Source organism: Lycium ferocissimum, unplaced genomic scaffold (assembly GCF_029784015.1).
Source record: "Lycium ferocissimum isolate CSIRO_LF1 unplaced genomic scaffold, AGI_CSIRO_Lferr_CH_V1 ctg2208, whole genome shotgun sequence".
NCBI lineage: Eukaryota > Viridiplantae > Streptophyta > Magnoliopsida > Solanales > Solanaceae > Lycium > Lycium ferocissimum.
Window position 1 is genome coordinate 9,978 of NW_026720115.1, and position 70,885 is coordinate 80,862.

The following is a 70,885-nucleotide window of genomic DNA, read 5'->3' on the forward strand; positions in this document are numbered from 1 at the left end:
CGAGATATAACATCAAATATAAACATAATATATATACAATTCAAATAAAAAAATAACTAAATATTAGAAAATAAATACAAATTTAATAAAAAAATATTATTTGATTAATATATATATATATATATATATATATATATATTTATGTTGTGTGTGACGGAAGATACTTTGTAGTGGTGGTAGATGGTGGGTAGGGTATGCCACATAGTGGTGGGGGATGGGGGTGGGGGGAGAGGTTGGTAAGTGGGGGTAGGTGGTGGTGGTGAGTGGTTGTGGTAGTGTCGGGGTCCGGGGGTGGTGAGGGGGTGGGGGATAAGGTTGGTGGGTGGTGCGTGGTCTATGGGTGGTGAGGTGGGTGTGGGTTGTGGGTGGTGGGTGGTGGGAGTGGGGGTGGGATAGAGCTAGTGTTAAAAATTATCCATTCAAGTGCTTAGATCTTAATGTAAATAAATGTACTTAATGGTAGGGGTTGGGTGGTGGGTGCAAACAAAATGAGGCCTAAGTAGAAAAAAAATTGAAAACAAAAACTTGTTTTTTAATACGAAAAGTGTCAAAATTACTCTTAAAGTATGCAAAATTCATTAAATTTGTCCTACGTTAACAGCTTAGCCCAAAAGTATATTTGTTGTTACTTAATTAGGCCAAAAGTGCTATTATTTCACATAAAACATAACAAAATAAACAATAAGCTCACCCTTCATGTCTCGCTTCGATGCATTATGCGAGTAAATAAGCCATGTACTTTTACTTCATTAGATCCTCTAAAATTGAAGGCGCTACTTCAGCCTTAACTACAACTACATAATGCAAGACCTACCTATAGAGTCAAATTCAAATATAAAAGTGTCAATTATGGCGGGTATATTTGGACCTAAAAGCATACTTTAAGGGTATATTTGGGAAAACGCATAAATTGTAACTATAAGTATTTTTAATGGAACGCAAAAGACATATTTGGTTCAAAAATTACGCAACAACTTGTTGAGATGTATTTATGACACAGTTTGGTTAAATTAAATTAAATTTGTCCGTTTGGTCATAGATTTCGAAGTTGAAACTTGAAACTTGAAAATTTGAGTTTTTGAAGTTGTAATTTTTGGAATTTGAAATTGTGTTTGTTGTTACTGGAAAAAATAATTAGGCCTTGAAAATAGTTGAAGATATTATTTCATGCCCAAATAGATATTTAAAGATAACAAAATCCAAAAATCAACCAAAAGCTCGTTGTTTTGAGCCAATCCAGATTACGTTCTATCAAATAGGTGGTTAAATAAACGGACAATCGTCGAGTTTCCCCAAAAAATATAGATAGTCGCTCCCAACTTGATGAAGAATTTGTTGTTTAACTATGTTTTCTGGGATTTCTATTTTTGCTTTTCTCTGAAGTATCGTGTATTTTGATAGAATTGATCAGTTATTGGAATCATTTGACTTTAGTTGTTTAAAGTTTTCTTAGTTTGTAGCAGTAGTATAAAAGAGTTGGAGCTTTCTGAATGAGAGCTCCTTCAGGAGCGCGCAATTGTATGTTTGATCTTGTTTCAGTTTTAATATATTGCTTAAGATGGTGATTTTGGCATTAGCAAATTTTGCGGTTCTCGCCTACAAGGCTTTGGTCTAATGGTAATAGTGTAGCTTGTGATGTGTGGGTTAGGCATAGAAAGTTTTAAACTTTAGACAAAGATCTATATTTTGGAGAAGGGTAGCAACGCTATTATCCACTTTAATTGTATGATGATCCTCGAGGATTTCTCCGTTTTAAAAAAAATAATAACGTCACAAACACTTTGAGTTGGAAACTTGAAGTCCTCATTGATTGTTGTTTGGTGAAATTGCCTTAAGAGATCAGGGATTATTAGCTATATATGTTGCTTTGGATCTATGGCCTCTTATTCCCTCCTTGAAGTGTCTACTTGTTAACGTCTCAAGGAAATATGCCAAGTAGAAACATTGAATGGTTGATTCCTCGCTTATATAATCGAATTCCAAATTATTATTTTTTCAACTTCAAGTTCTTTTCTCGTCTTGCATAAAAAATTTCTTTGTTCTTATTGGAAAAGGCTCCTTTGCGATAAGGTTTTACACATAGAGTTAGTTGCTTTCTTTATCTCGGTTGCTCTTAGTTCGTCTAGCGCATGCTTTCTAATTGCTTTCTTTTCCCTTAGACTAGGCATACATGAGTTTTTTGCTTTTTTTATGTTGCTTGCCCTTAGTTCTTCTAGCGCTTTTCGGTTGGGGAGACCTATCTCTAACTAAATGCCAAGCTAGATGAATCCTTTGCATAAGTCAAACAAGTTCTACCAAATCCAAGATCTAAAAAAGAGCTTTCTTGTTCTAAGTAGTTGTCAAGCTAAATTGGACACTCTTCGTACCGACCAATGTATTGGGGGTCTCATAACATTCATGTCAAATTGAATTTGAAACTGAATATTAATTTAAATTCATAAAGCACTTGATTATGATGAGACACAAATTAGTTCTTAGAATAGTTGCTATGAAAATTTTGGTGAACTTGACGTTTTCTAGAACGTTAATAAATTAACGAATGATGAGTTCAAAGAGGATCACCTGGAAGAGAAACACCTTATAAAAAAGTCAGGGGCAAGACTTGCAGTATTAAGTTATTGGATTCATTGGAACGCAGTATCTTTGGCTCGAAAATAGTTAGATAATAAATTAAATGAATTTTAAGACAATTTTGGATTAGAACAGATAAATTTCAAATCCTGGATCGTTTTGTACCTATGATAAGCTATATAGACCTATATTAAGTTTTGCTAGCTTTCGAGAGATTGGACCAAAAAGAAGCCTATGATGTAGCTTATTTTAAGTGTGTGTGTGTGTGTGTGTGAAGTGTGTGTGTGGTGTGTGTGTGTGTGTGTGTGTGTGTGTGTGTGGACAACTACCATGTAGGTGTTGGACCGGTTGGTTCGAGTTTTTTTTTTCCAAACCAAACCCATTGCATCGGGTTTTTTAATTTATAATATACCAAACCAATAGTCGTTTTTCAACGCATTTTCTCGGGAAGTTTTTTGGTTTTTTTTTTGGAATAGTCTTGATACAAAATATATAATTTACTTCAAATATTTCTTTAGTCCTAGTAAGATACAACTATTTTAAGGTGTTTTAAGAAAATCAAAATCGAGAAGAGTGATGACATTGTAATAAAATATTCAATAAAAGATAATAAAATCGGTTAAAATAAGTATTGCTAATTAATAAGCCATAAAGAAAATGACCATAATCTAAAAATACTAAGTCATGCTAAAATAAGTACGGCTAATAAGTATTAATTACATGACAAGAAAAAAAAACTTAAGTTATGTATTTTCACTCTCTAAACCAATTATACAAAACTAAAGAATAGAGTAAATTGAATTTTTTGTTAGTATTAGTGTTGAGTTGGTTTTGGTGGACTTTATATGAGTTACTAACATCCATAAGATATAAAACTTATTGATATTCTTGTAAGTTCAAGCTTGAATAATATGATAATATTACAAAAAAATTAAGAAATATTTATAAATTACATTGCAAATAAATATTTTTATGTATAAAATATTTTAAAAATTGAATTGTCGGGTTGGTTTGGTTTGGTTTTTTTTTAAAAAACCAAACCAAACCAATTATGATCTTTGTTTTTCAACACCAAACCAAATCAAACCAAACCACTAAGGTTTTTTTTGTGACTCGGTTTATCGGTTTGTGTGAAGTACACTTACTACCATGAGAGATATCATCTTCTATAATTAAGAGGCTATATTACCAAAATTCTATATGAAAGGATTGGATAGTAAATTTATATTCCCCGTTAGTGTCACACGTTTATAGTAAAATGATTATATGGTTGTATAAGAATATCCAAATGACAAATTATTTGAATTATTGGAAACAATATTTTGAGACTTAGAATCTTTAGATATCGTGATCAAACTCCTTTGTTATAAAGCGTCATACCATTTTGTATGTGGGTCATGTTCATTCATACGTATGTCTTGTCCTTTATGTAACAATATTAAGAGACCTAACATATATGAGTCAACATATATTAACAGAAATAACATATCATCAAGGCCAAAGTCATAGATGGACCTCTTTAACTTGTCCTGATTTTTCATTTAGACCCCTTAACTCATTGACCTCGAACATGATAAAATGTGTTTGGTAAAATTGCCTCAAGAGATGACATGGAAAAATAGACTAGTCATATGGAATATCCGGACCAATAAAAATAGTTAACAAAAAAAATTAATATCTATTTAAAATTTTTAAAAATTGCTTTTGATCTATGGCCTCTTATTCCGGTTAAAAATCTATTTAAATAATTAAAAAAATGGTGTCGGAGATTTATTTAAATAGATTTTGAAGCCGTCGGGGCGTGGTGGTGGGGGCAAGGAAATGACGGCGATGAAGTGGGCCTGGTGAGGATGGGTTGGGTTTTTTCAATTTTTTTTAATTATTTAAATAGATTTTAAAATACATTGTTAAAATTAATTTTTAATGATTAAAAATTTAAAAAAAAGAAAAAAATTTGGTAACTTCTGCTTATATAAGGGGTTCAAATGACACATTTTATCTTGTTCGAGGCATTAAAATTTTTTTTTTTTTTCAACTATCATCAATAGTTGTAAAGTACATGTAGTACTCACCATCATTGAAACAAAAGAAGCATAAAAAAGCAACAACACTTATATTAAGAATTTAAAATGTCATGTTTTTGTCCCATGCTTCGATAAATATCATTATTTGGAGATGATTAACACGAGGCACTAGATGAGTTATCTGCGTCCTCTGATAGGGATTGTGATGATGATGAAGCTTCATTTTTCAACAGCTCCAAATAAGGATTCATGTTAAATTAGCAGCATTTAACCAAGCTTCAAACTTGGTTACATCATCTACACTTAATTTGTCGATGGATTCCCGTCACTTTTTGTCTAGTCTCATTTACATATTTCATCAATAAAAAGATAGAATAAAATCACATGCCCAATTAATATCAAGGTAAACGGTAAAATGACTTAACAAGCTATCCAATTGAAGCATCACGTTACCAATAATATTTTATAGAGGTGAACTAATAAGCTAGTTCAAATTAAATTATCATGTGAAATGGCGAAGAATTGTTTTCTCTATTAATTGGAATTAAGTAATTCCTTTTATGGTGGTTGATAGTAAAGATATCCTAATAAGAAAAAAAGTTATCAATTCCATGCAATTATGTCAATTCATTAGATCAAGAAACCGTATTTTAATCACAAATTTATTATTAAAATTTTGATAGGATATCGTAAAAGTTCTTAATCTTCGAATATACAAGTAGAATAAAGAAAAACTAATATTAAAAAGGTAAGTAAAGACATATACTTCTTAAAAACTTTTTACTTTTAAATCATACGAAGAAAAAATAATTGCTGGGAAAAAATGTGATCTGTTTAAAACTATGCCCCGGGAATTTTTTTTATAAAATTTACATTTACTTTCATTTTCTAGGTTGTGCAAATATGTATTTAACTTGTTGAAAAGGTGCGTGATACTTCAATTTTATGTTTGGGGGTTGAAGAAATAGTTTGGAGTGGTTGCGTAATGTCATTGGAGAGGATAATCCAAGTAGAACATGACCAAATTAAGAAAATGTACAGCTCTTATATATATACATAAAAATTATTTTTTATGTATATATATACAGTAGATGTTGAACCCCCTTGGCTTTTTCGTTTGTCTGTTTCTTTATATTTTTTAACCTTTTAATTAAAATCCTGATTCCGCCACTGCTTTTAATATAGGAAGTATTTGGCTATGATTGCGGATTTTTTTTTTTTTATACCTCGAAATCTAGTTCCCAACATTAAATGGTTTTTTATTTGAATGTTACTACAATAGTTATCGCCATTTCTTCTATTTCATTCATTCTCCTAGGCTTCCCCGCGACTCCAACTAGAGGTTTATACCGAATGATCATTTCCAACTCTCAGGACACTTGTAGCTTATTTGTCTAAATTTTCAAAATATTTGTCAGAAGTTATTTTCGAAAAGTACTTTGAAAAGTAGCAATTTGTGTTTCGCTAATCAATTTGTAAAGAACTGTTGCCAATATTGAACAATAATTTGTGCTTGATCAAGGTTCCAAAAGTTTTTTTGGGAAAACTATTCCTTTTACCTTCTGAAAAATAGTTTTTGCTACTACTCAAAAGCAATTATTTTTTTCTTGAAATCTTGACCAAAAACCTTTTTTTTTCTAAAATAAGCGCTTTTAAGCACTTTTGACTTTCGTAAATTTGGCCAAACAAACTATTAGTAATAAAATGATATATACCCATGTCAATTTACTCCAAGTAAGCATTGCGCATTTATAATAAAATGATTATACGATTGTATAGGAATATCCAACTGACGAATTGTTTTAACTATTTGAAATAAGACTTGGAGGCCTAAAACTCTTCTTTAAATATAATGATCAAACTCTTTCGTCATAAAGAGTTAAACCATTTTGTATTTGATCATTTTCCTTCACACATATCTCTTGCCTTTATTTTTTCATATAACCATTTTGACATGACGTGCTTCCAATATGATCCAAGACACATTGAGAGGTCGGCATGTTGAAGAACATAAACTATAAATTCATAAAACAATATTAAGAGATCTAACATGTAGAAGCAACAAATACTGATACACATCAAGGTATATAATACAAATTCATAATACAATATTAAGAGATCTAACATGTAGGAGACAACAAATACTAATAAACATTAATATCTTTAATAGAAATCAGTGCAAAGTACATGTAGTCCATACCATCATTGAAGTAAAATAACAAAAACGAAAACATAAAAGCACACATAAATAATAAAAGTTTAAAGAATCTTCCTATTGAGCACTAGTAGTTGGATCCTGTGGTGGGGGCTGTGAGGAGGATGAAGCTCCATTTTCTAGCTGCAACTCAGCGATATTTAACCAAATTTCAAAGTTGATCATATCATCTGCACTGAACTGGTCAGGGGACTCCCACCATCCTTTATCTCTAGTCTTATTCATTTGTTCTAAGGAACACATTTTGTTTTTTGCAGCCTTTTCTCTTGTATCAAATTCAAGAAGCCTATCATTGTTTTGATTTATATTGTTACGTGCATTTGCAGCAACAAGTTTCTCACCTTCACTTAATTCTATTGTGGGATTCATAAAACGATCGATAACCGCTTTAGGAGTTGGAGAAATAAAAGAAAACGGTTTACCAGCAGGGGAAGAAAGAACTATTCCCATGTCGACATCACATTCTCTAACAATTTTGCTTGCTTTTTTATACAAGCCTTTACGACGTTTAGAGAATGTGGAATATCGATCGGCTTCTTTTTCTATTTTCTCTAATGGAATTTTTTTACGCCCGGCAGTCTGCTTACCCTCCATGCTAGAATGCAATAACTAATTTATTGATCAACTGATTTTAAGAAATGTGATTTACAAAAAAGAACGGTATATCATAAGTATTTATACTCATAGATTGATTTTTTTTTTTTTTAAAGTGGTAATTGAATTTCCAGCCCAATATTGCAATGGCAAGTAATCTTTCCTTCAAATTGAAAGTTATAGTTGAACATTTAAATTGACTTGATACCCAAAATATGAGTTTTAAGTAAGTAACATCAATGAATCTGAAATTTTAAGTTAAAATAGATAAAAATTTAACACACTAAATGAACTTTACCAATTAGTAATCAATGTGAATATAACCTGATGGAACAATAGTTACGTGTCAAAATCTTTCAATTCTTTTACAGTAACCAAATCAAATTCTACATTTGCACAAATAGAAACAAATTAAATATACCATTTAACTTGAAAAGGAAAATGTATTAATATACTTTAAGTTTTAAACATAAATAGATCCTTCACATGGATTAACATTTATATAATTTGGAATGACCTTGAATTTAATTAAAAATTTAACTTGAGTAGTAAATGTTTTAATGAATAACTATAATGAAAATTAGACTTTCAATATGCATTAAAAGTAAGCAAATTTACAATTTAACTTGCACAAGAAAGGATTTTAATGTGCTCACTGAAATGAGAGGAAAAAAATCAGATTTTATGATTAACATTTTTTTGGAAATGCATTAACATCAATTTAAAAGTTGAATCTTAACTTGAATAATATATATATATATATATATATATATATATATATATATATATATATATATATATATATATAACGAACTAATCCGTTTAATTCTGTATCAATTGTTAATCCTTTGATAATGCAGATATGAAGAAAATCTGCATTGTTGATACTTGATATTTTTTTTCATTAATTGAAAAATATAAGAATTTTCTCTTCATATCTGCAATAAAATCATCATGAATTTTCTCTTCATATCTGCAAATGAAATATTGAAGGATTAACAATAGATTAACTATATTATTGCACTAAAATTTTCTTGTTTGTCAATTTCATAAAGAATTAATAATTGGGAAATCGCATTAACCACTTTCAATTAAATAGTTATGCAACCAATTAAAATTTTCCATTCAAAAATCATAAAATCAACCTAGTTAAATATCCCTTCTATCACGCAAAATAAAAATAAACTAAAAACATCACACTACCAATAATATTTTATAGAGGTGAATTTATAAGCTAGTTTGAATAAAATTACTAATATAATGGTCAAGACAATTATTTTCTGCACTAATGGGAACTAAACATTTAAAAATCCCTTTATATTGATTGATAATTTTAAATGTATCTTAATTTTATTTTTATTATTGTAAATTCCATGCAAACATGTTAATTCACTGGATCTAGAAACCGTATAAAATCACAAATCTATTAGTTAAAATTTTGATACGATATTGAAAACGGTTTTAATCCTAGAATGCAAGCGAAATAAACTAAAACTAACATTAAGAAGGTAAATAAAAGAATTGTAAATATGTACATATGGATAAATAATTACAATGGAATGTGCGCACACACACACTTGAGATTAAGAAGATATTTTGACCTTCACGATCTATAAAGTAAAAAAATAAATCAGTGAACTTGTTAGAGAATGTGACATCGACATTGGAATATTTCTTTCTTCGCCAACTGGTAGTCCATTTTATTTTGTTTCATCCAATGACCAATGAAGTCGTTGATCTTTTTATGAAACCTATTGTAGAATTAGGTGAAAGTGTCCAACTCGTTGCTTCACATGCATGGAATCATGTTGACCAATGCAGTGGTAGTGATAGGCTTAAAGAGTTTGACACAAGAAAATAAGTTACAACCAGTCAAATGCTTTTATTAGAACAAGTCATTGAGATTAGACAGAATGGAATCCATCGACAAATTCAGTAAAAGTGACGTAACCAAGTTTGAAGCTTTATGATCTTAAATTGAATGGCTACCAAAAACCAAGTAAATAAATTTAAAGATAAACAAAATATGCAAATATAGAGATTTAACCGATAAAAATAAGGATATAAAATTTCTCAAAGGAACTGATGAGACGAAAAGAGGGAGGGTAAACTATGTAACTTTGTGCTCTTGAATAATGCGATTTTAGTTCATTCTTTTAGAGAAAGACGCAACTTTTATAGTGCAGATACACAACAAATCAATGATCAATTTGCGGACGAATATATATATAAAATAATGTATCTAATATTGGATTACAATATATATATATATATATATATATATATATATATATATATATATGAAAGATAATTAATGATCAATTTGCGGACAGCTATATATATAAAATATTAAAAAGAATATAATGTATCTAATATTGGATTACAAAAGCGTCAACCTATTTATCTTTCATATTGATATTCTTGATGGACTCATGAAGTAACTTAGTATAGTGCAATACTAATAAGTTTGCTATCTTATCGTGATCATGAAATGGCCTCGTTGGATTTACAAAGTTTTATTATTAGCTTAGTTTATAGTTTTTTTCTGAATTTTCATTACTTATGGATTTTAGTCTTTCAGAGATGCTTTATTTTAGTATAATGTATATGTCACGTCCGAAAAATGAGATGAGACATTAGGTATCAAGTACCGTCAGTTCTCACTGAGTGAACCAATATCAGGTAAGACTATCGGCAATTGAATAAGGTGACGATTAAGAATAAATATCCTCTTCCGAGGATTGATGACTTATTTGATCAATTACAAGGTGCCAAATGGTTTTCAAAGATAGATTTGAGGTCCGGGTATCATCAAGTGAGAGTTAGGGAGAAAGATATCCCTAAGACAGCTTTCAGAACAAGATATGGCCATTTTGAGTTCCGGGTGATGTCATTTGGGCTAACTAATGCACCGGCAGTATTTATGGATTTGATGAATGATGTGTTCAAGCCCTTCCTAGATTTATTCGTGATAGTATTCATCGATGACATCTTGGTGTATTCTAGATCCGAGGCAGAGCATGCAGATCATTTGTGTACTGTCCTTAGAGTTCTTCAAACTCGAGAGTTGTTTGCAAAATTTTCTAAGCGTGAGTTTTGATTGAACTCAGTGACATTTTTGGGGCACATTATTTCAGCCGATGGTATTCGGGTAGATAGCCAAAAGATTGAGGTCGTGAAGACTTGGTCAAGGTCCTGACTCCTACGGAGGTTCGTAGCTTTACGGGCTTAGCATGTTATTACGGAGATTTGTTGAAGGTTTTTCTTCTATTTTCGCACTACTTACAAAGGCGACCCAGGAAATCAGCAAAGTTTCAATGGACAGATGCTTGTGAACGTAGTTTCCAAGAGCTAAAGGATAGATTGACTTTTGCCCCAGTCCTGACACTTCCAGAGGGATTGGAAGGTTATGTTGTTTATTGTGATGCTTCAGGCATTGGGCTAAGTTTGTGTATTGATGCAACATGGTAAGGTGATTGCATATCTTCAAGGCAATTACAAAAACATGAGAAAAAAATTATCCAACCCATGATCTTAAATTGGGTGAGTGATTCATGCATTAAAGATGTGGAGACATTACTTGTATGGTGTTCATGTGGATATTTATACAGATCATAAGAGCCTTCAGTATATCTTCAAATAGAAAGAGTTGAATTTGCAGCAATGACGATGGTTAGAGTTGCTAAAAGATTATGATGTTAATACCCTATATCACCCCGGAAAGGAAAATGTTGTGGCTGATGCTCTTAGCCGTAGATCCATGGGAAGTTTGTGTGATGTTGAGCCAGAGAAAAGAGAGATAGCTCGTGAGCTCCAGCAGTTAGCTAGCCTAGGAGTTCGAGTAATGGACTCAGGTAGCAGGGGAACTACCATTCAGAATTCGACAGTCTTGTCGCTAGTAGTGAAAGTGAAAAAGCGACAATACGAAGATCCCCTGCTAATGCATTACAGAGATACACTCCCTCAGAAGGAGAAGTCATCATTTGAGATTGCAGGAGACGGAGTTCTCCGATGCCGAGACAGATTATGTGTTCCTGATGTGGCAGGTTTACGCCACCAAATATTGAGAGAAGCTCATTGTTCCCGTTATTCTCAAATGGAAACAATAGGATCGAGAGGCTAAATACGAACATAATATCATGCATAAGTATATGTACATTGGACCCGTGATGCCAACATTACTATCGTCACACTATGACTAATTTGTATACGAGGCCGTCGCAAAGCCTCTATGAATATGGAAGTTTACCGGTCGGGACGGGGCCCCGACATACCCCGAACAAAATCATACATATATATATATATATATATATATATATCGGCGGTGCTCCGGAAGAAATGGAGCTCACCAATCAAGCCCGGTACACGAAGGCGACTTACTATGGAAGATCCTTGTCTCGTCTATCTACACCTGCGGGCATGAACACAGCGTCCACAAGAAGGGACGTCAGTACGAATAATGTACCGAGTATGTAAGGCATGAATAGTAACATATTAAGAGATACCGAACATGGGAAATAATATAATGAACGTATGAGGATAAGTAACATAAAAGGGATCAGCCTGTGCCTTTGAATGCCCTTTTAAGGCGAATGTCCTGCATGCTTAGTTTTTTTTTTTTTTTTAAAAAGAAGACTTTTCCATACATATCCATATATAATATCTCGTCCGGCCGTTAAGGCGCGGTAATATATATACATATATATATAGCATCTTATATGGTGTTATCTTACCCGGGCATATAGGCTTGGTGCTATCTTACCCGACCCTTTCGGGACTCAGTGTTATCTTACCCGGCTCTTTCAGGACTCGGTGTTATCTTACCCGGCCCTTTCGGGACTCGATGTTATCTTACTCGGCCTTTTCGGGACTCGGTGTTATCTTACTCGGCCCTTTCGGGACTCGATGTTATCTTACTCGGCCCTTTCGGGACTCGATGTTATCCCCAGCTGATCAGTGGGATGCAATGCATACATACATACATACACATAAAAATACATAAATGAAATCAACATCACCATTAGCATTACCATTATCATCATATCAATCCTTGAAGGATCAACCATCGCAAGATGAAATCGACGATGTCACGGGAGTCTCGAGTATCATAAACTTAGGTAGCACTGGAAATAGTATCATTATCATCGCTATATCTCACTTCGAAGGAACGAGTAACATGAGGTGAGACCATCAACAATAAGTACGGTTAAGGGATTCATGGAATGGCTCAATAGTCTCATAATGCCTTCAAATCATAAGCTTGAGTTTCAAAAGAAGAGAATCATCATCATCGTCACAATCATCATAGAACATATTCCAATTAACATCACAAGAGGCTTTAAGAGTCATGAACTTCGAGCTTTTGAAAACAAGGCGGTTATGGAAACATTTATGGAATCATAACACAGGAATCATGCCTTTGAAAGAAAGGGACGAGCCTTAACATACATGTTCCACCTCTTATTAGCTACGCTTATTCGCCCGAGCATGCAAGTCTACATTTAAGAGGATTTACACTAACGTTAGCCTCCTTATTGCACACTTGTTCTAAGTTTCAAATCAAACTATTCTATATTCTGCCGAAAATCGGGCAGCATCTCCTCTATTTATATGCCTAGCCCGAATTCTCAATTCAACAACCAATAACAACAATAATAATACCAACATCAATAGCATCATTTTCAACTCCAAAGTATTCCATAGAACAGCCCACACGCTGTTTTCCAACTTCCATAACAAACCAACCCGTTATACAATTATTTAATCACGTTTTTTTCATAAATAAGCCGGTATTAACATAAATAGAAAGAGATTCATATCTTTCTCTTGGTAATACTGCAATATCTTTACTTCTCCACCATATACGTAAGCCACAACGCATTACTATACAATTTTGTAGTTGTAACTATACGTCGCCTGGACCGGAATTTGGGAATTTTTACCTGGTTTGGGCTAAAAAGTTGGCTTGGGGGTTTGGGGAGAATTCTCCAGATTTTTGGAGAATATTTGAGGTGTTTGTTAGGGAAAATAAGGGGTAAGCCCTTTTAAATAGCGGTCCAGGTTCTGCCTGGACCAACTTAAATTCCTTCAGCGCGATTGCGCTCCCTTTGGGCGCGTTCGCGCAGGTCTAATTTTTCTGACTGCGCGTTCGTTCAGTAAAAATGTCATAACTCTTGATACCGCTATCGTTTGAGGGCCCACGACGTATGGTTGAAAATATCTTTCAATTATCTACAATTTTCATTCTTGGTGTTTTTCCAAATTCCAAACTTATAATAGCGTTTGTGTCCCTCCAAGTCAGATCATCCGAAAATGTTTCCTTAAATCGTCCTTTTGGAGGGCTTATGCCCATATTTGGCTTATGGTTCCTTCTTAGGACTTGCTCAACTTTCCATGTATTACTCATATATCTCTTCATATGTCCTTTATAAAACTCCAGCATGTGGGCCCCACTTAGCTTACAGCAATGAGGGCTTTCCGTCAAGTGACATATGAACCAATTCACCCCGTATGGCCTCCAAATGTCATATGTATACCATTATTACACTCTTATAATGTAACCTTTTTCCTTAATCCTCGCATAACTTTACTCTTCTTCAGGCCCATACTAAGCTGTCCACGACCTTGGTAGCGCGGAATTTTTCGGGGTGTAACAAGTCCTCTGGACTCCTATCCTTTCCACATAGACTTTCTTCGCACTTGTGTCAAAAGCCACTTGAGTTTTACTCTTCAGTAAGAATGATAAAGCATTTCGCAAGCTTGAATCCCTATAAAAAGTCCGTCCCAACAATTTAGCCTGAAAAGAAAAAAAAGTGGGGTAGAAGTGAAGTTTCTATTGAATTGACTAAGATCCTTTTGAATAGAAGAGCTCGTGGCAATAAACCATGGGTTCTACTTTTGGGAGTATGGGGAGCTATCAGCTACGCGCCATTATTGGTTGGGAGCTGTCAGCTACGCGCCATTATTGGTTCAGAGGCAGTTTGAGTCTCAGCTTTTCATCCCTCAGACTTTTGGGTTAGATCAGCTAGAGTTTGACTTTTAGGGAGTGGTTTTCCCTTTTTGCCTTTTCCTTACTGGCTACACTTTTCATGAACTCGTTTTTCAATCCAGAGAGGGGATTAAACAACTCAACTCTGTTTGTGTTCATGTCATAACTTTCATCCAGGAGAGCGATCATTAGGGATATGAATTTTTCCTTAGAGAAAGGATATAACTTGTCTTTTAGATCAAGAATATTTAAACTTGAGTCCTTTTCTAAGTTCGACTTCTCGTCAGCCATGAGTGTTGAGGGATTTTCATTAGCTTTAACACTGTTGTTGCTCTTCTGATCATTGAGCGGATCCTTCAACCTTTCCTTTTCTTCTTTTTCTCTCTTCCATTCGATTTTCGATAGTGTGCAATCTTTGATTCTATGACCATTCTTCTCGCACTTAAAGCATCCTTCTTTTTGTGTTGTGTCGATACTCTTTCCCTTTTTGGGTTTGACTTTCATCTTGAGAGTTTGATTGAGGAGCCTGATTTCTACTTACTGGGTCCTTGATGGTGGTGCAACACTCATCATGATCTTCTCCTAAGGTGTTAGCCTCTTTAAGGAAAACTTGCTCTGATACCACTTGTTGGGTTGCACGACCTACTTCCTATCCTATGCAATATCCAATTTTTGCCTAAGGATGGAACATGTTACTTTGCTTGTTCTACGCTTGCGTCTTGCAGAATATAAACAATAGGTAAGAAAAGAACACATGAATTTTACGTGGAAACCACCCGGCTCACAAGGGCGATAAAAACCACGACTGTAGGATTTTCCCTAAACCTCCACTACAGCAATGAGCGTTTACAAATTCAAGTTACAAACTCTGTAACCTAGGAACTAACCTCTAATCCTTATCTTAATAATCAACCTTTGACTATCAACCAACGTTCAAGTTGACCTCCAACTTTAAGTTGAATTTACTACGTTTTGTATCAAACTGTATGCTTCTATGAAAGCGGATAAAGATACAACTCGATAACCAACCTAATACAAGTTTTCTAGACTCAAGAATTGTTAAAGATAAACTCTATTGTATAGATTCTTCAATCTTCTTCTCGTACCAGGATCACACGCCAAGATTCTGAATATTCTTGATATCTTAGTTGATCGCTCAATATTCTGAAATCTCTCTTTGTGGGTGCACAAACCTTCTTCTTGGTAAGGCTTGGATATATATAGTATTGAGTGCAGAACAAATCGACAAACACAAAACCTCATTCGAGTAGGCCCATGAGATATAATAGGGTTTGTGTTGAATTGCGATTCTTGCCTTTAGGATCGACTTCATGTAACGACCCTTTTGGTTATTGCTTTTTCGATGCTTTTGAACCTTTCTCGAGTTTTATTAGCTCACATTTGACCCAAGGGGACCGTTGACATGTTTCCCGTGGTCTTTAGATATAATTTAGGCGATTTTGGGAAATTTGGGTTTAAAGCGAAAAAGAGTTGACTTTTGGGTAAATGGACCTTTCTCGGGAATCCGTCGAGTCTGAGAGGTCCAGATGGTCCTTTGGAACTTGTATGTATATTCTCTTCGGTTTCCAATGCACTTAGGTGCATTTTGAGACTTGGGTTGGGAAGTTGGTTACGAGGTATCGGGAGTTGACTCGATCAACGAGACCTCCGTTGGAAATTTTGAGGCCACGAGTGCGTTCGTAGTGTGTTTTTATGTATGTCTGTATAAATGGTTTGTGAGCAGATAGTCTCAGGTGATAGTTAGGATTCGGGTAGAATTAGTGAAAACTTGGAGTTTAAATTGTACTGGTGCCCTATGGTACCACGGGGCCGTGGCGGACGGTATCGTTTTTGTTACACCTCGAAAAATTTTCCGTTGATGCACAGTGAATAGGCTAACGAAAAGGACAAAGTATTCGGTATTTCAATAAGTAAGGAATGACATTTGATGACCCTAATTAAGATTTCAAAGACATTCGATGTTAGACGAGAAAGTTTGCCAAGAGAAGGCAAGGCATATGATATGTATCGGAAAGGATTTACGAGTAACAAGTTAACGATGCTTTGGAAAAGAGTTATAACGTCCCTTAGATTTTTAATGAGGTGATAAACAAGTATCAAGAAGGTTCCATAAGGATTGGAGATCAAACGAGTCGACGAGAACGAGTTCGGAATGACCCAGGCATTATACGGCCAAACATCTTTGGCCGTATAAAACATACGGGCCGTATGTTCGGCCGTATAATCGGTCCGGATTAACACACCTCTCTGGACAAATCTACGGCTAGACATACGGTCGATATAATTTATACGGACCGTATGTTGGTCGTAGAAACTAGTCGGGACAGTTTGTGATTATTAATAAGGGACATGAGTTTCATTTCATTTCATTTCCCTTTCACACCCTTCTCTCTAGAACATCTCTCTACATTTCTCCCACGAATTCAAGAGATATTAGTGTTCAACTTCGTCAAACCAAGTGAATCAAGTGTAAGAAACCCATTAAAGTTCATCGAGACAAGGAATCCAAGTGAAGGTAAAACTAGGGTTTTGCTCAAGTAAAGTGTTTACACCCAAGGTTCATTCCTACACCATATAATGTAAGTTTTATGGTATCTCCATGTTATTTAAGGTATTGAAAAGTTGAAACACTTAGATTGTAGAAGGAAATAGAAAATGGGTCATAAATGTGGGAATAGTGTCACTTTTGAGTAATAGTTGGATTGAATCATGATTCTTGATGCATTGTGATTATAATCATGTTATAAATGATATTAAGAACATGGGATAGACGTTGTATATGAATGAACGTAATCGTGTGTTATGACTATAAATATGGATGATTGGAAGTGAATTGAGAAGTAAGGATGATGTAGGCGAATAAAAGCTATTGTTATGATATTGTGAATGTTATTATTGATGTTTGGGAGTTGATATATGATATGGAGGAAGTCGTATAAATAAAGGAGATGCTGTCCAATTTTCTCTAGCCTTGGTCATGTATCCTAAGCTATTAATTTTCTAATGTTAGTATAACTCTAATGAAGGTAGAAACGTGAGCATTGAAGGAGAATGTGCAAGTGATAGAATAGTTGAACGGAAAGGCATGTAAGGCTAACCCTTCTTTCATAAGGCATGGTTCTTTGGCCAAATATCTATTCTTCTATGAGCCTATGATATTCTCCAATGATTCTATCTCTAAAAAGCTACTAAGCTCATGATCCTCGATATGTTATGATTGTACAAAATTCCTTATACGACGAGTAATCCTCTAGGGATAAATGTAATGAACGACGATGGAAATGATGCTAAAGATGCTTATGAGCTTATATGTATATGTGCCTATGTATGGCTATTATGAAACCCCGAGCTTATATGGCCGGGTAGAATATAGTAAATATGTATATGTATATATAATGCGCGCGCACCACTGCAGTTGGGTAGGACAACCCTGAGCCTTGGTAGGGCCAGGTATGTATGACCTTGAGCCTTGGTAGGGCCAGGTATGTGAAACACCGAACCTTCATGGTCGGGTACACTATGTAAAGGCTATGTATATGCAATGTATATGATATGAATATGAGTATGAATGGAAATATGACTACGAATACGAAAATGGATACGAAATGTTAATGAGTACGGATACGTATACGGATACGGATATGGAGGTATGTACACGGATACGCAATAGAAATGGAATGTCCCTATGAAAAGCAAGTTAGTGTTATGACGATGATACTACTACCTCCCATCCTATGCTATTTCTTATGTTGTCTATTATGCTTCTATAATGATGTTGATCATGCTTTACATACTCAGTACATTCTTCATACTGACGTCCTTTTATTTGTGGACGGCATTTTGCGTCATGCTCGCGGTGGTCGGGGAGACGGGCTTGATCCATAGCTTCATTACTCGGGGACTACATGGCGGAGCTCACGTTTTATTCGAGCTACGGCGTTTGGTATTGATTCTTTTTTGTGTATATATTTATGGGCACGGCGGGGGTTCTGTCCCGCCTATATGATATGACATACTCTCCTTAGAGGCTCGTAGACATGTGTATATGGTTAGATGTGTTTGGCCTTGTCGGCCTATATTTTGGACATCATTTTGTTAGCCTCGTCGGCTTATGTACATTGATACGGGCATAGTTGCTAATGATGATATAAATATCTTAACTTGATGGGATTAGTGTGATTGATGGATGAAAAGTATGATTTAGCTATGTGGCTCACCTAGATGTAATGTGAAAGTATGTTAAGAGGTGCCCGGGTGAGTTAGCACCGGGTGCCCGTCGCGGACCTCCGGTTGGATTGTGACAAAAGTGGTATCAGAGCAGTTTTGTCCTAGGGTGTGTCTACGAGCCGTGTCCGGTAGAGTCTTGGTTATGGGTGTGTTGCGCGCCACACTTATAAACAAGAGGGCACGGGCATTTAGGAATGAATGACCTTCTTTCTTCGCCAAATCGTGCGATAGAGCTATGATGTAAGAACTTCTTTTTCCTTAGTGTGTTATGTATTTCGAGATGCTGTAAAGAGAAAGGCTACGGCGGCCTAAAAAGGCAAGACGATGAGAAAAGCGGGGAAAAGACACCGCCAACGGTAGTAGAGGAAAGTGAGCCCCAGAATGCGGCTCAATCTCAGTCTTCTCATTCGGTGCCTATTTCAGAGGAGCGTGAGGGAGCCTCGGCCCGGCTCCCGACACCTCCGCTCCTCCTTTGGATGCTTCGGAGCGAAGATGTAAAAGAGGTCATTCGTTTGCTTACTCGGTGGTTGCCGCCCGGACTCGGCGATGAAGTACGGAGACAAGGTGATAGAGGCACATTGGTACGGGGCGTGATTTTATTAGCTTGAACCCTCGAAAATTCTTTGGATCAAAGCGGGATGAGGACCCTCGAACTTTAGTGATGGTATGTTGAGGACAACCGGTTGATACATGCTTCGGACTGCTAGAATCGGTGGAGTTAGCATTCTATAGATTGAGGGATGTTGCGGTTCATTGGTATACGGTTTTTTGATGGCTTCACGGGAGACCATTACACCTCCGTGTATAGCGAAATTTGTAGATGCTTTTCTCCGACATTATTTGCCTCCAGAAGTTTGGCGAGCTAGAGCCGATAAGTTACTAAATTTGAGGCAAGGAAGCATGAGTGCTCTAGAGTATAGTCTCCACTTCAATTCTTTGGTTAGATATGCTTCGGCCATGGTAGCAGACATGGGTGGTAGTGCACCGATTTGTGAAAGGCCTAGGGCCACATTTGATGCATAGGTGCTTGGCTAACGTCCGCTTTAGGACAATATGGACATTTCACGCATTCGAGCCCGTGCTCGAAAATTTAGAGAAGAAAGCCTACAATAAAAAAAGTGAACGTGAGCATGATAGAGGGTATAACAAGAGGGCTAGATCTTGGTCGAACGAGTGAGTATAGAGGCGGGCACGGATGACGATTTCGAGGCATTGGGTCATTCTATGACTAGTGCGCCTCTACGGTTTCGGTCGAGGAGAGATTTGATGGATACATTCATCGGGCGAGTCGAGCTTTTGGGATCCCGATTCGGGGGTGATTCGGGTCGGGCGAGGCCACCGTGCCACGATGTTCCCGGTGTGGGAAGTTACGTTGGGGTTAGTGCGATTGGGTTCGAGGTTTGCTATTCATGTGGTCGGCCGAGCCCATGTGCGCGAGTGCCACGGTTGGTGGTAGAGTGAACCCAGGACCCGAGTTCATGGTCGACAATCGGATCTTCGTCGTACATCGCCTGTGGGGCCGAGGTTCGCATGCGCTAGTCGGCCATAGTAGAGCGGAAGAGAGAGTCTCTCAGGATTCTACTTGATCCTCGGCCACCGTATTTATGCTTTGGCGGGCCTTGAATCTTGGTCTTCTCACCGATGTTGTCACGGGTATTGTCGGTATTTTCTCATGATGTATATCTTTGATAGATACGGGCTCCACCTTTGTCATATGTTACTTCATATATTGCGGGGTCGGTTTAAGTCAAGCCCAGAGTCGATCAAACCTTTTGAGGTGTCTACACCCGTTGGTGAATCGGTAATAGCTAGCGAGAAGGCATAAAAATTATGTAATTATGATTTGTGACATACATACTATGATTGACTTACATGAGTTAAAAATGGTGGATTTTGATGTTATTATGGGCATGGAGTAGTTGGCTAACTGCTTTATGCCAATGTTGATTGTAGAATGAAAATGGTTCGTTTTCAATTTTAAGAGAACCGGTTTTAGAATGGAAGGAAAATATTGTGTCACGAAAAGGAAGGTTTATCTCTACATCTTAAAAAAAGCAAGAAAATGATCACAAAAGGTTGCATTTATCATCTAGTGCGGGTTGAATATAGAATTTGCCCGCGCCAACTCTTCGGTCGATCCCCGTGGTGAATGAATTTTCGAATGTGTTCGGGAAAAGAGCTTCCAGAAGCCTCACTCCCCGGTGGGAGATTGATTTTGCTATTTATGTGTTACCAGACACCAAGCCTATATCTATTCCTCCTTATAGAATGGCTTCCGCAGAATTGAAAGAGTTAAAAGAGCAATTGAAAGACTTGCTTGAGAAAGGCTTTATTAGGCCTAGTTCAATTTCAATGGATCGATGCTTGTGAGCGCAGCTTCCAGGAATTGAAAGATAGATTGACTTCGGCCCCAGTCCTGACACTTCCGGAAGGGTCAGAAGGCTATGTTGTTTATTGTGACGCCTCCGGTGTTAGGTTAGGCTGTGTATTGATGCAGCATGGTAGAGTTATTGCCTATGCTTCAAGGCAGTTGCGAAAACATGAGAAGAATTACCCAACCCATGATCTCGAATTAGCTGCGGTTATTCATGCATTAAAAATATGGAGACATTACTTGTACGGTGTGCATGTTGATATTTATACTGATCACAAGAGTCTCCAATATATTTTCAAGCAAAAGGAGTTGAACCTGTGACAAAGAAGGTGGTTAGAATTATTAAAAGATTATGATGTGAGTATTTTATATCATCCTAGAAAAGCGAATGTAGTAGCTGATGCACTTAGCCGCAAATCAATGGGAAGTCTATGTGAGGTCCCTCCGGAGAAGAAAGAACTAATCCGTGAGATTCACCAGTTAGCTAGCCTCGGAGTTTATCTAATTGATTCATGCAATACAAGGGTTGATATTCATAATTCAGCTATTTCCTCTTTAGACACGGAAGTAAGAAGGCGCCAATATGAAGACCTCAGTTGAGTCACTATAGAGATACATTTCCTGAGAAAGAGAAGTCGCCATTTGGAGTTTACACGGATGGAGTTGTCGGAGTATCGAGGCGAGGCTATGTGTGCCGGATGTGGCGAGGGCTACATCGTTAGATTACGGAAAGAGCTCATTATTCCCATACATTCACCCGGGGGCGACAAAGATATATCACGATCTTAAGCTAAAATATTAGTGGGATGGAATGAAGAATGACATAGCAGAATTTGTAGCTCAATGTCCAAATTGCCAGCAAGTGAAGATTGAACATCAGAAGCCAGGAGGATTGTTCCAAGCGATGGAAATTCCAACTTGGAAATGGGAAGTGATTAACATGGATTTCATTGTAGGCTTACCTCGTTCCCGACACAAGTATGACTCCATATGGGTGGTAGTTGATAAGCTCATGAAATCAACCTATTTTCTTCCGGTCAGGACTACGTACTCAGCAGAAGATTATGCAAGGTTGTATCTTAAGGAAATAGTGCGACTTCATGGTATCCCAGTATCTATTATTACCGATAGAGGAGCGCAATTTACTGCTAAATTCTAGAAGTCCTTTCAAGAAGGTTTGGGTACTCAAGTGAGGCTCAGCACAGCATTTCATCCATAAACTGATGGACAAGCGGAACGCACTATTTAGACCTTGGAGGATATGTTGCGGGCATGTGTACTGGATTTCGGAGGCAATTGGGAGGATCATTTGCCACTAATTGAATTTGCCTATAACAACAGTTATCATTTCGGGATCCAGATGGCTCCATATGAAGCTCTGTATGGAAGGAAGTGTAGATCGCCAATTGGGTGGTATTTGAAGTAGAAGAAGTACAACTAATAGGTCTGGAGTTGATCCAACAGGTGGTGGAAAAGATCAAGGTTATTCGAGATCAATTGTTGACAGCCCAAAGTCGCCAAAAATCTTATGCAGACAACCGTTAACGAGACTTGGAATTCCAAGTTGATGATTGGGTATTCCTAAAGGTATTACCGATGAAGGGCGTGATGAGATTTGACAAGAAGGGAAAATTGAGTCCTCGATATGTCGGACCTTATAAGATTGTAAATAAGGTGGGCCAAGTAGCTTATGAACTGGATTTACCTCCAGAGCTTAAATCGATCCACCTTTGATCTTTCATGTGTCAATGCTCGCTTAAATGTGTTGGAGATCCAGCTAGAATCGTGCCAGTGAATGATATTCAAGTTACAGAGAAGTTGGCTTATGAAGAGGTGCCTATAGCCACATTACATCGACAAGTACGAAAGCTTAGAAATAAAGAGGTAGCCTCGGTTAAGGTTCTGTGGAGAAACAATAACTGAGAGGAAATGACTTGGGAAACGGAAGAAGACATGAAGTCCAAATATCTGCTTTGTTTCCACCCCAGGAAGAGATTCAAGATGAGACGTCATTATCGTAAGGTATGTAATGCTTCCTTTTAATGCTATTGGTCGTGTGTGGCTATATTTTCTTAGCATTGTGTTGTAGCCATGGGAGGCAATATTATTTTGGGTGTTGTGATAGGATGGTAGTGTCATATTACAAGGAAAACTCTGGCAAAATTTCTATAGAATTCCCGAGAACTTAACATTCGAGGATGAATGTTCTTAAGGGGGGAGAGTGTTACACCCCAAAAAACTTCATGTCGTTACGCGGTGAATAGGCTAACGTAGGTTAAGGTGTCTATGATGTCCCCACTAGTAAAAAGGGAAACTTAATGATTCTAATTAAGATTTCAAAGACATTTGGGAAAAAAAAAAAAGAAATCTTGATGGAGGAAGTTAAGGTAGAGAATATTGAACACAGTGTACCAGCAGGTATTTCTGGTAATTTACGGGGTTAGAAGACGAACGGATTGAGCCGACCTTGGTGACGATTCAAGGAAGTCAGACACCGGTTTACATTATGTGACGGTCCATCGATCATGTCGACGGGCCATCAATATGCACCATCGCTATGTTCTGAGAATTCTGATCCACAGAAACAGATCGACGGGATACGTCGACAGACCGTCGACACGTCGACGGGCCATCGATCTCCACCGTCAATAGGACCCTATAACTTCTGGTCTGCAGAAGCAGGTTGACGGAGCAAGTCGACCCGTCGACGTGACCGTCGACCTGCTCGTCAAATCGCTCCTCTGGAACTTTCTAGTTTCAACTATAAATAGACAGGTTGAGCTTCAAATTTTTAGATTTGAGTCTCTCTCTAAGTCTTGAAGGTTCTAGAAAAATTCTCTCATCATATCATCATATATCCAAGGCGAAATCAAGGAGTAAACACCAAGAAATTGTGGAATCAAGTGCAAGGATACTCTCCAGGGTTTGTGGAAACCAAGAATCTCTTTGGTGTTGAAGTAAGGTTTTCTCCAAGTGAAGTAATTCCACTCAAAGTCCATTCCTACATCATCAAAGGTAAGCTTTATGTTCAATTCATATTATTAAGAGTATTGAGAAGTTAAAAGACTTGGATTATGGAAGGGAGGAGAATATGGAGTACAAATGTGGAAATAGTGATACTTTTGATTAATGACTTAACTTGAATAATAGTTCTTGACATGTTATTAGTACAAACTTGTGGTGAATGGTACGAATTATATTAAAGGAGTATTTTATGCGAATGGATATGATGTTGTAATATAGGTACGGTTATGGATGATCTTGAAGGTGGATTTAAGAAGTAAACAATGTTTAACTTAAGGAACCTATTGATTATGTTATCATGAGTGTTCTTATATATGTTGGAGGGTTATCTTATTTCATGGAAGAAGTTGTCGAAACAAAGGAAGTGTCCTTAGAATTTCCATATTCTTTTAGTTGTTTTTAGCTTAAGCTTAAGTATGTTTCGATTGTTTAATCTTAGTACAAACTCTCTTGAAGGTAGAATCGCAAGCTTGAAAGGAAAACAATTAGACGATAAAGTTGAGGAGACGTAAACGTATGTGAGGCTATTCCCCTTCTTTCAAAGGCATGACTCTTACATTGTGAATTCTTCCCCTTATACTCCCATGACCTTCTTACATCTTTAAAGATAAAAGTTAAAGACCCTTAAGAGCTTCTTATGAGATATGTTCTATGATAGTGACGATGATAATGATGCCTTCATGAGCTTAAGAATCCTATGTTTACGATTCATTGATGTATAATCCTTGTTGTTGCCTCACCTCATGATACTAGTTCTTTCAAGTCGAGGCATAGCGATGATAATGTTCCATAATGTAATCGGAGGTTCCCGACCTTACGTCCCTCCGATAGAGTATAACTTTTATTTGAGCTCTTATGCACGCTTCATGATAAGTACATGTGCCTGATTACACCGTGCCTAGATGGCCGGGCATGACACCGCTAGGGCGGGCGGCATACGATTACACCGTGCCTAGATGGCCGGGCATGACATCGCTAGGGCGGGCGGCATATGATAACACCGTGCCTAGTTGGCCGGACATGACACCACTAGTGGGCGGCGTGTTATGATTATCCCGGACGCGGGCTAATGATGTTATCGATTCAGACAGGTTATGTATGTATGTGTGACATGTTTGAAAGGTAAAAGTGAGCATGCATGATTCCGCCTCAAGAGGCAAGCAGCTATAGTTATCTTTCCTTCTTATGCTCTCTATGTTTCCTTATTATGTTATCGTGTATGCCTTACATACTCAGTACATTGTTCATACTGATGTCCTTTCTTTTTGGACGTTGTGTTCATGCCCACAGGTAGGCGGGGAGGCGGCCTAGATTCTTAGGAGCTATCCAGCAGCTATGTAGGAGCACTCCATTACTCCGGAGGTGCCAGTCATTGATGCATTCTTTTGTGTATATATTTGGGCATGGCAAGGTCCTGTCCCGTCCTTATGTCTTAGTATTCTAGTGGAGGCTCGTAGATACATATGTATGGGTAGTAGATGTCCTATAATAACCCCAGTGTGTGTGTATATATATACACACACCATTTTTGCAACCATGAGAGCTTATATATATATGTGTATATGTATTGCCTTGGATATTATGTGTGTTCAGGTAGGGTATGATAACTGGCATAATGGGTGGTGCTCGGTAGTCAGCTCCGGGTACCCGTCATGGCCCTAGTCGGGTCGTGATAGTATATGTTAGCTAATCTTAGTCGGCCTATGATACCTACCATTATGTGTTGTTTGTGCTGACCTGCACTTGCTGCATTCTTTTATGAATGCAGAGTATCAGGTGGGATCGATGTCTATCCTTCGTGGCTTAGAGTTCGAGGCTGCTGATTCGAGTCTGTTGGGGCGAGCATGTGGACGCTTCGCTACCCGAAGACTCTTATTCTATTATGTCTTGCTTTGCTATTCTAAGACATGATTATAGACTATTAATGTATTATTATTACTTCCAGACTTATAGATTTTAGTTAGATGCTCTTGTATGACTAGGCCAGATACTAGGGTGGTTTTTGATTTACTTCCGCACTTATTATATATTAATATGTTAGACTTACATTACTTTATCTTCTTCCGCTATTTATATTGTGTTTGTGAATGTTGGGTTAAGGGTTGGCCTAGGGGTGGGATGAGTAGGTGCCGTATCCTTGTCACGCCACCAATACGATAGGGTGTGATGGGCACCGACACCTTTCCCTAGAAGTAGAGCGAACCGTGACTCTAAGCATGACATTCATACTCATCTTGAAATTTGAGCCACAAGTAAATGACGATAACGTAATGAAAACTTACAAAACGTGCTTTTAATCTTCCTTAACTCTAATAAAATCTGTAATCATAAGAAAACTGTGACATAATACATAATGATGCGTCGGCTTATAGAGCCGCTTACATAACTGACATCTTATACACACGACAACTTGTCTGTAAAAGTCTCTCTAACATAACTCCGGATACCACGCAAAGGCACTCGACTCGCGGCACTTCGAAGAAAGTGGGTTAAAACGATCATTTGGAACATCTTCTACCAATATCCTCAGCTCATCTGGGTGTACCTGCGCGGCATGAAACGCAGCCCCCGAAGAAAGGGGGTCAGTACGGAATATGTACTGAGTATGTAACGCATGAAATACCATAAGCGCGATCATACTGAAGTAATGAGTACAGAAAAATCATGAAACTTGCCTTTGAAAACATTTATCATGCATATCAAAATCATATAATCGTCATGTATACATATAGCGTGTCCCGGCCCTCTAACGAGGGACTCGGTGTATCAAATCATCATAAGCATGTACATATAGTGTGTCCGACCCTACAGTGAGGGACTCGGTAAACAAAATCATGTATCATCATGTATGCATGTACATATATATATATATATACCGTGCCGGCCTCACGAGTGGGGACTCGGTGAATGCGTGTCCGGCCCGTAGCAAGGGACTCGGTATGCCATCTGACGCCGTCCCATATCATCACATCATTATATACATATATATATATATATATATATATATATATATATATATATATAGCGTGTCCCGGCCCTACGAAGTGAGGGACTCGGTGAATAATGCAAAGGAGTTGCACGAGTGCGTATCCTGGCCGGGTCGGTGAAAGACATATTGAGCTTCGCACGAGCAGAGTAGTGAGAAACCATATGCACATAAATCATCATAACAGACTCAATGGATAAGCAAGTAGTCGACGCTCGAGAGCTAAAACAATAATCATGTTAGGTTCTTTTCAAAAAAAAAAAAAAAAAAAAAAGGTCGTATCAAATCCGTCCTAAATATTTTGTCATTAAAACTGCATTAAAATAAACTTAAGGGATCGCAAGCACATATCAAGTCAATCCGAGCCCGCTCGTAAAAGTTACGGGCCTTACCTATCATGGAACCTCGCGAACATCGAGCGATCCAGAAGCCTTTCGGTGAAAGTTACGGACTTTCGTAGTTTCGGAGTTGTTTAGGAACAAAACTTTTATGCAGCCTTTGAAAATTAATCATGCATAAGACATAAGAACCATAATTCGATCACATTAAGAATACGGATATCAAGAAACAAATAAGGATCATGACCATGCTCGGGTCGCGGGAATAGAGTTACCTCGGGGTGCGTGCCATAACTTACTTTTCAACTAAGACATGCCAAAAGAAAGAAGAGTTGAGCCTTACATACCTTAGCCGCTTCCTAAGCTAATCCGAACTTACGTCTCGACTTCTCACGATCTACAATAATATCATTAGGTATCAACCATTAGCCATAACACTCGAGAATCCAATTCCAAATTAACACTTTATCTACAAAAATTTCGGCAGCATTTCCCCTATAACTTCAACATCCCCGAGAATTCAACTCGGCCAAATCAACAACAACCAAACCAACAACCATACTAACAATATCCATAAGTGATTCAAAATGCATTCTAACGTTAATAATTCCTTTCTACACAATTCGACAACATTTCAATTATATTCAAATAAACTATATACGATCAATTCAATATCAATGCTCACGTTTCGATTACTCATCCGCAACCATTCAAACATGATTTAAGAACATCCCAAGCAATCCATACAATATTCAAGGCAATCCAACCCATGTATCATGGAACCCGAAATCACCAATTTTCATGGGGACAACAACGATACATTTCTTTCTTCCGAATTCATAAACTATATCAACAATCCGCATGCTAACGATCATCATTCTCACGAACACAAGAATCTACATTAAAATCATATTAATCTCCAAAACAGACCTGACAATTTCACCTTCAACATAAACCATTTAACTCTCATTACCTTCATAAAATACATAACAACAATAACCAAAACACTAAATAAGATTAATTCTTCACTCCTACATAGCCTTATACATACACGGCCAAGCACACACAACACCATATTTTTATGAACTTCATTCATTTCCATATATCCACACATACCAATCACCAACAACACATGAAAGAAGATGGAATCCTTACCTTTTCCTTCAACTCCTCTTCTTGGCTAGAAGTGGTCGTAGCAACAATGAGTGATTTTCTTGTTCCAACAACTACTCCACGTTGACGAGGGCCTCTCAATTAGTAGAGAAACAAGGAGAAAATAATTTTTCATGATCAAATTGGAGGGGGAAAGTTTCGGCCAGCCCTTGGCGAGTAGCTCTCTCTTGTTCTTTCTTTTTCTTTTTTCTCCAAGTTTCTTGATTTTTCCTTAAGTGAAAATGATGACTTGTGTCTTATTTAGTCATCATACATATATATATATATATATATATATATATATATATATATATATATATATATATATTTCATGGCACATGGCTGGTCATGTGCACTCCTTTCTCTTCTTTTTTTTTTGTTTTCCTTTTTCTCCAATTTTCTAGAAATTTCCAAGAAATGAAAATGATGAAGATGACTTAATAAGTCATCTAATACTACATATATTCTTCATACATGTGGCCTATGGCCCACAAGTCATGTGCATGGCCACATGGTCATTTTTTTCATGAATTTAAGTTTCCAACACTTCACTTTTGGCCCCAAATTTTCATGAAATGTCTAACTTTCCATATCTTTGGTCCCAAATTTTCCTTAATGTTTCCATCCGACCAAATTCATAAGCAACTTACGTGTTAAAACAAAGTCGGAAAATAGTCTTATTCTTAACTTTCCACACTTGGCTCGGAATATCCCGACGTACAAAATACGGGATATAACACGCGCGACTTTGTGAAATTGGGTCGTGACAAGTTTAATATTGAAAAATGCTTAATTGCTTCTGAGATTAACTTTTTAATGATACCAAAAGGGGAAAGATTAATTAATTGTGTGCTTACCGGGTTTGCTATAAGTGAAATGCTCAAATACAGGGTTATGAGATGGTTGGAATAGGTTACACAGTTGCTTAAAAGATAAGTGTAAGACAGGTGTTTGTCATCGTCAAAAAGGGGGAATTTGTTGGCATAAAGCCAAGTGTGAAGTATTGATGATTGGCAAAGTGAACCTACAATGCAAAGAAACCAGGTCTAGACGCACAAGGTAATTAAGATGAAGGCAGAGGTTCCAAAAAATCTAAAAGGCCTGAAAAAGCAAGCAGCACATGATGGATAGAACAGGTCCATAGACATGTTCCATTACAAAGAAGCTACAGAAAAGAGAATACACATGAACCCGGATTGTAAACATGTGTGCCAATACAAAGACAAGTACAATGATCAGATCAGAGAGAGAATGAACCATCCATATACATGATCTATCACAAGACAGGTCGTGACAAAGCAAAGGAGATGAAGATGACTTAGTCACATAGCAGTTCATGGAAGACTAGAACAAGCATGAAAATATGTTCTATCACAAAGGGTCATTAGGGGCAGTGGATTAATGAATCAGGAGAAAAGGTGAAGATGACTCAGAAGTAGTTTGTTCAAGTAAAGAGAGTTGCAGACAAAGCATATGAACCAGGTATGCAAATATGGTTCAACACAGAGCAAGAACATGATCGGAGTCATAGAGCTAGACAGGGCTGGATATATGATTTATTCTAGCAATAAATAAATCTAATTGAAGAAATAGACACAGAAAAAAGAGCATGATGCTATGAAAAGGTCTATCAATATGTTACATCATCCATCACAAAAGCATGTTCAAGTTAGAGTCAGAAGAATGAACGAGAATGGGATGATGAAACAGGTTTGTGAACATGTTCCATCTCAGACAGTGCAGAGATTTGGAGGCAGATGAACCAGGTGGATGAAACAGGTTTGTGACCATGTTCCAGCGCTAGTCCTACAGCAACTAGGATTTGCAGTTTTATGGTAAATACTTGGCAGTCAAGATTATATAATTCCTTGCCATAATTAAACAAAGTTCTTCAGACTCCTACAAGGACAATGAAGTCGATCCGAAATGCAAGAATCCCAATTTAACACAAACCCTAATATGTCTCATGGGCCTACTCAAAGAGGGTTTTGTGTTTGCCGACTTGTTGTACACTTAATGCTATATATATCCAAGTCTTATCAAGAAGAAGGTTTGTGCACCCACAAATAGAGATTTCAGAATATCGAGCTATCAAAAGATTTATCAAGAATATCTAGAATTTAGGCGTGCGTCCCCAGTACGAGAAGGCGATTGAAGAAGTTGTCGAATAGGGTATATGTTTTACAGCTCTTGAGTCTAGAAAACTTGTATTAAGTTGGGGTATCATGTTTACTTTATCCGTTTTATTAGAAGCAGTCAGTTAGTACAAAAACATTGTAAATTCAACTTGAAGTTGGGGATCAACTTGATGGATGCTTACTACTCTAAGGAGATTAGTAAGATAGGAATTAGAGGTTGTTTCCTAGGTTACAGAGTCTGTAACTTGAATTTGCAGAGGCTCACCATTGTAGTGAAGTTTAGGGTAAATTCTACAGAGGTGTAGGTCATAGTTTTTATCAACCTTGTGAGCCGGGTGATTTCCACGTAAAAATCATTGTGTTCTTTACTTACCTGCAATTTGTATTCTGCAAGACTCTGTCATAGAACAAGTAGAGTAACATGTTCCATCCTATAGGCAAAAATTTGATACTGCATAGGATAGGAAGTAAGTCGCGCAACCTAACATCATGGTTATGAAATTCATGGGCTTCTAAGCCACCTATATTCATGTTCATGTTTTGGGAGTTGCACAGATTACCAAGAAGGTTTTATACCTGAAACTACGTATGCCAGCATAGGATAAGGAGCGCTCCGCCCAGTTAGGACGATTCCTTCATGTTACCCATTGTGGGTTATTTTATGGATCCATTCATGTCATGTTCAATCTCGTATTCCAGCAAGGTACGAGATGGCTTAGCTGATCAGGAAGAGATCAGACGCCACATACTCACATGGTGGTTACATGTCGGTTATACTAATGCTCTCCCACTTAAAAAAATTTACACGTGTTATATTATACTCATGTCAGATGTTACTCACGTTTATGTTCAGCTTACAGTTTCAGTTTTAGTCCCTATTATTTCATGTGACATGTTTATTCATTCAGTTGCTTTACATACAAGTACAATTCAAATGTACTTACGTCCCTCTTTGCCCGGGGCCTACATTTCGCGATGCAAGCATTGATTTACAGGATGACAGATCTGCTCGTTAGGACATCAGACGCATCAGCTGTTTGGTGTGCCCCACCTCATTCGGGGTGCTATCTTTATTTTCAATAGTTATATTATGTTAGGTAGTCAGGTATGCTAGGGGTCTTGTCCTTGCAACAGTTCAGTATTTCAGACTCTTGTCAAAGGTTTCATCGACTAGTCAGTATGTTATATTGGGTATTCAGTTTTGTTCAGCCTTGTGGGCTGCATTATCATGCTTTCAGACTATTTTCCGTACTCATGATTAAAATAGCATTTTTCAGTATTAATATGATATCACATGTTTTACTCTTACTTTCATGTTTTGAATTCACATTCTGCATCAGTACATGTCCCATGTTGACTTAGCAAGTCATGTAGTTCGCTCAGTTACATGTAGTTAGGCACCAAGTGTCGTGTCGCATCCAGGCCCAAGTTCGGGGTGGGAAAGATTAACATCAAAAATACACACACACCTTGAATCTGGTGTAGAGATACAAGGAAGAGTTTACATAAGGTGAGAATCAACCTCAGATGGAGATGTAGCCATACTTTTGCTTGAATGAATTTCATAAGGAATAGATTCCATAGCATCTGGTGAGAGCATTGAGGCGACTGATAGTGGCCTCAATCCAAAGCAGAAGATCTTGATGCAGCATCAATATCTAATTTTGAGTTTTAGTTTCTGCTACAATGTTTAAGCTTTTGTTCATATTGCTTTCTAGGATAGCTTTCTCTTTATTTTCTTTTCTTATTATGTTTCTTTGTGTAAATAACTTTGTTTTTCTTTTGGAATAAAATACCACCAGCATCCTACTAGGTGGTTTTAATTATATAAAAAGTGATCTTTTATTGTCATTTCCTTCTCAGGTGATTCAGACGCAACATGATTAATACCACTTGCCAGCTTTAGATTACAATCCACATGGAGTAATGATTAAATATATGCATAAAATAATCGTTTTCTTAACATGCTATATAATGATATCAGATCTCGTTAATTATATTAACTATTTACTACTTTATAGAAATGACACTTGTGGTGTACGAACGCTATAATAAACTATTGTACAAAAGATAGTATGAATTGTACTATGAAGTTGGGCCTATCTCATTGTTAATTGAACACGTGTCCTGCACTTCTACCTTAGCAATCCACGTGTGTCACTTTAGATAGAATAGCTCTGCAATCTCAAATTTCCTTCACTCTTCTTCTCTTTCTCCTTCGTTGTTCTCTACAACTCTCTTTCTCCTTTGCTTCTTCGCAGTGTCATCGGGCTTTGGGTGAGTTTCTCAATTTTCTTCCTCTTCACTCTTTCAGTGTTAAATTTTGTATTTTTCTGTCGATCCTCTATCTATTTTGTTTATTGTTGTTCTTCTGCTGCTATATGTAATAAGTTAAGAAAAGGTAGGTTATAGGGTTCTTCTTCTTTTTTATTTTTCTCTGTTTTCCTCTATTATGAGTTTGTTTAATGTTACTTCTTTGCACTCATGAAGTGTTGCACATATAAATTTTACTTTAGTTTATACTTTTATTTTGAAATTTGAAAATTTTACCTGAGGTTTGAAATTGGGGATTTTTAGAGCGGAATCCATCTCTTACTTACAGACCCATCAAACAATTGAAAAGTCTCCACATGCACATAGGGATTTTTTGGGAGTTCAAGTTAAACAAAAAGGCAACGATGATAAAGAAACAGATGCGTGTGATCTATGAATAGCTCGTATTGACAAGTAAGGAATGAACTCCTCACTTCCCGAGAAAACAATAAGATTTTGTTTTGCGCCTACTTAATTTTCATATGAATGGTCATGTTATTTTGTTAATAGAGATTCCAATGTTTGCTGATTTTAATTATTTTATTTCTCTTTCTATTGTCTTCTTCCAATTCTCACTTCTACTTCTGAGTATCATCTCTTTCTCTCGGTAACAACAACATAGCCAGTGAAATCTCACAAGTGGGGTCTGGGGAGGATAGAGTATATGCAACCTTACCTCTACCTTGGGAGGTAGAGAGGCTGTTTTTGAAAGACCCTCGGCTCAAGAAAAGCATGACAAAATATAAAACCTAAAATTATGTAATGCGCTTCTCTTTCTCTAGGACAGTATCTAGATTTCGTTATAGATTTCGTTATGCGCTTCACTTCCTTCTTAACTCTATCAATGTCGAATCTCTGTGGTTTTCCCATGATCGTCTGTGATGTTCTTCTTCTACATTGGGGAATCGACTCCACATGTACCTGTAGTGCTGTATCGTCCATAATATGTTGATTTATTTGTCATATATAGCTTCGAGTAAACTCTCCTTACACAAAGTTTTATTTGACCGTTTTTTGTTGCTTCTGCTATGATAAGTCAAAAGTCACTGCAATTTAAGTGTCTCCAAACACTAAACAAAGCTGAATTTACTTAAGTTGAGGTTCCATTTCTATTTTATCAGGTATGGAGTTGCTTCCTATCTTATTCCCTCCTATGGTTAGTTTCGACCGAACTTGAATAATAGGAATTATTAATACTTAATAAGGAACAGATTAACTGAGTCACATATGACATGTTATCATATTAGGTTGCTTCCTTTCATGTTTCTGCTTCATCGTGATTTGCATCTCTATTTGTAGTGATTGAGACCTCTCATAGGGTTGAAGTGTGGGTGAATACCTGTAATTTTCTCTTGCATAAATAGAAGAACACTGAGAAATGTAAGTGAAAGATCTAGAATATTTAATCAAGGGATAACAAAGTTTTCCTGCATCATATTAAGTAATTTCTTCTATTCTTTCTTTATTTTCTAGATCAACAGCTCCAGTCTTATTAGAATGTGATTAAATTCAGTAGAGTCCCTTTTATCTTCAAGAAAGGCATACATGTGGCAGTGTGCATTTATGTTGAGAACTCTATATCTATTTTTTATCTATGGTTTTTGGTAGCATTTATTATTTTCGCAGACTTTACTTAATCATTTTCTACACAAGAATTGGTTGAATTTTGCTCATGGCATGATGAGGTGTGAGGTTGATGATGAATTTGAGTGTGCGTTATAAATGTTGTAAAGTTTTACTATTTGTTTTACTTTTTTATTTTCAGACGACATGGCTGATATAGGCTGTATATACCTTTCTGATTCATATTCAGTAAAAGTTAGAATTGCTACCATTTCAAGCAGTTTATACATATATCTAGATCATTACTAATCAAGCATTCACAACCATAAAGATGTAACTCTTAAACTCATTTAGGTAGTCTTTGTAGAAATATTGTCAGCGTTGATTTAATTGTATGTTACGAAGAGAAAAGCCTTATGTAACAGGTTTTAATGTCCTCCCGATTCAAATGCTACCCGACACTATCATGTCAGCTTGATGCGCTACAACAGATACTTTGTCTCTTTTTCCTTCTGCAGCACCATTGTTTGTATAGATAAATGAATTGGTCCATTTTGATAAACCTCTTAATTTTGTAAATGTCTATGATCATCAACTTCTAATCGCAAGGAGGGTGTGCAGATCTGTCCATCCGTCCTTCATAATCATTCAAGGTACAATTTATATCTCTTACAATTCAAAGAGTTGAGTTGGTTAAATTTTTTGCATCTTCGCTTTGCCGCAAATCCTATGAGTCAAGCTTATTTTAATGGTCTACTTACTTGCATTAGTTGCTGGCAACACCAAACAAGGATGACATATTTCTTAAAAATCAATGAAGATATTATTTGAGAAATAACTAAATATCTTTTGATAGTAATGTAAATCTGCCTGTTATTACATGGTACATGTCTTTAGGTTATCAAAAAATGACATGGTAAAGGTCTTTAGCCCAGTTTCTATGAAGTAAATAAAGCTCACACGTTGGTGTTGTTAGCAAAAGACCAAGCTTGGAGTCCTAGACACACACACACAAATTAAACCACCAAGTTATGAATTTGCTGCTAATTGCTCTTTTTTATTTTTTTATTTTTTTATTTGTGAGGGAAAAAAGTGAGTGTGTGTGTGTGTGTGGGGGGGGGGGGGCGGTCAAGGGATTTAAGCTTTGTATTCCAAAATAAGTTCTTACAAGATATAAATTGCACGAAACATCAATATTTTATGTCATTTTGATTAAAAAATAAACTTATGAGTTATTGGCATCTGGAAAATTGATGCAAAGCTATGTTCTCTTGATGAGTTATAATAGAAATTAGATGAGCCATGACATTTCAATTTGTGTGTCCAAACTAATTTTGGATCAATTACTTGCAAATTGCACTTCTAATTTTCTATGTGTTTTAGCGAAAAGAACAACATCATATTTGTTAAAATGCTTTACCGGTGGTTTTTGGCTCAGAACAGCCTTGCCTTTCAGGAAGACGGGCAAGGGTCTCTCTTACTTTGTTAATGAGATAGCAAATAATAAGTTTAGGATCACTGAAATATGTTTCAATGTTTTTTTAGGAATATGTTTCAATGTTTTTGGTTGAAGATATTTCATGTTAATTGCATTCTATTCGATCTATGAAGTTATATTAACTCTTGCATTGCATTTGTTTCAAGAGGTCCAAGACACTTCAATTTCTTTGCATATGTTGATACTCTCTGTAGCAGTGGCAGAGCCAGGATTTTCACTAAGGGGTTTCAAAATATAAAAAGGTAAACACACGAAGAAGACAAATGGGGTTCAATGTCTACTGTATATACATAAAAAATAATTTTAACCATGTATACATAGTGTATTTTTCCGCCGAAGGGGGTTTGGATTAACCCCCTTGGCCTTTCCTCTCTCCGCCCCTGCCGTGTAGGAGCATTGTGCCGTACTGCCGTTGAACATTGAAAAGTTTCTCTATCGACCTACAAATCTCTTGGAAGATGATTGCAATTCCATGTACCCTACGGAGAGAGCTGCCACACTTTTAACTTCCCTTCCCCGGCCCCCACCCTTTCCCCCCTATAAGTTGTAGATTGACGTTATACTTTTAGCTCAATGTAATACTTAGGCATTTCCTACTAGTGGACACTTTATGTCGTGTTTCATTAGAAGTTGTATAAGAATGACTTGTGTAAACAAGCTTTGGAATTGTTTTGCTATTGGTACTTCAACCATGACGTGTTGGGCCAATTGGTTCCTACCAATGGTTGCTTCCTCTTGATCTTATAAATTCATCAAAGATCCTCCTGCACGTTTCATCCATCTTATCCTTCTGTATTATATCTAAAAGTTTACTGTTGCTCCCGTGTTGTGCACAGCCATTCCTCTACTAGTATAATCGCTATAGTAGAGTTGGAGTAAAAATAAAACAATTATCTCCTTGCAATTTGACCTATTAGCCCTTGCTGTAGCATAAATATTATAGTAAAAATTATAGAAAATTTAAAAAGTATGCATGCTTTAAAGTTAAGTTAAACATTATTTTATTCTCTACTTAATTTCTGTTTCTTAAGGATTATTGTTACAAAAGATAAGAATGGAATGGACAGAGAGAGGAGAATTTCCATTGATGGAGGTTGAATGAAGAAGAGAAAATATATAGAGGATCAAGTATGGGTCAAATTAAGGGGTGGGTTTGCAAAGTGAACCTGGGTGCTTAAAATTGGGGCGGATTCTTTGTTTCTGAGCTTGTCACATGTCCTCCCGTCTAGATCAAGGGCAAATTATTGTCAATGTATAACCGTAGAATTACAATTGAGCTTATACTTAAACGGAGGGTATATATAAACTATTTCGAACAGCATGGGGGTATATTTGGCCCTTTTTCCATTTTTTCTTTTGTCCAAATAATATGGGTCAATGTTGTTAAACAGAATAGAAGGGCTAAATAATTTCATTGCACAAGATGAAAAATTATATATATTTACACAGGAATGGAGGATAGAATCATCTAAAAAAATTGATAACAACAAAGAAAACTGACATGAATAATCAATTTCACTTCTTCTGGAAGCTTAGCATGCCAATGAAAGCAATGATACGACTACCTAAACCTATGAGGAGGAGAATGCACAAACAAAGACCCCAATCATGGAGACTGTATCCCCAGTTCATAAGTGCACCACAACGAGTTATGAGCCATACACCATAATACCTGAAATCAGACAAGATAATGATTCATTACATGCATTCGAATTTGAAATTATTTACGATGTATTTCACAAATTTAAGATTGTTATATACAGAGACATTACATTGATTGATTGTTTGTGTAAAATCATTCAAATTGGGATCGATCAATTATGATGTAACTTAGTCAGAACCTGCTATCGGACTCGGTGCAGTAAGAAAATGGAGAACAGAACAGTGTAAACCAGCACTTTTCACATCAACGATCCACCAACTTAGAACAAAGATATAGGCCCCACTAGAGCCCTTTTAAATCCAATAGAACCTATTCACTTTGTTTGCATTGAGGGAGGGAGTACTGTGATAATCTTTATAAATGAGTTATATGTTACGAAAGAAAGAAAAATTCATGCGTAATAATTAGGAATTCAATGCACTATTTGTTTTTGCAGTTTGCCTCTCATTATCATCAGCAGTATTACCAACTCATGCTTCCATAAACAAGAATAACTGAAAACAGGACTAAGATCGACAAGTAGGCATCTCTCCACTGTTGAGTGGTGACTTCGCCACCCTAGGAGTATAGCTAAGCAAAAGAAGAGGGAAAAGGAAGAAAAAGGAATCAGAGTTCAAAACACGGGAATCATAGGAATCAGAGTTCAAAACACGGGAATCATACCCACATGCACATTGTTAGGTGTTAACGGATTTTCTTTTTTCTTGAAGAAAAGGACAATGTGTTTGCCATAATTGATTTTTACTTTTCCTAAAAGAAAAATATAAATCTCTTCCATATTTGACTAATCCTTTTCTTGGAGGAAAAGGTTTTGGACCTTTATAAACTGTGGATCCCACCTTCTTTACTTCACAACATCCACAATGTAGTCCTAAAGAGTTAGAGAGTTTTGCATCTGCGCGCATGAGAGAGAGAGAGAGAGAGAGAGAATATATTTATATATGCTTCTAATTCAAACATTTTAGTGGTCTTCTGTCAGGGGGAAGCCAAGATTTGCACAACTAGAACCATTAAAGTAACAAGCGCTAAACCATACATAGGTCATTCACTATAGAGAACTGTCATTACATACCTTTCGGCATTTGCAATGACAAATGCCTCCAGCGCCCACTTTGGATAGCATAAATCTGCCAAGATCTTGAGGAATTTACCACCATCAGTGCGAGACGCAATAAGCGTCAAAACCACAGGAACAAGAACCGAACACTAGGTATAAGTGAAGCATGTTAGTCAGAGGTATGAAAAGAAACTAACACTGCAGCAATATGACATGTTTCACGGGGAAGTCATGCTTACCAGCTGGGAGGGACCTGGTGCTAGGAAGATGGCGAATGCATAACCCATTCCAGTCACACAATACACAAGGCACAGTAACACAATGTAATTATCCGCAAATGAAGATCTTGGATTGCAGAAAAAGTAGAACATTGATAGATATACAGCAGGCTTAATCACAGTGTTGAAATGATCTATTGTATCTTTGGCAACAAAATGAGCAATGCTACTAATGCCCGAAGCACTTTCTCTCCAATACTGTAACTTGTCCAATGCAAATGTCCTCAAAGCCGCAATTTTGCATAACAAAGCTGAAGAAGAATTATAAGAAATAAAAACTGATCAGAAATTCAGGTAAAAGAAGTTATACTCTGAACTAGTATGGACTTTAAAGCCTTGGATAATGGTTATTCAACTTACAGACAGCAATTATTGTGTGTGTATAGCCAGGTGCGCCAAAGCTTTCATCCCTCACTTTGGTTAGTGATCCTAAGCAAGCTCCAGCAACCAAGAGAATGAGATAATCTATTGCTTGCATTTTTGCTTCTCGTAATCTTTGCTTACTTACTCTGGGATATTTTCAAAAAGAAAAACATTATATGAGAATTCAACTGCAGCGTCAAAAAAGTTGATTTTGAAGCTTATTCACTTAAATCTGCCCATGCATCCAGCAGTGGCGTGTAAAAACAAATAACATTTTCCAACAGTTAAGTTAAACCAAACTTGCTCTGATGCTATAACCCAATAATGACCTGATTTTCTACATAATTATCAGGAAAAGTTACAAAAGTAGCTGACTTGCCAAAATCTCCAAGTTCGATATCAACCTCAGTCAAATAGACTATAACAACAACTTAGCCTCAATCCAAAGCAAGTCGAGATCAGCTCTATGGATCCTCATTGACCATGCCACTCCATTTAAGCTCATCCTAGATCCATGCTATACAAAGATATAATAATAAAAACAGAAAAGGTCCAAATATGCCCTTAAAGTATTTGAAATTGAGCAGATATGCCCTTCGTTAATACTTAGCTCACATATTATGTTACATCCAATAGTTGGTCCAAATATGTCCTTAATTTTACTGGAGCCCGCATTAATTTAATTAGCTGATTAATAAGCGAAAAAGGGTCAAATATGCCCTTAAAGTATGAGAAATTGACCAGATTTTCCCTTCGTTAATAATACATGAATGATAATCAAATAAGATTTTCTCAGATTTAACCAAGTAAAAAACTAAATTTTTGGCTGACAACCCCCTTTCAACTCCACAGATTTTGTATAAAAGTGTTTCAACATTGTTTCTCCACTTAGAAAATTGACTCTTGAGGATCGATGTTAATCCGGAAAATTATTGATTTTTTTTAGGAGTCTGGAAAATTATTGATTTAGTCAATATAATTAAAGGAAAATTATTGATTTAGTCAATATAATTAAACTTTTAACACAAGATCCACCTTTTTTTTATAATAACATGATGGAAATTATCTCATCTTTAATTTAGGACACAAGTATAGTATAGAGAATACGTGAATCAATTATAAAAAAAACTCAGGGAACTGAAGAACAGAAAGATATTTAAAAATTACAATTTTCATCACCGAAGATATGAAAGTTTATTACATCGATATATTATTTACACCCTCCATTCCAATTTATGCGAAGGTGTTTGATTGGGCACGGAGTTTAACAAATTTGAAACTTGATGTCTTGAATAAGCCATAAAAAATTTGTGACTATAAATCATTTCATTAAGGGCAAAATGGGAAGTTTGAAGTTAAACTGTTATTAATTATGGAAAGATGTCATTCTTCTTGAAACTAACTAAAAAGGAAAGAGTGTCACATAAATTGAGACAAAGATAGTACATGGTTAGTATGTAAAAATATAACAATATTAACTTAAGCTAAACTATTTACATTCATATTTAGAAATTGGTGTTTGGCTTTGGTTGTTACATAAACACCAGTAGAAAAGAAATGTTAAATCTGTACATGTTATAGAAATGTTAAACTATTAACGAAGGGCATATCTGCCCAATTTAGCTATTTTAAGGATATATTTGGCCCTTTTTCGCTCATTAATCAGTTAATTGGAGGCTTCAATTAAATTAAGGGCATATTTCGACCAACTATTGAACGGTAAGGGCATATGTGAACTAAACTACTAACAAAGGGCAGATATGCTCAATCCTCAATACTTTAAGGCCATATTTGACCCTTTTCTGTAATAAGTTGAAGTTCTTTATATTTTCTACTGGCATATAAATCTCAAATAGGACTAAAAGACTCCTAGAAAACATAAGACCCAAAGAAAACATACTAATGTAACTAAAACTTAGTCCCAACTAATAGGTATTAGATACATCAAAAGAAGGAACACATACAACATAATGCCTCTTTAAAATGCCTGATCAACGTGATGGGAGACAGTAATTTGACAGGGAATTATCAACTTTCTGAAATGCTAGCTGTGTGCAGGCTATCTTATACATATGTTTTGAGATCAGAAGTTAACACAAAGGGTCAAATAAGTAGACAAATGAAGAAGAAGAGGGGATGCACGTATTATTTTATTTCTTTATTTTGCACCTATTTCCTTTTTCTATTTCTTTACTTTTACTTTTGGTGGTCAGAAAGAATGGATTAGGAATTAAGAGATGAATTACTTCATAATTTTCAGAAGTTGATTTATTGCCAACGGCTAGAAAAGTTTCATCAAGATAGATTCAGTTGATGACATATAATCCTAGTTTTGAGAAAATACGGGAGAAAATATTATTATTGAATTGTGTATCTACATTATTACATTGAGCCCTATTTATAGACACTACATTCTAATTCCTTTCCATGTAGAATACTATATACAAATCCTATTCCTATTCCTATTCTAACACTCACCCTCAAGCTGGTGCATACAAGTCATATGTACCGAGCTTGTTACAGATGTATCTAATACGAGGACGACTGAGTGACTTGGTGAAAATATCCGTAAGTTGATCACTCGACTTCACAAATTTAGTAACAATATCTCCGGAGAGTATCTTTTCCCTGACAAAGTGACAGTCAATCTCAATGTGCTTAGTCCTCTCATGAAATACTGGATTTGATGCGATATGAAGGGCCGCTTTGTTATCACACACAAGTTCCATATGATTGATTTCTCCAAATTTTAGTTCTTTGAGCAACTGCTTAATCCAAACTAGCTCACAAGTTGCTACAGCCATTGCTCGATATTCTGATTCAGCACTAGATCGAGCAACGACACTATGTTTCTTACTCTTCCAGGACACCAAATTACCTCCTATTAACACACAATATCCGGATGTAGAACGTCTATCAGAGGGTGATCCTGCATAATCAACATCTATATATCCAATGATCTGCTCATGGCCTCGATCTTCGAAAAGCAATCCTTTACCTGGAGCTGACTTAATATATCGTAGAATGCGGACAACTGCATCCCAATGACTATCACAGGAGAATCCATAAATTGACTTACAACACTCACAGGAAATGAAATGTCAGGTCTAGTCACTGTGAGATAATTCAACTTACCAACCAGCCGCCTATATCTTCCAGGATCACTGAGTGGCTCCTCTTTTCCTGGCAGGAGTTTAGCATTCGGATCCATAGAAGTATCAATGGGTCTACATCCCATCATACCTGTCCCCTCAAGAATGTCTAAGGCATACTTGCGTTGCGAAATAACAATACCTGACATGGATTGGGCAACCTCAATACCTAGAAAATACTTCAGTCTGCCAAGATCTTTAGTCTGGAAATGCTGAAAGAGATGTTGCTTTAAATTAGTGATACCATCTTGATCATTGCCAGTTATAACGATATCGTCAACATAAACCACCAAATAAATACTCAAATCTGGAGCAGAATGTCGATTAAATACACAATAATCTGCTTCACTGCGAGTCATGCCAAGCTCCTGAATTACTGTGTTGAATTTATCAAACTAGGCTCGAGGAGACTATTTCAGACTATAAAGTGAGCAACGCAATCGACACACCAGATTAGACTCCCTCTGAGCAACAAAACCAAGTGGTTGCTCCATATAAACTTCCTTCTCAAGATCACCATTGAGAAAAACATTCTTAATGTCCAACTGATAAAGAGGCCAATGGCGGACAACAACAATGGATAGAAAAAGACGGATAAATGCTATTTTAGCCACAGGGGAGAAAGTATCACTCTAATCAAGCCCAAATATTTGTGTATACCCCTTCGCAACACCGTGAGCCTTAAGCCGATCAACTTGGCCGTCCGGACCAACTTTGACTGCATAAACCCAACGACAACCAACAATAGATTTACCTGAACGAAGAAGAACAAGCTCCCAAGTACCACTCGTGTGTAAAGTAGACATCTCGTCAATCATAGCCTGTCACCATCCGAAATGAGAAAGGGCTTCACCTGTAGACTTAGGAATGGGAACAGAGGAAAATGATGATACAAAGGCATAATGGGATGATGATAGACAATGATAAGTTAAAAGGGTATAATGTGGGTTAGTATTACGAGTGGACCGTTTACCTTTCCGAAGTGCAATCGGCTGATCAGAAGGAGATAAGTCCACACTAGGTGCAGGGTCCGACGCATGACATAAATTATCTGGACCTGATATTGGGTCTGATGCTGGACGCGATCGACGATGATAAGTTAGAAGTGGTGGCACTGTGACTGGAGATGTAGAAGTAACTGTAGATTCCTCAAAGGTCGGTGTAGGTAAAACCTGAGGTATAGCTAAGACCTCAAAGATATCAGGATGATCAGAAAGAGACCTAAAGTAAGGTTGAGACTCAAAAAATGTGACATCGGCAGACATAAGATATTGACGAAGATCAGGTGAGAAGCAACGATACCCCTTTTGAACCCGAGAATAATCAAGAAAGACACATTTAAGAGAGCGAGGAGCTAATTTATCTGTCCCTGGAGCTAGGTTATGACAAAACATGTGCTCCCAAAAACACGAGGAGGAAGAGAGTATAGAGATGACTGAGGATATACTATGGAATATGGAATTTGATTCTGAATAGAAGATGAGGGCATTCGATTAATTAAATGGCAAGACGTGAGGACTGCATCGCCCCAAAAACGCTGCGGAACATGGGATTCAATGAGATTAGTGCGAGCAGTCTCAATAAGACATCTATTCTTTCTTTCTGCTACCCCATTCTACTGAGCGGTGGAGGGACAAGATGTTTGATGAATAATTCGTAAGTGAGTCATAAACTGCTGAAACTGGGAGGATTTGTATTGTAAGGCATTATCACTACAAAAAGTACGAATAGAAACACCAAATTGATTTTGTATTTCAACACAAAAACTCTTGAATATAGAGAATAACTCAGGACAATCTTTCATTAAGAATAGCCAAGTACATCGGGAAAAATCGTCAATGAAACTAACAAAATAACGAAATCCTAAAGGTGAACCGACTCTACTAGGACCCCAAATATCATAATGAACTATTGAAAAAATAGACTCTGCACGATTCTCAGCAAGGTAGTGCGAGTGTTTCCCAAATTGACACGACTCACAATCTAATTTGGACCGACTAGACAAACTAGGCACCATCTTTTGTAGCTTGAACAGACTCGGATGTCCCAATCGTTTATGGATCAAGTTTGGAGGATCTATAACGGAGCATGCTGTGGAGGAATTAGGAGAGGTAAGTGTTAGATAGTAGAGGCCTTGTGATTCATATCCCGCACCAATCACCTGTCTCGTACTGCGGCTCTGCATAACAAAAAAATCATCAAGAAATATTATGGCACAATTTTGGGACATAAAGAATAGAGTTTAGAGTGACAGAAGATAGGGGATTAGCTTGTCCAACCCCTTTTGGTTTTGTTTGGATTCCATTGGCTAAAGTAACCGAAGGAAGAGACTGTGAATAAATAATATTTGACAAAAGTGATTTGTTACCAGAAATATGATCAGAAGAGCCTGAGTCAACGACCCACGATAGAGGGATACTAGACTGTGAAACACAAGCGACGGGATTACCAGCAACAGAAGTATTAGGCTGAGAATCCGTGACTACTTGTGGAGATGGCTGCTTACTTGCTCGATTTTGAAAGTACTCATTATATTCAACTTCAGATAAAAGCCTCGAATTTCCTATACTGTCAGTCTGAGCAACATGAGCATTGTTGGGTGGTTGACCATGCAGAGCACGACATACATCACGAATGTGTCCAAACTTATGACAATAACTACACTGAACATCATTGGGTAGTGGACCATGTAGAGCATGGCATACGTCGCGAGTGTGTCCAAACTTATGACAATAACTACACTTAGTTCAAGATTTTCCAAAGCGACCTACTCCTCGTCGATTATCCATAGACTGAGATGTTTGATTCTCTATGGTTTGAGATGCGAGAATAGAGGAGTCAACGGTTGGTGATGAAACCATAGTGTGATTAGGAGGCGCAGCAAGACGAAGCAAACGAGAAAATAGTTCATCAATTGTAGGAACCGTAGGACTAGCCAAAATCTGATCACGCACCGAATCAAGGTTAGTAGGAAGTCCAGTAAGTGTAAGAACCAGAAACAACATCTGTCTTTGCTACTGTTGTTTTTCAACGTTCGTAGTGACCGCCATCAACTGCTCAAATTCATCCATGACTGCCTGTACTTGTCTCAAGTAAGTAGACATATCTGATTCCTGTTTCTTTAAGTTGGTCATCTGAGATATCACATCATAAAATCGAGCTATGTCGTTAGTGTATAAAGCGCGAGCCTTTTCCCAAACTGAATAACATGTCTGGAAGCAACGGAACAAGGGCATCAATTTGGGATCAATAGATCGCCACAGAAGGCTACATAATTGAGCGTCAACCTTCTCCCACTGTGCTTTGGCCTTTCCATCTGTCTCACTAGCCTTTTCCTTTTCGTCAACCATAATAGCCTTTCGCGTTAAGTGATCTTGAACACCTTGATCCTTGCACTACAACTCAACCGAGGAAGCCCAAGCTAAATAGTTTGAACTTCCCATTAATGGTTCGGAAGTAATCATAGGGCTTGAAGTTCCGATTCCCGTGTTTTTGGAGCCAAACATATCATATCCGAGAGACATGGCTCAAAACTTCAAGTAAAACACACAAAACTGGGACAAAACTTAGCTGATGGTGCTAAGAAAACAGAGATCCAGAAGCTGCCAGAAATCAGCCGCCGGAAAATTTTGCCGGAAAACTAAAAGTGATCGGAAGTCAGAAATCACTGCTGGGGTAGGTGCGGAATTTCTGACACCAGGCTGGAAAAAAAAATTGTCAAAAAAGTGGCCGGAAACAGTGCAGCAGTCGCTGGAACCCTAATTCCGGCAATCAGAATAGTGCTCGCAAACTGATATGAAGTGCTCGGAAGACCTGGGCGACCTCAACTGAAGAGAAACAGATTGGAAAACAGTGTTGTATAGCCGGAAAAATAGTGAAGAACTGCTGGAAACACTGTTCACGTCGGAAAAATTGTTCCGGTGTTCTATTATGGCTCTGATACCATGTGAGAAAATACGGGAAAAAATATTATTATTGAATTGTGTATCAACATTATTACATTGAGCCCTATTTATAGACACTACATCCTAATCCTTTTCCATGTAGGATACTATTCCTATTACTATTCCTATTCCTATTCTAACACCTAGGAAGAAAGGAATTCCCTTTGATTGATATCAAATCAGAAGGCTGGAATTTCTGTGAGGAGCTTTGTTTGAGAGGAAGTAGTGGATCTTTTAAAAATTGACGGGCCTTATTCACTAGATTAAAAGAACCCGATCTCTGAAAGTGTTCTTCGCTCTTCTATTTTGGGTTTGCTTTTAGCCACAAGCGGGGGATATCCACATGTGTCCCAAAGTGCAAGGATACGTTAACAAGATCATCTTTTCTTTGTTTGTATCAACAAGATGACTTTGGCTGTGAAACTGATGCTCAAGATATTAGACCACTGTACGCGAATCAAAATATTGCTCATTCTTGCAGGAAGCTTCAGCTACACTTCTCCTCTTCAATGGCTTAAGATTCTATAGTGGGATATAGCTCACACTGGATAAATTTCTTGCCTGTCAATACTGATGTAACTCAACTAAAACTAGATACTGGTTGCAATAACAGCAAACAGATTATAAAATCAATTATCGAGCAATTCCAAGAATTTATCAGGCCACATAAATATGCACGCAACTTTGTTTAACTTGTGGGCAGTGCCAAAATTAGTGAAAGCTAGCTGGGTAATGGGTATAGAGATGATCTAGAACCCCGATTCCCAGACCGGTGGTTCACTACTTAAGAAATTCTTGAACTTACCTTTTTGTTAAGTTTTTATCTATGTATTTAATTCATAATAAAACACAGAAAGAACTCTCCAATGAAAAGAAACTGATTTTGTGAATATGTACCTTCCAATGAAGTACTTATATTGCAGAATAACATTTGGAGTTCTCCGGTTGGAGAGGTCATTTGACCTCATAAAGTTGTGCAGTATAATATCACGTTGCCGCTCCACGTTAGTCTTCATGTCTTGCCACATTTCGCTAGCAAAGGAATTTTCCTCTGTTACATGATCAAAAATTGCTTGATTGCCAATGTTTAATTCCACTGGTGAAGATGCAGGCACAGCAGCACTCTGTTGCATATCTGGGGGCACAGAATAACCATTGTGAAGCATCCACAACACAGGAAGCTCCTTGTAGTTCACATTTGAACTAGTGCTTGGTTTCACCAGCCCTTCCAAAATATCTATGAAGTGGTCCGGAGGATTAACTCGTTCTGGGACATCAATACCAAGGCCTACAAAGTAGTCTTCGACTTTCTTTACAGGACCATGGTAGACTACAAGACCACCTTTTGCTAAGAGTATCAAATCATCAAACATCTTGAATAAGGTGTAGCTGGAACAGCAAAGTGGTAAAGAGGTGATTAAGAGAAAAGGAAATAATTAGCAGCCTAAAAAGTCTACTTCACTGTATCTGCAGTTCCAAAATCGAATGTTTTTTTTGGACTTCTGGGTTGATTTTCAATATATGGTGAAAGCTAACTGCCTATTTTTTTTTTTTTTTTTGGTAATGTTAAAAGCTAACTGCCTATTGTTGGAGGATTAAGCTAAGATTTCAGTGAAAGACAACAGGAAGCATATTTATCAATCAGAAAGAAACTCTACTAGCTAGAAGAAGATTTCTTCTGTTCTAAAATTTATTCAATTAATTTATTGCTGCCTGACATTAGAATTAGACTGCATGCTTTTGCAGTTGTGGCTGCAAGACTAGTACCTATAAACAGAAAGGATGAATATTTGCGTATCAGAATCCAAGTCAACAAATTCCAGAGGTTACCTTGGCTGATGGACAACCATGCATATATTGACTCCTTCTAGGGCTTCACGTCGAAGTGCTCTAAGAAGTAATTGAGAAGATGAACTGTCCAGTCCAGATGTAGGTTCATCCAGAAATAGAAGTGATGGTTCCATTACCAACTCTAGCCCCACATTCACTCGTTTCCGTTGGCCTCCAGAGATACCTCGGTTCTCCACTGTTCCAACCAAGGAACCCCGCACACTCTGTAAGCCCAAGAAATCAATGACTCTCTCAACAATGAGAACCTTGTCTTGCTTTGGCAAATCTGCTGACAACCTTAAGAAATACAAAAGGTTAACAAGTTTATCTTTTGAACTACCAGCTAAAGAGATCAGATCAACTTGCGATACAAGCCACTAGCCAGCAGTAGTCAATAGAACAATGTGTTTTCTGCTTATTACGGCGATTTAGAAGTAACTGATAATTTTGAAATGTACCCTGTGCCGAACATTATAACATGAGTTCCAAGGACATTTTTTAATGATAAAATAATGGAGAGTCCCAAGGACATAATATAGAATGGAACCAACTATTACACACCTGCACCTTGCACTGAACCATAGATTCTCCTCAACAGTCAAGTTGCCATGCACAATATCATCCTGTGGAACAAAACCGATGATTTTTCTGTACGAACAGATTGGTTCTGATTTTCCATTTATAAGGATGGAACCAGAAGTTGTACATCCAACAGCTTTTCCTGCCAGAGCTGAAAGGAGAGTAGTTTTACCTGCTCCTGATGGACCCATGACAGCAGTAATATGACCAGGCATGATTTTTCCATTAACAGATAGTAAAAGATGCTTCTTTTTTCCTTTCAAAGTAACAGTTAAATCTGTAAAATCTATCTCAATTACAGGTCTTTTCTTGAAATCAGTATTTGTGGCCATTGAGATTACACCAGAGAAAGTAAGGTTTTTATTCTGCTGTTGCTGAGCTTTTTCTCTCTCAAGTTGTGCATAGGCATACTTAAAAATTTGGCTATGAGTATGAATATCTTTCGCTTTGGGCTTTTTGGTTTTCAAATTTTTTTCTTTGATCTCCAAACTGAAAGATTCTGAACTATCAAAAGTTTGTTCTTCAATTTCATTAATCATCTCCATCAAGGGACTGGATCCTGTTTCCTCTACCTCAGATGCGCTTTGCGATTTCTTGGACACTGAAGAAGTACTGCGCTCCTTTGATGGATATGAATTACCATCCGTATCAGTATATTCCTCATTCAGTACTGTGATCTTGTCACTTGTGACATTTCGCTTGCGAGAAAATTTACGAGAAAGCTGGCCTTGCAATTCAACTGCATGCTTTTTAGCAGCCTCTTTTGCAGCTTTCCACCTTGCACGTGCCTGTATCTTTTCTTTTACAACTTTTGCAGCTGCTTCCCGGGATCTAGCAAGTCTCCTTTCTCGTATGGTGATGATTTGGTCCGAACAGTTGTAAATTATAAGTAGAAGCGTGGCTAAAGCTGCCTGCAAGGATGAGTCTTGAACATCAAAACAATGAAGATATTCAAATACTAAAGAGCGGGAGCAATTTCAACTTCAGCACTGGGAAGGTAGCACAACAATATCTGAAACTTGTTATCACCAGAAGGGTTGCTGCTACTCCTTATGGAAACAGAATAGAAAACTTTAATTGTAACACAGTTATTTTATTGCATTACTGAATCCAGTTCTCACTTCATATAAACCTAGAGCAGCTAGAAACTATGAAGGGATATCAGGCAGGCAGTGACTTGATAATAGTCAAAACTTACTATGAGCATCGCCCCATATGCATGAATATTCTGACTTGAGGTGTTTGGATTACATGAAGTCAACTTGAAGCATGCTGCAAGTCCATCAAGAGGTGAATGTTTCATGAAGCAGCACCATTGGAGAAAGAATCTAAATTCATGCAATTGACTTAATGGAAATACAAATGCATTTGTTATTCATTTTGAATGAAAAGAGTTTTATTTAGCAATGTATTGCAAATAATTGGTCAGTCTCAACCTGGAACTTACGTTTCTCAGCCGTAGAACCTGTGGGGCAGTAATTCCTGTAATTACAGGGTAAAGATTAGCCCTGAAAGGACATAAGAGGAGTAAAATTGATGAAATATCACCAAAGAAGTGTGTTGTGCAAGTACAACTAAGTGACATGGATTTCACAAGGGATTTATGTAATCAGATATCAGCCTGATTTCAAAATTTTACAGCTAGAAGATAATTGGACTTTTATCAGGTGTTGAGAGAGAAACTACTACCCACTACTGCAAGGATTCTTCTCTGTATTTGTTGGACAATATGATCCTGCGGAACAGAATACCTCTGAGCTGCTGCGAACATCAGACCAAATGTTTGCCCCACCACAAGTATGATTTGGCTGCCGAGGAGGTAATTGATAACTATATCTACAGAAACCAATAAACATGTTATGTAAACAAAAAGTGAACAGTAGCAAGTAAAAAAATCAGAGCGGCCTTGTATCAAGAATCTGAACTCACGGTTCGCATATTCCAGTATTCACATTGAGTGTGGCAAGTGGGCAGTAGGAACCTAAAGGGCAGGCTAGAAAAATGAAAAAGCTATCAGACATCTTTTCTTTTGTTAAGAATCAGCAAGTAAGGTACTTATCAGAAGAACATAGAAACTAAGATTAAGAAGTTGTATACATGTAACCAAAATAAGTGAAAAAATAGCGCAACACTTAACTATTCCATTTAATGCATACATATATTGAGGGCATTGTTGTAAAACATCAAATTACTGGAGGTGGCACTATATGCTGAGTCAACAGAAATCCATTTTACGAAACTTGTTCATGAAGGATGTCAATGTATAAGTTAATTATATATATCTGTGACAAAGCTTTAACTAAATATCATCATCTAGAGACAGATTCAGTACATCATACCTGAACCCGGCACAAGTAGTTTTTGAGAACCTAACCAGCTATTTAACTCAGGATTGAGGAAAGGGGGTAAAAAAGTAAGAAAAACTATTAGGTTGATATTCCTATGTACAATCAAATAATGAGACAATCTTGTTTATTTTCCAATAAAACAACAATAGATGCTCCTTGTTTAACTGTAACTGCAGTGGGCTACTTATCTCTTATATTGTTTTACCAATAAGGCTACTGCAGGCATGCTTACATACAAGAATTTTACCGTCCACTCACAGGAATCTACAAGATAGTTATTAATTTTTTTGAAAAGCTTATAATGTTGGTTATATACTTACGTATCATACAAGTAAGACCGTTAGGACAGAAGAAACCCTCACAGCAAGGCTGACAAGCAACAGTTCTCGCTGGTATTTCTCGAGAATTTCTTAAGTCAGGATTCTGATCCGAGCCAGTGCTACATGCCCATCCTGGTTCACAGCCTGGAACCCAAGAGATCAAATTACAGTTTCTGTTGGGCGTTAAATAATTGGACCCTGATGTTATGGTGTTACTGAAGTAGAAACTAATTTCTGCAGCAGTACACAACCTGCGTTGAATATCCCCTGTTCAATATATAACTTTCATCAGATCATCGAACTGTAAGAGTGATTAATGGCACGAAATGTTTAGCAATAGGAAAGAAAAAGACATCAGATCAAGTCTGTTCCACCATCATTTTCACTTCCATACAACAAACATCAACGAGAAGCCGAGAAACAATCATATAAAACTCAGAGCAAAAGAAAAACAATAGTAAAGGGAGAAAGTGTTTCAGTTCAATGAGATGAATTGGGTCCAATTCAGCACATACTGGCTTTGAGAAAAATTGCCAAACAAAATAACTGGACTACTTGACATGAAAATATATATAAGATCAATCAGGTCAATCTAAAACCTAACTGAATCTATAATTTCTAAGGAAATATATGTAAGTATATGTTAACAATGGGATGTATGTTGGTCTGCTGTAGGTGGTGAGGTCAGTGAAAAGATATGGCGGAGAAAGATTCCAGCATGCATTTGGTGGACAGTTTGGAAGGAAAGAAACTCCAGATGTTTTGAGGACACAACACAAGTAATTTCATCCAGAGGATAAAATTGAATTGTATACTACTTTTCCATTTTTGGTGTAAACCAAACTCTGTAAATGATTGGAACCATACTTGAAGTCATAGAATCCCTGTAAGTTTTTGTATAGGGGAATGTCTAATGTTTTGCATCATCTTTTAAGAACCACCTTTGTGCTGATGACTATATACATCTAAATATATGAAACATGTTACCAATTTCAAAAAAAAAACAATGGGACATATAGTTTGCTAGTGACGAGATACAATCGTAACCATCAGGGCGCCTTTGGCTTTCACCACAGTTTATTGCAAAAGCTCCATTAATACATCAAAACAATAAAGTGGAAACTCATAATCGGCTTCAAATAGAGGCTGTATAAAATGGAAAGAAGACAAACTTCTATTTTCAGTATTTCTTTCTAAAAGATTCCTCAACACCTCATATCTGGAAGCTTATACTTGTGACTGTGACAATTAGAGAAGTTTTAGGAGAATTTTATCTTCTATGTATCCATTTGCTTTGATTGGAATAGCATGACAACATGAAGTGTATGTGTAAGTTTTTGAACTTTGTACATTGATAGTTCAACAAACTCTATACACCGAGTCTCTGCTTTTAATCAGAGGCTCTTTTCAAAGAATGCCATCATCCAACAATCCGACTTAAAAGGGAGCTAGGAAGCTTCTTTTAAGTTATGTATTGATTATTCCTTATGTAAATGAATTTATCTTTCTCTCTTCTCAATATCCTTTTCTATGAACAAAAAAAAAAGGTTTTGGATATTTCCAGGGAAGAAATGAATGGAAAAAGAATGAAAAAGAGAAAAAACAAGGGAAAAGGCAAAAATAAAAATAAAAAAGAAAGAAAAGGAATAATACAAGACTGATGTATTGTTGTAGTCTGGGATGAAAAGAGATTAAGAGCTCACACCTGTTATATTTTGTGGAACTCTGCCATATTAATGAGTTTCATATTTGCAGCTAACACCATGAATGCATCCCAAGGATGAAGTTAGACAAACAGAAAAAGCTTGCTGGAATGCTCTGTATCACCTCAAAGTCATAGATTCTAGTGTCAGCTGATATTTAGATTTTGTACCGATTTTTAAAACTGATTGGACCGACCATCTTCTGCCAAAGCGTTCAAAAGTCCAGGTAAGAGAACTCAGAATGAAAAGGAGCTTAAGTAGTCTATAAATATATCGGATCAGGACTAGACGATTGAAGAAAAGAAGTGGATTGCTAATTATAAGCCTTCACAAGATCCAATTGATCCATTTCCTCCATCTAGCACCAAAACCCATCTTTATCATAATAAAGTCGAGGAACTTCAGATTTTGCTAATTATAAGCCTTCACAAGATCCAATTTGCACCGATACCCTTGCTTTCTTCTCGAATCACCCATTTCATTTGCAACCAATTGCATCTACAATTTTATTGCTTCCCACAAAGGCATTCGTCGAAGTCCCACTGTCTCATCCAAAATCTTTTTTAATCTCTACTGAAAAGCACCTTAGATATAAGCTTATAGATGTTTCCCACGAGACTAATAGGTCTATAAACTCTGATACTGAAAGCTCCCTCTCTTTTTGGAACAATGACAATGAAAGAAGTGTTGAGGCATTTTTCAAACTCCCCTGTAGTCTGGAAAGACTCTATGGTCCACATCACCTCATCTTAAAGTGCCCCAACACTGGTAGAAAAATGCCAAAGTGAAACCGTCTGGTCCTGGAGCTTTATTCCCTACACAACTCACAACAGCCTGCCTTACCTCCTCTTCCCCAATGGCCCTCTCTAGCCAAACCATTCTATCATCCCTAATTTGATTAAACTCTCCCCACCCCACCCCCCACCCCCCCAAATTTAGGCCTACATTTTGCCTCCTTCCAAAACAACTGCTAATAGAAACCCACAATTGCCCCTCCTACCTCCTCTTCCCCCTCAAGCACTAGCCCACTCAATTCAACTGATTTAGTGAAATTCCTCCGCGTGTTGCCACCGTTACCCTGTGACAAAATTTTGTATTAGAATCTCCCTCCTCCGACCATAAGATCCTTGATTTTTGCCTCCAACTAATCCCTTGAGCTAATGTTAAAGAAGCTAGCTCACTCTTCATAGTTGTGGTTAGCTCGATCAAAGTTAAGGCATCGAGTGCCGGTCCATTCCTCCAGATTTGAGGCGTGATAGGGAGGGTTGTGAGTATTGTAAAACCCATCTTGTTAGAAATGAAGACTCGAAAAATATTATTGAATTGTGTATCTGCATTATTACACTGAGCCCTATTTATAGACACTACATTACAATCCTTTTCCACTTAGGATACTACATTACAATCCTTGTATCGATTAAAGCAATCCCCACGACAATCGTACAAAAGGTTTGATTCCTTTATGTTGGGTCATGGTTATTCGAGGAGCATGTATGATCGCTGTTTTTTACTTTCGAAAGTTAAATGATGGTTCATTTGTTTACTTATTGTTATATGTTGATGATATGCTCATTGCTGCTAAGGATTTGCAGAAACTCACAACTTGAAAAGTCAACAGAAAAGTGAATTTGAAATGAAAAATTTGGGAGCAGCTACGAAAATCCTTGGCATGGAGATCAAAAGAGATCGAGGAGTCAACAGGCTATTCCTGACCTAGAAAAAGTACTTGGAGAGGTTTGGCATGAGAGATACTAAACCAGTTAGTCTTGCTACTCATTTTAAGTTATTAGCTGCTCAATCACCGCAGTCAGTGAAAGAAACGAGGTATATGACACAAGTACCATATTCCAATGCAGTTGGCAGTATGCAATGGTGTGTACACGTCCAGACATTTCACAAGCAGTAAGTGTGGTAAGCCGATATATGGCTTGCCCTGGTAAAGCACATCGGAAGGCTATGAAATGGATTCTCGGATACTTGCAAGGTGTTTGGGTTTGGGAGAAATACTACCACTTTAGTTGGTTTTGTAGACTCAGATTATGCAGGTGATCTTGGCAAAAGAAGATCACTGACAGGTTAAGTATTTTGTATTGGTGGTTGCACTATCGGCTGCAACATGCAGTAGCTTTATCTACAACCGAAGCAGAATATATGGCAGTGACTGAGGCGATCAAAGAAGCCTCATGGTTGAAGGGTCTACTTGCTGAACTCAATTTACACCAAGGTGGTATTACCATTTTCTATGATAGTCAAAGCGCTATTCACTTGACTAAAGATCAGATATATCATGAGAGGACAAAAGTCCAAACACATTGATATCAAGTATCATTTCATCTGAGAAATCATTGTTGAAGGAAAAGTCTCTGTTCAAAAAATCAACACTAGAGACAATCCTGCCAACATGTTTACAAAATCTTTCTCAATTGGCAAGTTCAAGCTTTGCTTGAATTTGATTGGCGTTTACGTAGAACAATTTAGCCCATCAGGATTTTGCGAAGGAGGAGCAAATTTACTATATCAGTCAAAATAAGGCCAAGGTGGAGATTTGTTATGTGTCCATGTTTGGCCATAACAATTTTGTCACAACAAGTTCCATAACAAGTTTTGTCATAACAATTTATGCCATCAAGTTGCATATCCTGTTGCCTATCAAGTTGCAAAAGAAAGTTGCAGATGCCAATCAATTTTGATCGGCTGATTTAGTGGAAGCTATGGGTTCATCCTTACGTTCAAGACACACCAATTTGAGAAGAACTACTTGAGTTTGCTCTCATCCTTTTAGAGTATTTTGTAAGAGAGTGGGTGTTGGGAAACACTTGTGTGAACCTTTTCTTTGGAGTGATCTTGTGAGGTTAGTATTTGGGATTAATTAGAGTATTTCCTCTAATTTTATACTCTCTTTTATACTTTTGTTGGTATAGTGAAATTGCTCCTCTCCGCTTGTGGACGTACCACGTTAAATTTGTGCCTCCTTTGTCTGCTTTATTTTTCGTTATTATCAACTTGCATTGTCTTTGTTATTGTCATTATAACGTTGTTTGGCTAAATTCCGCACCCGAGTTCCCGATACTAACAGTATCCTTTACGGCATTTTAGTCTTCTATGTCATTTAACCATTTTTTGCCAACAAAAAGCTAACAATGATGAGATAACATGAACGAGGCAACATACAAAATCTGAGGAAGATTGGAGGCGATTTGAAGTGATTTGGAGACAAAATTCGCAGTCAATTGAGTAGAAAAATTTCTCTGCGATACATTATACATGGAAATATACAAATACACAAAGGATATACAGGAGATACACATCTCATCTTCTTCCATGTTCATCGTCTACTTCAAATTTGGCTTAAATTTCATTTCAAACCACCTCAAATCTCCATCAAATTGCCCCAAAATTGAGATTCAAGCTCCTTAAGATGTACCCAACCCAATCTATTCCAACAACACCGACTCGAACAAAATTTAATTTTGAAAACCCAAATTTTCAAATTCAAGCTTATCGAGTTTGAAATTTTGAAATACCAACGCGGGAATTTTTGGAATGAATTTTGAAATACCAACGCCAGAATTTTTCGTAGGAATTTTGAAATACCAACGTTTAATGAACCGAGTGCATTTAAATAGGTCCTAATAATTAGCGGTGTGACTGGAGCACAGCCAATTGAAAATACAACAGTGCAAGTAAAGAGGACAGCTTGTTGGTAATATTTGAAGGCATTTGATAGTAGATCCTAGTTGTGGAATAATTACAAGAGCCTATGAGAGAAATTAGTGCTTCGGTAAAGCCTATAAACGTGGTAATTTTTTGCTCTGGGCTGCCAAACTGGATAGTTTTCTAAAAATAAAATAGGAGAAACAAAAAGAGATTGATATGCTGTATTTTAAAAGCCTAATGTAATCCTATACAAGATTGTAATATCTAGAAATAAATTTCCCTTGAACATGCCAGCAAATTTATCTAATTAGTCCGTTGAGAACTAAACTTGTTTCACCGATCGAAAAAGTGAATGCTACCATTGTAAATAACAGCTTTATGACTTGATTAGCTACGAGTTACAATCTGACGATCCGCAAAATTATCATCAAAAGAAGTTACTATAAAAGCCGACTTTATTTCAAAAAAAGAATGGACAGAATAAAATTTGATGTTAATTGTCTCCTATTGTTTTTTTTTGTTGGTAATTTATGCCAGTAGTCTCATTTATCTCCACATAGTAAATGAAGTCATTTTATTCTCTTCCAAACATTTGTCTGTAGCACTTCATTTGGTGTAAAATAGAAGTCGAAAATGGGAAGTACCTTTAGTTCTGGTAACACACGCACTGAGAAAAGCGATATTGGATGAGTAATTGAAGGCATGGTTCCATTCTTCATCTCTGCAACACATCATCATATCATTAAGAATAGGCAAGATACACATCCGAAAACATTATAGTGAATAAACCACGATTGGACCGAAATATTTACCGATTTAGAATGCAGAATTTGAATTCATCCGCAAATTGGTTGTCGACAAGGTTTTGAGTGAGATTGTATATACGTTTATATAGAGTTCGAGTAACTAAATCAAGCACAGCAGGATTATCGAGTTGTGAGGCACCGTTGTCTAAGGATTGACTCAAAACAAACTGCAAATTGAGTAAGCTCAACAGGACCACAATGACACCCACTTGAAATGGCCGGTGGGTCGCTGCCATAGTTTAGGATATGAAAAACAGGACAACAGCTTGAGATTTGCTGGTCTATATAAGAAAAGGAAAATGGTGACTACTCATGGCAATTGCAGAGAGTGTTGGGTCCCATTTTCTGCAATTCAAAGAAGACCATGTCTTTTCTGCAATTCAAAGAAGACCATGTCTTGGTCTGAACTAGCATATTATAAAATTATACTGCTCCCGTTGCACTTGCCGGATCTCTATTTGCCGAATTGTTTGAACATTTCTTCATTTATTATATCCTTTTTAACTCTTTGTTTCGATGAATAGGCCGGCCAAGTCAAACCTGGAACATCTTATCTTGCACGTCTACAAGATTAGGATTTTAGTATGCATTGAACCTTTAAGCATGTATGCTACATTAATTGAAACCTTGAATTAACTTAATATCATCATTATTTAAGAAAAACAGTTTTTAAATGTTAGTAAGTGATAAAATTGAAACGATACAAGGAAGATTAATATAATTTCTAAAATCAACCATCAAAACTTATAGTTTAATGACATAACAGAAGTTTTTTTGCACAATAGGTAAGAATTTGATTTTCACTTTCCTTTTGTCCTCACCTTCATAGATGTAATGAAAAAAAACGTTTAGGAAGAAAATTTGACAAAGACTTATTTTGTATTTTTTTTTTTTAGTTTTAACCAAATCGCTAGTTATTTTGTATTTTTTTTTTTTTTAACCAAATTGCTACAGTTATTTTGTGTTTTTTTTTAAAAAGTTTTTAGCCAAATTGCTACTAAATTCATTTAAATTTATATTGAATGGAGAGAGAAAAAAACACTGTAGTATATGTGCTTAATCTCCATCTAGTTACCCTACCAAAACTACTTCATTCCAACAGACCGTTTACTTCATATATCAAAAGTCGATGGTATAATTGTTTTAGTTTAAAATGAACAGCTATAATTTAGAAATTATACAAAAGATTTTCTATAACGAGTTATCTCATTCCGAAATGGTGAACATGCATGCTGCTTCTTACCAATTCAATAGTCAAATTTTCAGTCCACACGTTAACAACAAAAAGTCATGAATATTAAGTATTTAGCATTTAACTAGTAAACGTTTTGTTCATCTGTTGAATTTTTTATTTTAAAAAATTAAATTAGAGAAAATTATATCGAAAAGCGTAAAACAGCCCCACCTAAACTTGGGTAGATTTTTCAAATAGTCACTCAAATAATAATTATTATCTCTAAAAGTCGTCTTTCTTCTTAATTCCAATTTTCTTTAACAAAGAAAGTGACTTTCTGTGATAATAACTATTAATTGAGTAACCATATGGGAAATTGATAGCATCCACGGAAGCTCAACGTCATTAAAGGACATGGATGTAGCTTTGGAAGTTCGAAGAAGACCCATGACAAGATCTCTGTTGGGTTGCACGACCTACTTCCTATCTTATGCAATATCCAATTTTCGCCTAAGGATGGAACTAAACCTGTCAACCGGTCTCAACCGGCCCGAAATAGGCACCGGTTTGCCCAACAGGCCGGTTACCGGTTAAAAAACCTAGCAACAGTGGTAGTTACCAGTTAACCGGGTTGAAAATTGAAAATCGTACCCGGCCGGGTACAACCCCTAAAACCGGGTATCCGGTTAAAAAAAAAATTATTTTTTCTTCAGTATATACATATTATAGTATTTCTTCATATATAATAGGTATATTTATATATGTTATATAAGTTTATAACTAAAGTTTATATATTTATTAACTAACGACACACACACACACACACGCACGCGCGCACACACACACACACATATATATATATATATGCTTAAGTTATATGTATCATAAATTAAGTTTATATATTTACTAACTAAAAACTTATGAATTTTATAAAATTCTAGATTGTTTTTTTTTTCTAAGGTTATAATTTTCTATTTTATAACTCAAGGTCAAGTATATGCATATTTTATATATAACATAAGTAGCTAAGCATATTGTAGGTATACTTAAGTATATTTATATATGTTATGTATATTATTTATATGTAAATATACTTATATGTATACACTATGTTTAAGTTATTTCTAAGTTTATAACTTAAGTTACTATATAACTTAAGTTTTTTTTCTAAGTTTATAAATTTCTATTTTATAACTCAAGTATGTGTATATTATAAGTAGCTAAGCATATAAGTTAAGTTTTTTCTAATTTTATAACTTTCTATTTATAACTTAAGTATATTTATACTAGATATACCTAAAATATGCTAAGAATATACATATAATATAAATATACTTAAGTTATAAAATATATATATATATATATATACTATATGTATATATATATATATATATATATATATATATATATATATATATATATATATATATATATATATATATATATATATATATATTTAAGTTATATGTATTATAACTTAAGTTATTTTTCCAAGTATATAACTTTCTATTTTTTAATTTAAGTAGATGTATATTATAAGTATATTTTAGGTATATTCCTAACTTAATATAAGTAAGAATATAAACACAAGTAAATAGAAGAAAGCTCAATGAGCCGTATATTTTATTCATTAATGGATAACATTTATTTGCAAGTTGTAGTTTTTTTTAACTTGCAAATAATACATAAGTTGCAAAAAAGTAGTACAAGAATAAAATCAAAAAGTTTGAATCATTTCGCTAATCTCCGCAATATCAAATTCGGTCATTGAGATATCTTCAAAGTCTTCCATTTGGTCTCCTCCACTTGCTATCAAATCTTCAATCTCTTCCTCTTCGCCTTCCACTGCTCTTAAGTTTTGGTTGCGTCGCTCCGATCTAATCCAATCGTGTATGCAAAAGCTAAATCCGGATAATGAGTGTCTATGGTTTCCAATTTGTTGTCTTCCTTGGCTAAATGCACTTTCCAAAGCCACGGTTGATATTTGAACCATAAGGATATCTCGAGCCATTCTTAAAAGTATCGAATGACTCGCCTTGTATTTCTTCCACCATGCTAAGATGTCCAAATCATCTAGTTGGGAGATATCCACATTTGGCTGCATCAAATAAAGGTGAAGTTCATCAAAGTTTGCATTATGAGAAGGAGTTGGATGTGAATGTAAAATTTTTAAATTCGACAAACCCGACAAGCCCTTTTTGCTACTTTGAGAAGTACTAGGGCGTGGAGCAACGGGTGTAGCACTTTCTTCCAAAGTAGAATAATGAGTAAAAGTTTTTTTAAATTCGGCATCAATCGCGAGCTTGGCGTCAATTAAAGATGGTTTAACTCCCTTGGAAATTTCTAAAAATTCATAAATTTGAATAACCAATCCTATAGTATAAGACATTTTAAAACAAGGATTTAAAAGAGAACCCAATATAAATAAAGTTGGGATGGGAAAAAAATACTTCTTAAATTTTGTTGTCATAGAAAAAAATAGCCGCTTGATAATCGGATTTATCTTATACTCATATAAAACTCTAGCTATTTCCGCTAAGTAGGCTAAAATTCCAGTTACCGAGAGATAGAATTGTCTAGAAAAAGCAAGAGTTGCATTATAAAATTTTTGTAAAAGTTCAATACATTCCTTAGCACCTACCCAATCGTTATTATTTATCCACTCATCACTTTCCGTATTGTGAAAGTTGTGAACTTGTTGTATGGGAATCCTATAATCATATGTTTATTGTAACATAATGTAAGTGTAGTTCCACCTAGTGTCAACTTCTACTTGAATTTTCCTAGGTCTAAGGTTATTTTGCAAACAAGAATTCTTAAAATCTCTCATTTTTTCCTTATTAGCATTACAAAAAAGAAAAGCAACCGCATTTCTAACCCTTTGAATAGAATCTTCAAAATAGTCAAGACCATCTTTAACAATCAAGTTTAAAATGTGACAACTACATCTCATATAAAAAATATTTTCTAGTGGAGGGTTTAATTCCCTTTTTAAAAGACCAACCGCCCTTGTATTATTAGAAGCATTATCTAAAGCAATACAAAGTGTTTTTCTATAAATATCAAAAAAATTCATAATAGTTGACATTAAATCCGCTAAAAGAATTATGTCATGACGAACTTTCCCTTCATCATATAAATAAGCTATAATTCTTTTTTGCATCACCCAATTATCTTCAACCCAATGACATGTAAATAGCAAAAAATTCTAACTTGTTAAGACTAAGACCAATATCGGCGGTAAGAGAAACACTACAACTTAAAGAATTAAATGCATGGCGCAAATAAAATCTATATTTTTATATAAATCAATAATATTCGATCTACAAGTACTTCTAGAAATACCCTCAAACAACGGATTATAACAACATTGAATATAAGTAACAAAACCCAAACCCGAAGGAAAGGAAAATGTACAACATCAAAAGCAACCATTTTACCTATTTCTATACGATCTTTTTTCTTGTCATAGCTAAAACTTTTACTGGTTCGTGGGTCTATTATTTGTTGAATACCCCCCACATTTGAACCCGTTCGCTCTCCCCAAACATCCTTATGTCTAGTTCTCATATGATTCGTTAGTGAACCCGTTCCACCATCCTTACTACTTTGTTGCTTGAAAGTAAATTATTTTCCATATATATTACATATAGCTAATTGTCTTTTTCCTTATCTTTAGTCATAAATTTCCAAACTCTAGAGGTTGTCTTACGGGATTTTGGCGGTTTGTCTTGTGTATGTGATTGTGAAGGATGTGTACCTCCTATGGGATTTTCGGAGGCTTGTGTTTCATCATCATCATCAATTTCATTAAAAGTGCCGAATTGGTGTTCCATTATATCATGATCTAAAAGTGGATTATTTCCACCAATATTAATACCTAAGTTAGGTGTTTCGTTCACAAATGTTTCCTCCATAAACCCATCACTACCACTACTACCGCCACCACGTCTCACTCTCTTCGACATTATTAAATAGCAATAATTTAAATCACACGCAAATAAATCGCAAGAAAATAAATTGCAATAAATTAAATTGCTAGAATTAAATTGCGTAAATTAAATAGCGAAAAATAAATATAGAGTTGAAACGAAGGTACCAAATTGTCGGATTAATTTCCACCAAAGTGAAGGCGGCTAGAATTGCAAATCTACCAAAGCTTTGGAGCTACTTCGGATTGTTGCAAGTTTGGAGGGGTTGGGGAACAAAGGGAAGCCGAAATGGTCGTTTTTAGCCGTTGCCAACGGTCCAATAGGCAGCCTCCATTTTATTAAAAAAAAATTACCAGTTAATCGGGCACAATATTTGAAAATTGGCCTGGTATTGAACCCCGGTAGACTGGCGATCGATAAATCGGTCCACCGGGTCCAGTTACGGAACCGGTTAAACCGGGTCCGGTTACCGATTTTGACCAGTTCAACCCGCCTGGTTTACAGGTTTAGATGGAACACGTTACTTTACTTGTTCTATGCTAGCGTCTTGCAGAATATAAACAACAGGTAAGTAAAGAACACATGATTTTTACGTGGAAACCACCCGACTCACAAGGGCGATAAAAACCACAACCTACACTTCTGTAGGATTTTCCTAAAACTCCACTACAACGGTGAACCTCTGCAAATTCAAGTTACAAACTCTGTAACCTAAGAACTAACCTCTAATCCTAATCTTACTAATCGTTCTCTGACTAGCAAGCAACCTTCAAGTTGACCTCCAACTTGAAGTTGAATTTACAACGTTTTGTATCTAACTGTATGCTTCTATGAAAGCGGATAAAGATACAACTCGATAACCAACCTAATACAAGTTTTCTAGACTCAAGAACTGTAAAACATAAACTCTATTCTGCAGCTTCTTCAATCTTCTTCTTGTACTAGGGATGCACGCCTAGATTCTGAATATTCTTGATATCTTCGTTGATCGCTCAATATTCTGAATCTCTCTTTATGGGTGCGCAAACCTTCTTCTTGGCAAGACTTGGATCTATATATATATAGCATTGAGTGCACCGTAAGTCGGCAAACGCAAAACCTTGTTCGAGTAGGCCCTTGGGATATAATAGGGTTTGTGTTGAAGTAGGATTCTTGCCTTTTGGATCTATTTCATTGTCCTTGTATGAGTCTGAAGAACCTTGTTTAATTATGGCAAGGAATCCTATAATCTTGACCGCTAAGTCTTTAGAATATGTTTATTACAGAATCAACATAGAGATGTACGAAAGCGTACTGTATTCGTTATCAATGAAAGAGAACACCATCAGAGTCATTAAAACATACATACCAATTAGACAAGAACTGAAATTCAAAACAGTTTTAAGAGTGAAGTAGTGGAGCTAACTAAGGGATTCTAGGAGGATGGTTTGGAGGTAGATAAGGGTTCTTTAGCAAAAGCAGCAACCAATTTCTGGATATACTCAATGTTTTCCTTCTTCTCCTTATCCAATGCTGATTGTAGGCTCAAGATCTGAGTATCCAGAGCTTCTTGCTCACATTCATACTTTTCCTGTAACATACACAATTCATAGTGATGCTTATACTTCAATGGAACAATCTCAGTCTCCTTTGCTGCTAGATGATCCCTAAAGATTTGAAGTTCCTCACCAGCGTCTTCGACTGGAACTGGTTGATCAACCTGTTCCACAGTCCCAATGACATCCTCCACTGCCTGATACTGCCATACTTCGATGGGAATTTTAAAATAATCGAAAACTTCAGCATACCAGAACCCATATGCCAGTCCATGACCTCTATTCTCCTGATGTGTAATCCTATGCATATGCTGAAGCATAAGACTAGGCAAATTTATTTGGACCTTAGTATAAAAAAGCCCCATGAGCGCCATATCTAAATAACTTGCCTCTCCCCTTCCTTCCTTGGCACAATCATGCGATGAACAACTTCAAAATATCGTTGATAGAGTCTAGGCATCTCTTTTTTCAGTACTCTCTAATGTTGCTTGGCTGCTGGGTTATTTAAGAGCTTCCTAGCTCTATCCACAATATTTTCCATTCCTTAAAATGATGTCCATTCATTCTTTGCATACCTTGCCCATCCCTTATGGGTACATGCAGAATTTTTCCCAGCTTTTGAGCATTAAACACTATTTTAAGTCACATTACATTGCTGATGAGTTCCTCTCCTTAAAAAGTGGCATTGACATAAAACTCGATAAATTGTTTCTTGGACATCCTCTTTTTTTCATATTTTTGAAGAAACGAGTTACTCCACCCTTGGTACTCAATCATTTCCAGCAGTGCATCCATTTCAGGTCCCTCATGCCTTGTGACTACTCTTCCTTTCAGTACTGACTGCCTTTTGATCATCAATATTGTACTCTTAGTTGGATCTTTCAAGTCCTCAGAGTCATAGTAATTTTCAATGTCCTTGAAGTCGTGATGTTCTGACCCAGAATATTTCTACCCATCGTTTTCAGTTGACACATCCCTTTGCTTAACCTGAGTTTTCTTCTTTGTTGACGCAGACTTTTCAACCCTTTTCTTTTTTGCAGTTGGTCGGGATCTTGGAGTTTCTACCTACTTGCCTTTTCTTATTCTATCCTTCTCAGTAGCTTCGGTCTCTTTTGATGACTCAATCATGGTTGCTAAACCAAGCTTAGTGTGCCTTGTTCTTGAGGCAGTGCTTCTTATGCTTACCTGCATTGCCTTTGTCAGCTCTTCCTCAGCCTTCCTCTTCTGCCCCCTGGTATGTGGGGTTCTTCGTTCTGCTGAGGAGCCTCTTTTCTCAACTCTCTCATTATCTGGATTTAGAACAGGCTCACCTGATGCCTTTCGAAGCCTAGATCTGACCTTCTTTACCACAAACTTAGTAATGTGTACCTCATCCTCATCATTGTTTTCTTTCTCAGTGTCAGCCTTATCTGAATCAGGTTGGATTACATGTTCTATTTGTATATCCTTTTCTTGCGTTTGACCAGGTTCATTAACCTATTTCACTGGCACTAGGTTATCAACTGACAGCGATTCTTCCTAGGCATTTTTTTGGGTTTTCAAGATCCTTTTCTGATTTAGTCTCCTTTATATCACATTCACCAAGTACCTCTGCCACTACTTCTTCTATTGATTTTGCGGTTTTCACTACTTCCTCCATCTCCTCTGTATTGTCACCAACACCAGCAAACTTACTCTATCTTCCGCCTCATTTACTCTCGTAGGTGATCTTTGGAGGCTTTTTAGTACTACTCCCCTGACTGCGTTCCTCTTCTGGCTCTTTCTCAAGCTTGTCCTCTTCAAAACACAATTCCTCAACTGACGTTACTACATGAGCTTCTCCTGTCTGTTCTACTATCACTACCTTTGGGACAAAAATTGGGGTTATTTGTTCAAGAGGGCATGTATAGTATATTCCTTGTAATTTTTACATTTTGCACACCAGGCTCTTGCATTCTAATCCTTCAATTTCAAATAAACCTCAGGATGTCTCCAGAGCATCGGAATGATCAGAGAAAGATACCAAAGATGGATCAAGTTGAGAGTCATCATAGTGAATTGGTTCATCAGCACGACACGCAGAGCCTTGGTTCTCATAGGGTTTTGGACTTGTGGGTTAGAGGTTTGAATCGTATTTTCAGGCTTTTCTGTGAAGGATGACTCAGGGATATTTGGACTTGAAAATATCTCAGTAGAAAAAGAGACAGGGCCGTAAGCGATTTGGTGGAGGTTTGGGGCTTTTGAGGAGAAATTGAGGTAGAGACTTGTTGTTCCATGGAAGTAGAGTAAGAATTTGAGAGGAAAGACAGAGTAGAGAACAACTTTTTTTTTTTTTGCTAAGAGGGTAATGATCTTTGGATGTGACTGGGTCGCTTGTTGTAAAGTGCTTGAGACTTATATTGGTACAAGAATGTATTGATAGTTTCAAAAGGGGTAATTCTTTTATTGTGGGGTTACTTTTTGAAAAATGATGGTTGCACACTTCAATTCAAGAAAATAAAAGACACTTTTCTAGCAAAAACAACACAACACATTTTCTTCCTTCCGAATTCATACGTTTATTTAACGGACAAGGATGGACTCTCGATCATTAAATTTCGGCATCCGGACTAATTTTGGTGACATTCACGATTCATTATATCTTATGAGATAGATATCAAACATGGTATAGGACATGCAAGTGAATGTACAAGATGCTTTTCTTGAGTAGAATATTTTTTTCAATTTAGGCATAACATGATCTATAGTATTTGTTCTACCCAACTTCTGAGATACTAATGCAATCATGATTATTTCCTTTTTTGTACAAGTTCCCCCTATCATCATGCCCTTATAGTCTTCATTATTGGAAAATTTGTTCCTCCGAGCGAGTAGAGTTTGTATTCTTTCACCACTTTTGCTTTTGAGAAGGCTTTATTCAAATTTTGATTTAGCATGCCTCCTTCTACTCCTCCTACCTATAAAAATATTCAAGGGGTTGTTATAAGAACCCATGCAGACTTGGATCCTTTTCTTCGAACCCTAGAGCTAGTTGATCTCTTATTTATCCATCCTGGCACTTCTTTTAAGGACTTGTTCTTCAACCCTGTTGAAAGTCTTGGTATTTCACCTTGTGATTTCCTAAGTTAGGACTTTATCATACCCTAGTTGAGTGGATTTTTTGTGTATCCGGCTGGTGGGATTTGAGAGTAGTGGAGATGATTGCGTCTAATGATTTGCTCTTTCTAGATCAGCTTCTGCTTACTAACTCATGCTGATCTTTCTAGTGCTTTCCCTTTCTTCATGTAGCTCCCTTCTCGTCCTTTTCAAATTAGCTTCAGCTTTGAATTGGTTGTCACTGGTATTCATGGATTCAGTCTTGATGGTTAGCTCTAGGACTTCAGATTGGAGAGCTATGACGGATGAACTTGGTTGAGTAACTTGTTCTTTTAGGGAGTGGTTTTCCCTTTTTGCCTTTTACTGCTGGCTACACTTTTCATGAACTTTTTTTTCAGTCCGGAGAGGGCATTAAACGACTCAACTCTAGTTGTGGTCATGTCATAATGTTCATCCAGGAGAGCGATCATTAGGGATATGAATTTCTCCTTAGAGAAGGGATCTAACTTGTCTTTTAGATCAAGAATATTTAACCTTAAGTCCTTTTCTAAGTTTGACTCCTTGTCAGCCATATGTGTTGAGGGATTTTATTTATCTTCAACACCGTCGTTGCTCTTCTGATCATTGAGCGGATCCTTCAACCTTTCCTTTTCTACTTTTTCTCTCTTCCATTCGATTTCCCATAGTGGGCAATCTTTGATTATGTGATCAGTTTTCTCGCACTTGAAGCGTCCTCCTTTTTGTGGTGTGTCGATACTCTTTCCCTTTTTGGGTTTGAACTTTATCTTGAGAGCTTGATTGAGGAGCCTGAGTTCTACTTCATCGCATCCTGATGGTGGTGCAACATTCATCATGATCTTCTCCTGAGGTGTTAGCCTCCTTGAGGAGAACCTGCTCTGATACCACTTGTTGGGTTACACGACCTACTTCATATCCTATGCAATATCCAATTTTCGCCTAAGGATGGAACACATTACTTTACTTGTTCTATGTTGTCGTCTTGCAAAATATAAACAACAGGTAAGAAATGAACACATGAATTTTATGTGGAAACCACCCTGCTCACAAGGCGATAAAAACCATGACCTACACCTTTGTTGGATTTTGCCCAAAACTCCACTACAACGGTGAGCGTCTACAAATTCAAGTTACAAACTCTGTAACCTAGGAACTTGTCACACCCCAATCCAGATAGGGCATGACGGGCACCCGACTCTCATCAGAGTAGAGCGAATGAACAAGCGAAGGATATATGCCACGATATTACGGATGAATTGAGGGAAAGTACAAGGCAATGCAAGTTAGAGTGTTAAGGTAAACTCCGCAAATAAGATTAGGCTATTTTGATAGTAATGGAAGGATAAAAGTGTAGGGACATAAGGTGAGCTACGAAAGTATTGTTGAGTTAAACTAAATAGAATAAATCGAAATGGAGATTCGAAAAAAGACCAAGGACGAAATGGACCGCAAAGGATGACCGGGTGGTGGCGACAAGGAAGTAGAGATAATCACATAGGATGATATTTATGAAAAAAGGAAATATAATAAGAAGAAACGAGGAAATGGTTGCTCAAGAAACCGGAACAATTGGTGACAAAAAAGGAAGGTCGACATGCTGAAAAATGCAAATGAGTTTAGAAAAGGACATGAGATTTAGAGTTCCGAAAGGTACCATAGGACGATACTAATAAGGAAAGATTCATACCTTTCACCCGCTATAATTGCAATATCTTCGATTATCACCTTGAATCCAAGCCAAGTTTCACTGCAATACGATAGTATAATCGCAACTACGCGCTGTCCAACCTTAAATCCGGAGATTATACTTAATTCGAGTTGAAATCTAGTGGATAGAAGTTGGGAAATATTTGAAGAGTTCTTGGCTGAAAAATGGGGTTTTGGATCAGATTGGATCCTTAAATAGTGGGTCAAATTCGGGTCGGGTCACGGTAGCAAGATCGTAGCAAGTCGGCATCGTAGCAAGATCGTAGCACGCGTTTTTACTTTGTCAGCCGAACTTGTAACGTCCATAATTCTCTACTCCGATGTCCTATCGACGAGCGGTTTATTGAGTTGGAAATTAGACTCGACGAACTTCGTTTTAGGCTTTTACCTTGCTTCAAAACTCCTCATCTACTAAAAGATATTCTTTCTCCATGTTGGGCTAAAATTACCTCTGATATTCTCTTCCGAGTTCCAACAAATTTAATTTCCTTAATTCACTTGCCCTTCAATCCTTCCATAGCTTACAATATGAACTTAAACCCTTATAACCATAAGTTAAACACATATAAGCTCACATACCTCCTGAACGGTAACTCGAATCTCAACATACGAAACACTGGGTGTAACATCCTTCCCCTTTAAAACATTCGTCCTCGAATGTTAAATTAAGATTAAACTTACTTCAAACTATATCTATAATCCATGCTTGTGCTCGTACTCAAGCTTACTTGCTTCCCCTTTAAGGTTTTATCTTACGGTATCACTATATCCGGCATATCCATTCGAATCCGTGGGTCGTAGTCAAGCTTCGTCATGATCCTTAACATCCTTCCCTTTTGCCTCCACATACCAGCTTATTTTTCCTTTATTCTTTCCTTAAGAGTATTGATTTAAGCTTATCTATGGATGAAAATGTCACGACCCAACCCCGTAGGCCGTGACTAGTGCCCGAGCTCGGGCACCCATACGCTCATTAACCAGATTCGGCATACAAACGACTCATACATATACAAATTTCAAACGTGGCTCCAAACCGACGCGTACAAACATATATACTGCACAGAAGCCGGCAAGGCTATCATAATATACATAACATAGCAAAGTATACATACACATAGCCGAATAAGATCGCACGGCGGATGGGCCGCCCAAACACAACTTTACTCAACGCATCCAAACAACCGTACATAACCCACATCTATGCTCCATACGGACCTCTAATCTGAGAACAACGAGAATCGATGACGAGACAAAAGGCCCCGCCGTACCCCCGAATAAACATAATCATATACATCGGAAGAGTATATACCCAAAAATATCGCTCGAGAACAAGGGAGCACTCGAAGCCGAGAATGGAAATCCTACGTCGGTGGATCACCAAAACGCGTATTTGTACTGCGGCATGAAATGTACTTCGAAAAGAAGGGATCGCACGGAATATGTACCGAGTATGCAAAGCAGAAGCACAAACGAAGTCATAACCGAAGTAAGGTGTACGTAACGTGAGCATAATCACCCAAATACCAAAGTACTTATATCCGAAATACAAATCATACATAAAGCAAGTCTAAGACGAATATAACCATCGAATGCCCAAAAATGCTTAACTTTATTTTGAAAACATTTCCGTCCCACATATACGAAGAAAATAGAACATATCATATAAATTGACGTTAACCCAATGCCCGGGGAAAGACGGCCCGATCCATAAATAAAAT

The 70,885-nt window shown here is 36.8% G+C and overlaps 2 protein-coding genes and 1 long non-coding RNA gene across 5 annotated transcripts; 1 reads left to right on the plus strand and 2 right to left on the minus strand.

Annotated features, from left to right (window-relative positions):
* Positions 1 to 6,867: 6,867 nt before the first annotated feature.
* On the minus strand, positions 6,868 to 7,404 carry LOC132043227 (agamous-like MADS-box protein AGL61). The gene has a single exon (XM_059433707.1). The coding sequence runs from the start codon at positions 7,402 to 7,404 to the stop codon at positions 6,868 to 6,870; it is 537 nt and encodes a 178-aa protein (XP_059289690.1).
* A 25,209-nt stretch (positions 7,405 to 32,613) lies between these two features.
* LOC132043225 (uncharacterized) lies at positions 32,614 to 36,809 on the plus strand. 2 transcript variants are annotated; one of them, XR_009411736.1, is made up of 2 exons: positions 32,614 to 32,929; positions 33,230 to 36,809. It is a non-coding gene; the product is annotated as an uncharacterized LOC132043225 (long non-coding RNA). The 2 variants fall into 2 exon arrangements; XR_009411735.1 differs by having other exon boundaries at positions 33,255 to 36,809.
* A 612-nt stretch (positions 36,810 to 37,421) lies between these two features.
* On the minus strand, positions 37,422 to 58,092 carry LOC132043224 (ABC transporter G family member 24-like). Of its 2 annotated transcripts, none has more exons than XM_059433706.1 (14): positions 57,733 to 58,092; positions 57,565 to 57,641; positions 51,561 to 51,827; positions 50,822 to 50,885; positions 50,582 to 50,728; positions 50,340 to 50,374; positions 50,091 to 50,164; positions 48,875 to 49,803; positions 48,314 to 48,610; positions 47,381 to 47,872; positions 39,385 to 39,533; positions 38,986 to 39,275; positions 38,762 to 38,826; positions 37,422 to 37,698 (listed from the first exon to the last, which is right to left on the minus strand). In XM_059433706.1, the coding sequence occupies exons 1-14, from the start codon at positions 57,960 to 57,962 to the stop codon at positions 37,542 to 37,544; spliced, it is 3,273 nt and encodes a 1,090-aa protein (XP_059289689.1). In that variant the 5' UTR covers positions 57,963 to 58,092; the 3' UTR covers positions 37,422 to 37,541. The 2 variants fall into 2 exon arrangements, with proteins under 2 accessions (XP_059289689.1, XP_059289688.1); XM_059433705.1 differs by having other exon boundaries at positions 38,762 to 38,895.
* Between the last annotated feature and the right edge of the window lie 12,793 nt (positions 58,093 to 70,885).

What these genes read in the sequence shown, in the direction of transcription:
- LOC132043227 (XM_059433707.1), bottom strand. Translation starts at nt 7,404, where the DNA reads ATGGAGGGTAAGCAGACTGCCGGGCGTAAAAAAATTCCATTAGAGAAA.
- LOC132043224 (XM_059433705.1), bottom strand. Translation starts at nt 57,962, where the DNA reads ATGGCAGCGACCCACCGGCCATTTCAAGTGGGTGTCATTGTGGTCCTG. An exon ending in GTGTGTTACCAGAACTAAAG is followed by an intron (nt 51,828 to 57,564) that starts GTACTTCCCATT and finishes TATATTGAACAG; the next exon opens with GGGATATTCAACGCAGGTTG. An exon ending in TGGTTCAGTGCAAGGTGCAG is followed by an intron (nt 48,611 to 48,874) that starts GTGTGTAATAGT and finishes GTATTTCTTAAG; the next exon opens with GTTGTCAGCAGATTTGCCAA.